Consider the following 72089-nt stretch of genomic DNA (forward strand, 5'->3'; position numbering starts at 1 on the left):
CGGTTGCTTCAGATACTGGTCGCATCCACCATTTTTCACAGACAGGAGTGTGACAAGGTTCCTTCTGGCGACCTTTTCTACATGTGGTGCCTCACTCAGACGGAGGTTCGTCTTCACCTTCCTTTTGCCCTTGCTCTTTACATCATCGAGCAAGATTTTCTGGGGTCACTGGGTTACTAGGTTAGCCCTATCCTATGGGGTTGACACCATGAGGGTGCTTCCTATACCTATCCGGGAGCTGAGTACTACCGCTCTTGGAAAGATGTGAGTTTTGACTAGGGAGGTGGGGCAGCCTTGGAGGATACCGGAGGATGAAATCATCGAGCTGATTCGGCAGGTGGAACTGGAGGTTGAGCCTACCTTTGTGAGGCGTCAGAAACCCAGGCATGCGGAGCCTGATCATCACCCTTATAGCCCAGAAAGAAACCCTATCCGTATATTTGAGCTTCCTTGAGTGTGTGTGATCCTTAGAGAGTGAAACTTATGCCTTTGAAGAAGGAAACTTGATGGTAGAGGAGCTTGAAGAGAGGAGAAAGCTTGGGATCCAGCATCTACTGGTTGTGAGCATCCATTTAGAGGTAAAAAGTTACCACCTTGATCTCTATTTGCTTAGATCTCATTTCACGGAAGGATGTGGTCACTTTTGGGTGTAAAATGGGGTTAAACTCGGATCTGGACTTATCACAAGGATATGGTTCCAGATCTGGACCTCTCTAGGTCCCAATGACATAAATTTGCTCACTTTATATAGCTTAGCCCCTTTCCATGCACTAAAACCTTGTAGGAAGCTTAGTTTTGATGTTATAGCCTTGGAAGACCTTACATGCACGTAAAATTTGCAACTTTACGTGGTATCTGCACTAGGGGAGGTTAGATCTGAAGTTTGGGACCTTAGATCCCACTGAAAAGGGCTGAACATAAAAGGGACTAAAGGAACTCGTCGAGTCCCTTAGTTGACTCGACGAGTCGGGGTAGGGTTGCACGTTTTCGAGTTTCTAATTGAGTGAAGTGAAGGATTAGGGTTTTGGTCTGAATAGACTTTAGGTTTCTGGAGATTTGATGAACTCGACGAGTCACTAGGATGACTTGGCCAGTTGACTCGGGATTCAGTGGAATGGACTCGAGAGGAATTCGACGAGTTACATAAGTAACTCGGCGGGTTGAAGGATTATTCGGTTAACTCGACGAGTTGCTGGATGCACTCGACGAGTTGAAGTCAACATGGACAATTGACCTTGACTGTGACCAGGGTTGACTTTGAGGGTATTTATGGGATTATGACAAGTTAATCACATGTTGGTTATAGGCAGTTGAGGAGGAGTAGTGCGTCGGATATATCTGATCTTAGCTTGTCAGTTCAGCACTCGAGAGGTGAGTCTTCTCACCATACCAATGGGTCTAAGGCACCAAGGCTGGCCCATTTTATGATATGTGGATTGTCGATTGACTAAACGTTATGTTGGTATGACATTTGTATGGAAGACCCCAGGGGTTCCCGTGGCATTTGGTATAAGACCTTGGAGGGTTTCCATGGCATCCTAGTATATGATTGCGTGTATAGTTTGCATTGTATTTGTTTGGTAAAGAAGACCAGGCAGGGGTTCCCATAGAAGGACGACCATGTGGTGGTTCCCATGCCAGGTAGTTAAGAACATGTGGGGGCTCCAGTGGCGCTAGGTGTAAGACCTTGGAGGGTTTTCATGGCTTCCTTATATGTTGTATGCATGGCTTATGTGATATATGTAGCTTTATAGCTAATTTGATATGTGTTATGTGGATTGTGTGTGGGGTATGCTCTGGGGGACTTACTAAGTATTAGCTTAGAGTTTGTGGATTCGTTTCAGGTACATCTGAGCCCAAGGGAAAGGGCAAAGCTTGATGGCGCGGCGTGCACTCTCTCTTTCTCTCTCAGGCGTTATTATGGGACACTCTGATGTTTTGAAATAAAAATTGTTGTTGTCATTAAATTGAAAACAAATTTATTTCGGATTACATGATTTGTGAAACGTATTTTGGTTAATTAAAAATGAAAAATTTCTTCTAAAAATTTGGGTTGTTACAAGTTGGTATCAGAGCTTTGGTTTGAGGGATTCAGGCACACCCTCGGGTGCGTCAGGAGTCAAAATAAGGAAATGGTAAAATTGTTTTCAAAAATAAAATAAAAGTTAAAACTTTTACAGAATGGAAAAGATGAGAGTGCAACGCGCGTGATCGGCCGAGCCTAGTAAGTAGTTCCCTAATATGATTAGCCATGTTATACTGATATTTGAGCTATGATAATCGTATGGATCTTGCTATGTGTATGCTTTTAAAATTGTATATGGTTAGGAGCTTATAGACTTCGAAAAAAAATTTAGCCTTATTTCCTGTTCCTTGTTTGGTTGTGGTCCTAGGGTAGAATCTCTTATTCAAACCCTCTTACCGGAGACCTCACGTCCTCGGTACTTCCTCCTTCTTCAGCCCTCTCATACCGCATCACATCACTCTTCAGTCTTACCCACTCATCTCCGCCTCCATAGTCCTTAGACCACCCTCTCACCGCAAACCTCCTTCCCTCCTCACCTCCTTTCAACCCTCCTCAACCAATTTTTTTTCAACCCAAATTTTTTTCACCCAATTTTTTTCTCTCGTTTATTTTTATTTTTTTTCCATAATTTGTTTTTTCAGCCTTTTGTTTATTATTTTTTACATTCATTTATTTTTAAAACCCATTATTTTTTTTAAAACCCATTATTTTTATTTCACCAATGTTTATTTTAACACCAACTTTATTTTTTAGAACCAATTATTTTTATTAACACCGCTTTTTACCACTGCAACCAATGACCGGAAGCACTTTTTTGAAGAATAATTTTTACAAAACTCGATTTATTGTATTCACAAAAGAGTTCATTATTGGATATTTATTCAAGCTTCGATCGCCACGATGGATTACTTCTTGCTGATTATAATGGAAGAAATTTTATAATTCTTACCATGAGGATTGCCCTTTAATCAAGGTCTTTCGACCAACATTCCTTGGATAAGGGTCTTAGGACCAATTATCCTCTATACTGCAGTCGGATATCATATTCCTCTTCGCGAAGTTGGCGTTGCGGTTGCGTCTGATCAACAAAATTTTTTGCAATCTTCGCTCTACGAAGACCTTTTATGAATTTTCGCTCTTGATCTTCGGTTGATGAACCATGTGTCTTGAGCAAGTGGAATTTATTTATTGAAGCTGCTTCAGGAGTTCCGGCACTGCATTTTGGGTACATCAGCATTTCTAAGCAGAGCAGAGATTTTTCACACAGAATTCTTATTTGTTACTATGGTACTTGTTCGAGCATTTTTCAGCAACAGAATCAACCGGCTACTTATGACCGGAGAGTATTTATTTTACTCTCATTCAAGTGTTTTATCGAGACCCTTCATACATCTAGGGAAAGCATGCGAAGCTCTTGGTATCCGACACTCTTCATCCTGATTTATTTATTTATTTTTGATATCCTGACATTAGTTATCAAAAATAGGGAGAGAATATTATTAGCATCCAGATTGTTGGTTATGTTTTACAGAGTGTGGATTTTGAAGATATCTAGGAAAAGGAGATCATTTAGTGTGTGGTGTGCTAACTGATCTTGGTTTATCATATACTTGTTTAGTCAAACCGACGCCATGATGATAGTTCTGATTGAAGTTTGAAGTCCGATCCTTGGGCGGCTCACAGTAATTTCTATTCCTGGATCCAAACTTGTTTATTATTCCAACTCTATCACAGGACGTTTTCATGTTTTTAGCAGGTTATTCTTTTGAATAATTTTAGGCATATTATGATTCGAGTACCAGAGATGTTTCAGAATTTTGAAGCTGAAGGGTGACTTGATTACGGGACGTTCAGTTCAAGAGTTATTGGTACACTTTTGAAGTTGATTAACTTGGTTCACTGATCATATCTGTAGACTGGAATCTCACTCTTCAACACCAGAGATGATGGACTTCGTTGCTTAGAAGTCTTTGAAGACAAAGATTCCATCGCCCAGTTTCAGACATCACAGACACTTTAGAGTTTCAGAAACATTTCAGCATTTGGTTCTCATTATGTATCATTTTATTACCGCACTTGCTAGTTGGTTACTATGTATTTTAGCTTTTTATCACTGTATTTGTATCCCTCATTATTTGCGAGCATTTAGGGAGAGAATGTTGGAGTATGGAAATGCTCTACAAATTATGAGTAATAAGTTAGCTTATTTTATTCCCCTTTATTGTATTGTAAGTTATCTCTCTCTTTAAATTGAGAGGGATGGTCATTTTATTTCATGTGCACCAAATATGTAGTATTTTGTTTAGAGGGAGAGAAACTCTTGGTTGGGATCTCTCCCACCGAGGTGTTCTTTGTTCTTCATATTGTAACCTCTCTTTCTATTGCAATCATTTGATTACTCATCTTATGTTCTTCATTTATATTTTTTTGTAACCGTTAAATATCAATATCCTTTTATTCCGCACCTAGTCGATCGTACAAATGGGCTTCTACAATATAGTTTTCTTTTATGCAAATTAATTTTGAGAACAGAAGCCAAGAAGAAGCATTGAAGAATATAAACTATATGGCTTGCATTTTCTTAGTCCCAAGGAGTATGAAGAACCACATCATTAGCATACATAAGATGTGATATCTTAATACCACTAATGTGTAACATCCTGTATATTAAATAAATAAATAGATAAGGGTTAATATGAATAATAATCCTAAAGTAAATAAAAATTAGCGGGATGTTGGTGTTGGGGAGCTAATTGATATAATTTTGGATTTTTGAGGGTTAAAAGAGTAAGTTCTGGATTTAAATAGAGAAGGGTTTCAGAAGTCAGGGTGTATATGGTAAGTTTTGGACCTAAGTGGAAACAAATTAATAGAATCAGGGGCTAAAGGGTAACTTTTGGATTTCATTGAAAATAAATTAGTGGGGAGGGACCAAAAGTGTTTATTTGGCAGCACAGTTTGAAATGGACATGGGTTTAACCCCGTATCCTTCTTTTCCTTCCATTCTCATTGGATAAGGGAACCCTAACCCTACACCATGGTATATCGGCCGCCACCATCACTTGTAACCCCTCCAGCCGTCGCCCCTGTCGAGACCGAGCATCACCCTCCGTCAGCATAATGCCGGAAACGTTGGGGCAGTTGAAGAAACCATAGGGACTGAGTGTTGAAGCCTTGATTCGTCGCTGTGTTGGGCGTGTGCGAATGGAAAGTTGTCGGTAAGTCAAAACGCCACCACCTCCTCCCTCTTTTGTTATAGCTATGTATGTGACGCTGTTTGGGGTCACCGGTGGCCTTGGGTCACCGTTCTTGTGCTTCCGGTCGTCACCTGCCACATGAAGTGGCTGAGTTGAGTGTACTTCCGTGTTTAGCTCGTGTTTACGAGCGTGTGTGTGTTTGCTCGACTGGGGACCAAGAGAATCCACCACCACCACCGTGAGGTGGTGGCTGTCGCTCCCTACCACCGCCTGCCACCGCTTGGGTGGTTGTGTGTGTGTGCGTTTATTGTGTATTTTGGGTGTGTAATGGTCATACTATGTTGTTTGAGCGATGTTTTGGTTGGAAAAGTAACCACCACCATTGGAAATGGTGGCTGTCGCCGCCTGCCGCCATGAGCCGCCGCCGACCACCACTACACGGGGTGGCGGTGGGTGGTGCCCGATCTAGTGGAACCCTAATGGTCCTAAACACTTAATCTTGGACTGGGCTGCTTTGTGATTGGGCTAGAAACCCTAATTAGGGTTTAGAAAACCCTAATTTTGGGTTTGTTAGTTTGGATTTTACCGGGACCCGCGGTTGGACTGTTAGATTGATACTGTGAATTATGTCCGACTTCATTGTTTGAATGGCCTAGTGGAGTGATGGACTTAATGGGTTAAGTCCTTAATGGGTTAAGTGAGAAACACTTAACCCTAATCGTCATTTTACGTGAAAACCCTAATTTTGCTTGGGCCTTGAGTTGGGCCTTTCTATTGGGCATTGGTGATTGGGCTATTGATAGGCCATCCAAGAGCAATCATGTGGACTAGAATATTGAAATGGGCTTTAAGGTAAGGCCCGTATGAGGGTTTGGGCCCTATTTGGAAAATTGGACCATAGTTGGGCCATTAGTGGACCTTTGAGAACCAATTTGGTATTGGGCCTTGGTGGGCCCAATGGGCTTGGATTATTTATGGGCCAGGTTGGTGGACCATATTTAGACCAAATATGTGAAGGTTGGGTCTTAGATCCTAATGGGGTTAATTGTGGGTTTTGCTCAGTGTTAGAAGCCAGAGTACAACACCAGCATTTATAGAATCTGTCCGCCATCCGAGGTGAGTCTTCTCACTATACTTACCTGTGCGGTAATTTATGTATGACCGGAGGGTCTTGTTGGTGTTATTGTCCAGAGGGTCTTATTGGTGTTATTGACCAGTGGGTCTTAGTGCATTGTTGACCGGAGGGTCTTTGTACATTATTAACCGGAGGGTCTTGTTTGTGTATATTGCAAGATGTGTTACTGTGCATACAGTCTTTGTGACTTATGCTGTTATATTATTCTATGTATATGTTGATCCTATGTGTTTATATTGAGTAATGTGATATCCTGCTTTATGATTTGTGAATTACACTATGTATTATTCTGAGCTTATTGAGTTAGGACTAGAGGGTCCACCCGAGTTGTGGGATCGGAGGGTCCCACTGAGACACATTGACCAGAGGGTCTTATTCGAGATATAGCCATGAGAGGATAATGAGATGTGTGTGGTATTGTGGGGACTCACTAAGCTTCGTGCTTACCGTGTTATGTGATATGTGTTTCAGGTACTTCTTAGGATCACGGGGAGGCGCCGGCTTGATTGTACACACGAGATGGAGTTGTGTTTCGAGGATCCTGGATTTTATTCAAATGATTATGAACACGTGTTTTGATAATTGATATATTGAGATTTTGTGAGATGTGTTGATGTCATTTATGTGATTTTAAAAATGAAAAATTTTCTTGAAAATTTACGGTGTTACATAATGGAAATCCCCTTGAACATGTTAGCCAACTGAGCCCTAATTAGGGCAACATGCAAACCCTCCTTGGCCAAAATAAAGAGAAATGGAGAAATCAGATCTCCCAAGCTTAAACCTCTCAGAATTTGGAGTTCCTACTTTGGCGACTTGTTAAACAACACAAAAGCCTTAGTAGAAAAAAGCTATTTTGAAATCCAACCACACCATCTCGAACTGAACCCAATAAGCAATTTTGAAATCCATGTTTTAATTAATAATTTTAAATATACCATTAAAATGAAATCTTTATTAAAACATTTATACATCGAGGATTCATATTATCCTCAGAAAAATCTTACAATTATTTTTGTGGGGTTTCCTTTCCCTCACATTCCTATTCTTATTATTTTCTAGTATTCCTTTACTGGATCAGTTAGCTCTTGTAAGCATCTGCAATATGTCCTTCTTTTCCGCACTCCTTGCACTCGAAATCTTCACAGCTACCGAGATGGTGCAGTCCACACTTACTGCACATGGGAAATCTTCCCAAGTATCTTTTTTGGTGAACAATCACTGGAGGCTTCCTTTCCTCCTTTCTCTTGTACACGGGTCGACTTGGTTCTTCCTTGTTGATTTTTCTCTGTTTTCATCCAACTTCCCTGGACTTAATCATGCCATCTAGGACTTTGGTTTCCCTAAACTGGAACGCTAGCTGCCTAGTTTCCTCGAACGTGTGGGGTATGTATGCTTGTATTTGCTTCCTGACTTGAGGTGCCAGTCCTTGGAGATATGCACTGATTTTCTTGCTCTCTGAGCCAATCTGTTCTAAGGATACCTTGGATAGGTTTTCAAAGCGTACGGTGTAGAAAGCTAGACTGGACTTTCTAGTGCTTAATTGACTAAATTCATGTTCTACTCGGGCCAAATCTCATGTAGAACAAAATTCTCTTATCATTTACCTTTCCAACTCTTCCCAAGAGATTGCATAGGTTGTATGTACTCCTAAGGCCTTTACTTGGATACTCCACCAGATGAGGGCGTTCCCCATTAGAGTGAAAGTTGTAAATTTCACCCTAACCTCCTTATTACACCTAATCTCTATTCCTTTGATCTAGTGGATTAGGCCATTTACTCCTTCATCTCCATAGAAGGATCCTGGCTTACTACATAGAAAATCTTGGTAAGCTTGACTGCTTTCCTTACTGCTTCCTTCTCCATGGTCAACTCTGCGATTCTCTAATGCATCAGAGACTTGATGCTGAATCATGGATTGGATCGTGGTTGGGTTTAACAAGGTTAACATAGCAGGGTTGTTCTCCTGAAACAACAGACGAGAGGATTATTGGCTTTTACCTAAGGAATATATATTAGGTGTAATTAGTATTACACCCAATCTCTATTCCTTTGATCCAGTGGATTAGGCCATTTACTCCTTCATCTCCATAGAAGGATCCTGTCTTACTACATAGGAAATCCTGGTAAGCTTGACTGCTTTCCTTGCTGCTTCCTTCTCCGTGGTCAACTCTTAGATTCTCTAATGCATCAGAGACTTGACTCTGAATCATGGATTGGATGGTGGTTGGGTTTAACAAGGTTAACATAGCAGGGTTGTTTTCCTGAAACAACAGACGAGAGGATTGTTGGGTTTTACCTAAGGGGTGAATTTTATTCCCTATTTGTAGGGTACTTGTAGTTCCTCTCTTAGAAATATGTCTTACTTATCGCTTTTACCATTATTTTCTAATTAGAAATTTTGGATTTTTATTGATAATATCACATATTTTGGTTGCCTTCCATGCAACCTTCTTATAATCGCATGCTATTTTTGCTTCCCAAGCAACTTACTGTTGCTTTCCTAGCAACTTACCGATTATAACATGTTGTTGTTGCTTCCCTAGCAACTTACCGTTGTTTTCCTAACAACTTACTGATCATAGCATGATGTCGTTGCCTTCCTAGCAACTTCCTGTTGTTTCCCTAACAACTTAATGATCCTTGCAGGCTACCGTTCTTTCCTAGCAACTTCCTGTTTTTTCCCTGACAACTTACTGGTCATAGCATGTTGTTGTACTTTCGTAGCAACTTCATGTTGTTTCCCTAACAACATATTGATCATATCATGCTGCTCTTGCTTTCCTAGCAACTTACCGTTGCTTTCCTAGCAACTTACCGTTGCTTTCCTAGCAACTTACTGATCATCCCAAGGTAGTTCCTTTTTCCTTGCCTTAAATTTTGGCTCCAAAAGGCTTTTATTATTTTAGGGAATCCAGAGGGTCAAAAATGTCAGAAAGGAAAAAAAATCTTTCTTGTGCGTGTCGGACACATGATCCATGTGTCGCACACAGAAAACAAATCAACATTAAAGTCGGATTTGGCTTCATTCGAACATTCCTTCTGTTTTCATCTGCTTTGTCGCTATCGGGGTCCAAAGGCATGACACATACTTGGCGCGTCTGCTTTCTTTCGTTGATTTCTTCACTTCATTTGATCACTGTACTAGTAGGTAATCTCTATGCTAAACCCTAACCCAAATCATGACCTAAATTTCGAATTTTTATGGTTTTTAGAGGATTTATCAATTTGCGAATTTTGGTTGTATTTTGTGAAATTGATGAGTAATATTGCATCGTATACTACCGATTTTACTTCCTATATACTCAATTTTGGGTTTAATTCATCTATCAATTCTCATTTTGAGTTTTTAAAGTTTTGAATATTTTGAACTAAAATCAGAATTTAATGTCGTTTTGGACGAAATGAGAAGCCTATACATGTTCTAGAAGACTAACCGAACATCCCTAATTGATTTTTAGGTTGAAAATTGGACGAAAGAGCATGTTGCGATGCCTGCTGTTCTTTGTGTTCTTGAGGTGCGCCGCACAGATGCATTGTGCGGCGTGCACTCGCATGCAACGCGTATCTGGCGCGTCTGCCATATCTTAATCCCCTTTTTCATTTTAAGTAATAATAATTTAATTATAACTATTTTCTTGGCTGATTTTGCTACAGATATGTCGAGACGAGGTCGACAGGCTGCGGGTCAGTTACCTCCTAACTGGCCAACGCATCATTTCTTAAAGTTTCCTGATGACCTTCCTGATCAGGGTACTTTCATTTCTCGCCTCATTGCCCTTATTTCGAAGAAGGTCAGCATTCCGCATGCTCTTTCTGGGAATGTGGCGGATAGCACTGGCTTGTTTGCTCAGCTAGCACTATTCCTCACCCGATCAATTCGGGATGATAGCGGTCTCGAGCTTTTCGTCTGCCACGGATGGTGGCGGGTTATTGGGATTCAAGAGGTGATCTACCAGGAGCTCTGTTATGAGTTCTTTTTGACATTCAACTTCGACAATGTGTCGAGGCTCTGGGTTGATCGATCAATGTTTTCTTTTCGCCTGGGAGGCGTATCCTGCTCCTGCAGCCTCATCGAGTTGGGGAGGCATCTAGGGATTTGCACTGCTGAGGAGACTCTGATTCCTCATTTTTATGCATTTTTAGATAGTTGTATCACTGCTCCTACGCATGAGTATGACTTTATGCAGGTATGGGCTCATGACTGGGGGACGTATGTTTCCTGGGTGACCAAGGAGGTTGAGCCTGCCTTTGTGAGGCGTCAGAAACCCAGGCACGCGGAGCCTGATCATCGTCCTTATAGCCCAGAAAGAAACCCTAGCCGCATATTTGAGCTTCCTTGAGTGTGTGTGAGCCTTAGAGAGTGAAACTTGTGCCTTTGAAGAAGGAAACTTGAGGGTAGAGGAGCTTGAAGAGATGAGAAAGCTTGGGATCCAGCATCTACTAGTTGTGAGCATCCATTTAGAGGTAAAAAGTTACCACCTGATCTCTATTTGCTTAGATCTCATTTCACGGAAGGATGTGGTCACTTTTGGGTGTAAAATGGGGTTAAACTCGGATCTGGACTTATCACAAGGATATGGTTCCAGATCTGGACCTCTCTAGGTCCCAATGACATAAATTTGCTCACTTTATATAGCTTAGCCCCTTTCCATGCACTAAAACCTTGTAGGAAGTTTAGTTTTGATGTTATAGCCTTGGAAGACCTTACATGCACGTAAAATTTGCAACTTTACGTGGTATCTGCACTAGGGGAGGTTAGATATGAAGTTTGGGACCTTAGATCCCACTGAAAAGGGCTGAACATAAAAGGGACTAAAGGAACTCGTCGAGTCCCTTAGTTGACTCGACGACTCAGGGTAGGGTTGCACGTTTTCGAGTTTCTGATTAAGTGCAGTGAAGGATTAGGGTTTTGGTCTGAATGGACTTTAGGTTTCTGGACATTTGAGGAACTCGACGAGTCACTAGGATGACTCGGCGAGTTGACTCGGGATTCAGTGGAATGCACTCGAGAGGAACTCGACGAGTTACATAAGTAACTCGACGAGTTGAAGGATTATTCGGTTAACTCGACGAGTTGCTGGATGCACTCGACGAGTTGAAGTCAACATGGACAGTTGACCTTGACTGTGACCAGGGTTGACTTTGAGGGTATTTATGGGATGATGACAAGTTAATCACATGTTGGTTATAGGCAGTTGAGGAGGAGCAGTGCGTGGGATATATCCGATCTTATCTTGTCAGTTCAGCACTCGAGAGGTGAGTCTTCTCACCATACCAATGGGTCTAAGGCACCAAGGCTGGCCCATTTTATGATATGTGGATTGTCGATTGACTAAATGTTATGTTGGTATGACATATGTATGGAAGACCCCGGGGGTTCCCGTGGCATTTGGTATAAGACCTTGGAGGGTTTCCATGGCATCCTAGTATATGATTGCGTGTATAGTTTGCATTGTATTTGTTTGGTAAAGAAGAGCAGGCGGGGGTTCCCATAGCAGGACGACCATGTGGTGGTTCCCATGGCAGGTAGTTAAGACCATGTGGGGGCTCCAGTGGCACTAGGTGTAAGACCGTGGAGGGTTTCCATGGCTTCCGTATATGTTGTATGCATAGCTTATGTGATATATGTAGCTTTATAGCTAATTTGATATGTGTTATGTGGATTGTGTGTGGGGTATGCTCTAGGGGACTTACTAAGTATTAGCTTACAGTTTGTGGATTCGTTTCAGGTACATCTTTGGGACGGTCAAGGAGGATATGATGGAGATTATGGAGGAGAGGCTTAGGTCATTTAGAGCCGGGAGTGTTGCGGGCCAGGTCGGGGCCCGAACTCCCTCATTCCGGGAGTTCAAGGCGTGCGGTGCGCCGGAGTTTTTCGGGGTCTAGGACCCCATTGTTAGCCGACGCTGGGTGGCGGATATTGAGAACGCCCAGCGCACGAGTTCTTGCCCTGATGCGGCAAAGGTGGGTTTTTCTTCATGTATGCTGCGAAACAGAGCCCGAGACTGGTGGGGAGAGGTGACTAGCCAGGTGGGAGCAGCCGGTGTGGCTGAGATGACATGGGCCGAGTTTGTTCGGCGTTGATGTGGAGTTTGCACCACCTATTGAGGTGCAACGGCTTGTGAGGGAGTTTCATAACCTTCAGCAGACTACCGAGACTGTGGCGAAGATCACCGCCAAGTTTCGGGAATGAGCTTTTTTTGATCCCACAGTATGCTACAGATGAGGATATGAGGCGGACGAGGTATCATTCTATGCTAATGGATGATATCCGGGAGTTTGTGATCTTTACAGGGTGTGAAAACTTAAATGAGATGGTGGAGAAGGCCTGTGAGTGGGAGATGGAGTTGGACTTCCGCACCAAGCAGAAGCCTGAGCAGTCACAGACGGAAGTATGTCAGGCTAACAAGCCTAAGACTTCGGATTCATCTAGTAAGGGCCAGCAGGGCTGTGGCCGGTGTGCCAAATGTGGGAGATCTCATGGGGGACCTTACTGGGGGACGGGCCCGGTAAGTTATACGTGTGGTCAGCAGGGCCTCGTGAGCAGGGATTGCCCCAAGAAGGGCTTGATTTGTTTTCACTACAACCAGACTGGCCATAAAAAGGCCGATTGACCGAGGTTGCAGGGAGGGGGAGGAGCGGTGGCGGTGCCTGCGCCCGCCACACTGAGGATCACAAATGGCCGCCCTGCTAAGGTGGATGCTCCAGCGGTGAAGAGCCGCGCATTTCAGATGACTACTGAGGAGGTTCGGGCAGAGCCAGACGTCGTGGCTGGTATGTGTTTATTCTTTTCTACTCTATATTTATTTTCACTACTTATGTGTACATTGTGCTTATGTATAGGGACCTTTTTGGTCAATGGTATGTCGGCTCATGTTTTGTTCGATTCGGGAGCTACACGATCGTTTGTGTCTCTTGTGCTTAGCAAGAAGTTTCGGGAACTTTCGATTCCCCGCTCGAGGTGGAGATTGCAGATGACTGTACCGTGAGTGTTGAGAGGGTGTATCGGGACTGTGTCCTGAATGTGCTCGGAGAGAGGTTTCGTATTGATCTAGTCCTGATACCCTTGCGGGGGCTGAAGGTGATCGTCAGGATGGATTGGTTGGGGACCAATGGGGCCATGATTGATTGCGAGCACCAACTGGTGAGGGTTCGAACCCCAAGTGGAGGATAACTTGTTATTCATGGAGAGAGGGCCTCGCAGAGGCCACCCCTCTGTTCAGCTGCGAGGGCTAGGAGATTGCTTCATCAGGGTTGTTCGGGATTCCTGGCTTATATCTCTGATACGAGGGTTGAGGCCACTACAAATATGGGTCGGGTGCCGGTTGTGCAGGAGTTTTGGGATGTCTTTCCCGAGGAATTACCTGGAGTGCCTCCGGAGAGGCAGGTGGAGTTTCGTATTGATTTGGTGCTGGGTGCCGCCCCAATAGCCAAGGCACCTTACCGGCTAGCTCCACCCGAGATGCAGGAGCTATCTACGCAACTTCAGAAGTTACTAGACCGAGGGTTCATCCGTCCGAGCAGTTCCTCGTGGGGAGCACCGATCTTGTTCGTGAAAAAGAAGGATGGATCTCACAGAATGTGCATTGATTACCGAGAGCTGAACAAACTAACGGTGAAGAACCGTTATCCATTACAGAGGATCAATGATTTATTCGATCAGTTGCAGGGTGCGTCTTGGTTTTCTAAGATTGATCTTCGGTCGGGATACCATCAGATGAGGATTCGGGATGAGGATGTGTCGAAGACAGCTTTCAGGACTCGATACGGACACTATGAGTTTGTGGTGATGCCATTTGGGCTCACTAATTCCCCAGTAGCATTTATGGATCTTATGAACAGAGTGTGTATACCGAAGCTGGATCGGTCGGTTATTATTTTTATTGATGACATCCTGGTATATTCTAAGACCAAGGAGTAGCATGAGCAACACTTGAGGGAGGTATTGGAGACTCTGAGGGTGGAGAAGCTTTATGCAAAGTTCTCCAAGTGTGATTTCTGGCTATGAGAGGTACAGCTTTTAGGGCACATCATCAATCAGGAGGACATTTCAGTTGATCCATCCAAGGTGGAGGTAGTGATGCGGTGGGAAGTACCGAAGAACGCATCCGATATCCGTAGCTTCTTGGGATTAGCGGGCTATTATCAGAGATTTATCCAGGATTTCTCCAAGATTGCTATGCCATTGACCCGCTTGACCAAGAAGAATGTGATATTTTGATGGGGAACGAATCAACAGTTGGCTTTGAGACCCTGAGACGGAGGTTATGCGAGGCTCCGATTCTAGTACTACCTGAGGGGTTAGATGATTTGGTAGTATACTGTGATGCGTCGATCTCCGGGTTAGGCGCAGTACTGATGCAGAGGGGGAATGTGATAGCTTACGCCTCGAGGCAGTTAAAGCCTTATGAGGTGAATTACCCCACTCACGACTTGGAATTGGGGGCAGTGGTGTTTTCCCTCAAGATTTGGAGGCACTACTTGTATGGAGTACGCTGCACTATTTATACCGATCACAAGAGTTTGGAGTATTTGATGGATCAACAAAACCTCAACATGCGGTAGAGGAGGTGGTTGGACGTGCTGAAGGACAATGATTATGAGATCTTATACCATCCAAGGAAGATCAACGTGGTGGCCGATGCTTTGAGCCGCAAGGCGGAAGGTTCCCCGATTGGGAACATTTGTTTGAGGATGACGGTGATCTCTCCATTGTTGGATATTATCAAGGAGACCCAGGTCGAGGGTGTGAAGAAGGAGAATTGGAAGATAGAGCGGATTCGGGGGCAGTATCCCTTGTTTGTTAAGGATAGCCGTGGCCTTCTGACACAGTGTGGTCGGGTGTGGGTACCGGTGACTGGAGGAGTGAGACATAAGATATTAGAGGAGGCACACAAGTCCAAGTTCTCTATACATCCAGGGGCTACGAAAATGTATAGAGATCTGAGACTGAGTTACTGGTGGCCCTGCATGAAGCGGGAGATCGCCTGGTTTGTGGAGAGGTGATTGACCTGCAGGAAGGTCAAGGCCGAGCATCAGCGGCCTCATGGCAAGTTTCAGCCGCTACCCATTCCCATGTGTAGGACCCCGGTTTGTTGGGGCGAGGTTGGACACCGGGTCATGGGGAGCACTGAGGTAGTGCTCAAGACTACCGGACTGATTCAACAGGTGCGCGACCGGCTGCGGGTCGTGCAGAGCCGTCAAAAAAGTTATGCTGACCGGAGGCGATCAGATCTTGAGTTCTAGGTGGGGGACTTTGTGTTACTAAAGGTGTCACCATGGAAGGGAGTCATCAGGTTTCGGAAGAGGGGCAAGCTAGGGCCCCGATATATAGGACCGTTTAGGATTACGGACCAGGTAGGCAAGGTGGCTTATTGCCTGGATATGCCGAATGAGCTTAGCCAGATTCACAACACCTTCCATGTGTCACAGCTTCGGAAGTGTGTCACCGACGAGGCCGCAGTCGTTTCTCTGGACGACATTCAGGTGGATGAGAGCCTGAACTACATTGAGAGGCCTGTTGCGATCTTAGATAGGAAGACCAAGGTTCTTCGGAACAAGGAAGTGAAGCTAGTGAAGGTTCAATGGCAGCACCGCAAGGGCTCCGAGTGGACTTGGGAGCCGGAGGACGAGATGCGAGACCACTACCCAGATTCTTTTTGGGCCAACAGACTTCGAGGACGAAGTCTAGCTCAAGTGGGGGGGGGGGACTTGTAACACCTGTTCCAGGTATTATTTAATTTATCTAAGTTTTAGGGTTTTGTGCATGGACTCGGCAAGTTGGGGGTGCTCCAACTCGTAGAGTAGATACTATTATGAGGACGCGGGATTTGGATTCTACTCGACGAGTCGGAAGGCCCCGACTCAACGAGTAGGCGCTGTAGAGAGAAACCCTAATTTTCAAGGGTTTGCACCCTATTTAAAGGACTTATGGCTCATTTCTAGCCTCCCTCATCGTCCTTACAGCCGAGAAAGAAACCCTATCTGCATATTTGAGCTTCCTTGAGTGTGTGTGAGCCTTAGAGAGTGAAACTTGTGCCTTTGAAGAAGGAAACTTGAAGGTAGAGGAGCTTGAAGAGAGGAGAAAGCTTGGGATCCAACATCTACTGGTTGTGAGCATCCATTTGGAGGTAAAAAGTTATCACCTTGATCTCTATTTGCTTAGATCTCATTTCATGGAAGGATGTGGTCACTTTTGGGTGCAAATGGGGTCAAACTCGGATCTGGACTTATCACAAGGATATGGTTCCAGATCTGGACCTCTCTAGGTCCCCAATGACATAAAGTTGCTCACTTTATACAACTTAGCCCCTTTCCATACACTAAAACCTTCTAGGAAGCTTAGTTTTGATGTCATAGCCTTGGAGGACCTTGCATGCACGTAAATTTTGAAACTTTACGTGGTATCTGCGCTAGGGAAGGTTAGATTTGAAGTTTGGGACCTTAGATCCCACTGAAAAGGGCTGAACATAAAAGGGACTGAAGCATTATTTCTAGCCTCCCTCATCGTCCTCCCTCATCGTCCTCTGTGCTAGGGGAGGTTAGATCTGAAGTTTGGGACCTTAGATCCCACTCAAATGTCCATTCCACTTATGGCTCATTTCTAGCCTCCCTCATCGTCCTTACAGCCGAGAAAGAAACCCCTATATCTGAAGTTTTGGTCTGAATGGACTTTAGGGTTCTGGACATTTGATGAACTCGACGAGTCACTAGGATGACTCGGCAAGTTGACTCGGCATTCAGTGGAATGGACTCGGGAGGAACTTGACGAGTTACATAGTAACTTGGCGAGTTGAAGGATTATTCGGTTAACTCGACGAGTTGTTGGATGCACTCAACGAGTTGAGGTCAACATGGACTGTTGACCTTGACTGTTGACCAGGGTTGACCAGGTTGACTTTGAGGGTATTTATGGGATTATGACAAGTTAATCACATGTTGGTTATAGGCAGTTGAGGAGGACAGTGCGTGGGATATATCTGATCTTAGCTTGTCAGTTCAGCACTCGAGAGGTGAGTCTTCTCACCATACCAATGGGTCTAAGGCACCAAGGCCGACCCATTTTATGATATGTGGATTGTCGATTGACTATAAGTTATGTTTGTATGACATTTGTATGGAAGACCCCGGGGGGTTCCTGTGGCATTTGGTATAAGACCTTGGAGGGTTTCCATGGCATCCTAGTATATGATTGCACGTATAGTTTGCATTTTATTTGTTTGGTAGAAAAGACCATGCGGGGGTTCCCATGGCAGGACCACCATGTGGGGGTTCTCATAGAAGGTAGTTAGGACCACGTGGGGATTCCAATAGCACTAGGTGTAAGACCCTGCAGGGTTTCCATGGCTTCCTTATATGTTGTATGCATGGGTTATGTGATATATGTAGCTTTATAGCTAATTTTACATGTGTTATGTGGATTGTGTGTGGGGTGTGCTCTGGGGGACTCACTAAGCATTAGCTTACAGTTTGTGGATTTGTTTCAGGTACATCAGAGCCCAAGGGCAAGGGCAAGGCTTGATGGTGCGGCGTACACTCTCTCTCAGGCGTTATTATGGGACACTCTGATTTTTTGAAATAAAAATTTTGGTTGTCGTGAAATTGAAAACAAATGTATTTGGGATGACATGATTTGTGAAATGTATTTTGATTAATTAAAAATGAAAAATTTCTTCTAAAAATATGGGTTGTACATACAACCAGAGTTTCTTGCCATCGACAGGGTATTGAAGTACAGAGAGAGAGTTTGGAGGTTGATTTGAGATTAAAAACCAGGAAGTAAGTACCCTTATTTATAGTGATGGTGCGCACCAGGCATTCTGCTGCACGGCGTGCACTAGCTTCATGGACCCTCAAAATCTTGCCATGTGTCACCCTTATCGTGGTCCATGTTTCCAAATCCCCGACAAATATAGGGTTCAGATGTGCGCGACGGGCATGGTGCGCATGTTGACGCGCACCCTTTAATTCTTTTTAAAAATTCATGTTTTCTTCATATGAACTTTGTTTCTTACCCTCTTTATATATTTGTGTAGCTTTTTCCTAGAATTACAACTTTCCTTTAGGTTGCATTTTCTAATTTTAGCTTTCATTTTTAACTCACATTTTTATATTTTATAAAAATTGTATCTCCTTCATACGACTTCCATTTTTTTCCCTTCTTTCTTTTCAAGTTCTTATCTTATGCTTTAATACAAATTTCGTTTTTGTAGTGTTAGCCGAAACTCAACCCTTCTGTTTTTGCTATTTTTGACGTCAATAGCGTTGTTAATGTGGTTGGTTTCTATTCGTCATAAATCATAACTCTTCCAATCAGAGTTAGATTTTCTCGACGCTTTTAATTTTTGGGATCATTAGGTCACGTATTTTCCAAATACGCTAACCATTTTAACTTTTTGATTACTTTATTTCCGATTCAACTTTCCATATTATCCTTCGATGTGGGAAGTTTTTGTCTTTATGAGTCGAACCTAACTCCTAGGTACAATTAACAATGGAAAATTCTCAATTGTTACATTGCACATGGAAATAATTTGCTCGGTAGTTGGAATAATAGGTTCTTGAGAAAGATTTAAATTATGTAATTAGGCAAAACATTGTTTAGTCAGAACACGTTTTTGTTTGCTAGTAACCTCAAAAGTAATCACATCTCTCTCTCTCTATTGTAGATTGACGTAGAACACGCAACTACTAACCATTTCATTAGAATAAACTTGACAGCAGTCAAGACATAGTTGAGCACTAAATCAAATAAGCAACGAACCAACATTTGTAACCCTTGTGGATACTTTGTCGCATTTGTATTCATCTGATAATTTTTTGATAGGATCTTCAATTGATGAATTGTAGACTAATCGTAGGCAGTAGAAAGCTTATCGACATCAGCCATTGCAAAGATTAAACTTAAATATAAGGAGAACATTGAATGTAGAGAGAATTAGGCGATCGAGAAAAATTTGAGAAGTGTATAACCAATGAATCGCGAAATATGTTTAAATGAAATGAAATATGCGCCTCTGAGAAATTTGAATCGTTGGCCAATAAAAGAAGAACATGTGGAATAAACCGTTTAGAAAATCACCGTCTGATACGTGCCACATGGAAAAGCAATTCTCAGTAATGATCACATTTCTGTCGAAAAGAGTAACCGTCTTATCAATACTCTTGATCGCGAATAGACATTTCTCCTTCTCTTTTTGAAGAACCACCTATTTGTGTTTCAAAAGGAAATACTCTCTTCAATCTTCACTCTGATAATGAAACATTTAAAACAAGAAACCATAAGCACAAAGCTCAATGAGTTCCCTAAAATAGCGCATACCATACATAACCATAACATGCAACACGGTCTATTTCAACCATTGAGCATATTTCATCCCAAGTGAAGGCTATGGGACAAATCCTATACTTACAACCACTCTTGCAATAGCCTATATCATCCAACGGACCTATTTCATCCCAAGTGAATGTTATTGGAATAATTCGTAGTCTTACAACACTCATGTAATTGTCATAGACTTTCCCATGGACTTTCATGCAACATACATCAGGAGTTACAAAGACAACAAGCACATACAACACCTAGTGTCCTACATAGTATAGTGAGAAAACTCACCTCACTCTCGAAATCAAATAAACCACAGCTCACAAAGTCAAGAACCTAGTGCTACAATTCCACTTAACGAAACACCTACCACCAGACCTATTCTACACTCTAAACTAGCAATTTGACCAAAAGTCAACTAGTTCAAGAAGTCAACGGTCAATGGTCTCTACATCGTGGCCAAACCATGGCTACGTCGTGGCTATCCAACTCAGTCATGATCAAAATCCAATACCACTTCGTAGCAAGCATGCCACCACGTCGTAGAAGCTTCCAGATAAGACAGTCGTGAAGTTTCCCTTCACTACGTCGGGGTAACTCTCTTGCCACGTCGTGGCTACTACATTTGGACAACTTGATAGATTGAATCCTTAATCCATTAAGCCATTTGCTCAAACTTTCCAGTAAGCTTCTTGGGACGCTAATCGTCCATAAAAATCCAAACTTCATAGACATGCATGACCCATATATGTCCTTCACCCAACTAGGTTAAAAAGATGAGAAAATGTACAAAATCACATGCAAAGCTCTCAAAACTCAACCAACTTCTAGATCCAGAAAATAAGATGCTCAAGGGACCATGGTGAGTCATAAAGTTGCAACCTTTATCTCATTCAACCATTCAAATCTCAACTATGAACCCAAACATGCTAAATAACCTAGATCTATGAAGAAGGAACCAAAAAGTTGGAAGCTTCTGGAATTACAAAGAGTATAGAAGATGCACACAAGGAGTAAAAATAAGTTGCCTGTTGAATCCAAGTACAAAGAGCTCATTCTTCTTCCTCCCAAGATCACGAAATCAATAAAGATGAGCCAAAAGCATGCAAAAAGGGGTTAGGGTTTATCAATGGCTCTTTGGAGTTGATGAAGGCGGATGGGGGAGGAAACCATAGACATCACATCCTTTAAATAGTGCTCAAGGCCCGAAAATCTAGGGTTTGCCATAATACCCGTCAACACGTCGTGGCCAATGCCTTGCCACATCGTTGTGTCCCGCGAATGCCCGTTCTTTGAACCAAGGATGCCATGTCGTGGTCATTCCATTACCACGTCATGGGAAAGCCAAAACCCCCAAAACTTAGATTTAAATAATTAAACTTGGAAAAAGCATTCCTGGAAAATAGATGTTACAAATTTCTATCCAAGCAAATTTACATAATTATGTCTTACTTAAAGATCCTAAAGATCTTCTAATTCAAACGACACCCTCTTAGTAGACTGATCATCCTTCATGCTAAGCATCAAGTCGGTATACCCTGTCAATACACCAATGACATCTACAAAACGAAACACCAAGTAATTCAGAAATGTTAAGATACACAACACAAGTATAAGACCAATTTTGTTTCCGATATGAAAGCCATCTTATCAATTGCACACTCCTCCCCAGCATGACGTGAAATAATGTCTCCAAACTTGGCAAAACAAAAAAGAGTGGACACCATGAGAGAAGCTTGATATCTTGGCCTTAACATACGCATTCTTGTGAAAGGTTAATTTAAATCTATGATCTATCATTTTTAAATGGGCAAGATTATTAGCAATAAAGACTTTAAAAAAAATACACACTTCCCTACTTCAACAATCCTTCAACTTGCAAACTAAAGCCTTCTTGATGCTTGTCGAGATACAGTTCCCCTAACATTATCACAAAAAACAAAAGAAACTTAAAAAACTATACCAAAGCAAACAAAACATATACAACTTGTCCATGAGAGTCAATAACTTCTCGTCCAATAATATGATATTATTATTGTTCAATTCAGACGACTTCAAGTAAACATGTTGTTTCCACAAACAAACAACACATCCCTTGAACTTCAAACTGTCGACAACAACATTCAAGTCACTAATACATCAATTTTAACAGCTATATCTAACAGCAATTAAACCTACAATTGATATACCGCATGTGTAATTTATGCAGACAACAAACATCATCATTAGGTCTTGAGCAGCTGAACAACCCAACCGTTTACAATATCGTTTCAAAGCACAATAAATTGAAAGACATATGAAAAGCTCAAAACAACACCCGTAAGAACCAGTAACCGCATCCTAACGGAGAGTCTCTTCAAATCGATTGAAAAGTCGACAAACCCTTACTAGAAGCTGTTTTTTGCAAATAGTGTTGCATTAGACATGTCACGTGGCCTAGAAATTTCGAGCTTTCGACAACTCAGCAAAATTACGCTTCAGTTATAGTTATATAAGAATATGGATATAAAACATTTAAGTCTTTCTAACTATTTGATCAAAATACCAACTCATTCGTTAAATTTTCTTGCTCTAACAGCAATCATAGTAGTCACTAAGATATTTGTTGTCATTTTATGATATACATGAAAATTGAATATTTTGTTGAAAAACCCACCACAATATAATCATCTTTATGATTTTGCTATTTTAAAATCCTTAAAAGGGTATTAAGGGAAACACGGTTAGTAATTTATCTTTTAACGTGAATTGGACCCTACCTTCGTGACAAACTTGACCCTTTCAAACTCTTTCTTTCTTGTTCTTCTCTTTTCAAAATAAAAACATCAAAATACCTCACCACAAAACATAACAAAAAACAATGGCATCAACACCCCACCATTACTACCTGCCTATGCATACACTCATTCTATCTTTATATTTTTTTCTTTTTCTTCCAATTCTACCCCTTACCACCTGCAATTCAATCCATGATCTCCTGCGGAGTAGAGGGTTACCAGCAGGGCTCTTCCCACAAAATGTGAAGTCATATGATCTTGACCAAAATGACTATCTGCAAGTTTATTTGGAAGAGCCGTGTGAGGCCAAGTTTGAGAACAGGGTGTTCTTTGAGAGTGTTGTCAGGGCTAACCTGAGCTATGGCGGACTCATTGGTTTGGAAGGTTTGTCTCAAGAAGAGCTTTTTCTTTGGTTGCCTGTGAAGGGTATTAAGGTCATTGATCCGTTATCTGGTTTGATCTTGTTTGATATTGGGCTTGCTTTTAAACAGCTCTCTCTTTCTCTTTTTGAAGAACCACCTATTTGTGTTCCAAAAGGTACTACTCTCTTCAATCTTCACTCTCATAGTTTTTTTTGTTTTTTTGTTTTTTTGTGGAGTGTGGAATTCTCTGTCACGACTTTTCTGGATATCAATAGGATCAATCGACATCGAGGATTTACTTTTCCCATATCTTAAATTATGATTCTCATATTGAAATTCAATTTTGTTGATATAAATCTTCAATAAGGTTTCCAATTTATTTTGGCCTCATGACAACCTTTTCATCTTTAACTTTCACTTACGAGGGAGCATTAATATTCATTAAAGCGACATGCATGGTCACATACCCTGAAAAATCTCATATTTCAAACGTAAATATAAAATCAAAAACCATAAAGCGGACATGGCAAATGAGTTGAAACCATTGAAGGAGTATGAATCATAAAAATGTTTTTCAACTATCTTTTAATAATTATGGCCGGTCATTATCCTGACAGTCATAGCCTATTTAACTATTTATAAAGTATCTTTTTAAATAACTTGTCGAAAAGAATCACCATCATATTTCGGATTTTGGTTGTTTGTCAAAAAAATGATTGTTAGGAAACCAAACATGGTGTGAATGTTTTAACTTTTCTTGAAAGTGGTATTTAAATAAATTATTTATTATCATTGAAATGCAGTTGGGCAGTTGGAGAGTTATGGAAGGAAGGAGTTGGGATATCAAAATCTTCAAAGATGAAAAGAAATGGAAACGAGAACAAAGGATGGGTCTCTAATTCCAAATGTTTTGTTTTGGTTCTTTTTGTCGCTTTTTGCTTTTTGATTTTTCATTTTCATTTGGTTTTTGTGGTTTTGAGATTTTCCACCAATACTTTATTCTTGTTTGAGAATGAGGAAATGGAAAGGGGTTAAGGATGATATGTCTGGAATCGAATAATCATTAAAACATATGTTCTTCAATTATTAATTTCATTTAGTTTTTGTTTTTAGTTTTGGAAAGTAGCCCAAGGAAAATTATATGTTCTTGAATTATAAAGAAACAATCACATACACCAAAATTAGAATTGTTAATGCATTTAGTGGATCCATCTATATTATTGTAACTAGACTAGATGAAGGTCACCTGCATCATTAGCGCGGGTTTAAATGGTCAGAAGTTTAAAAGAATTTTTTTAATTTATTATTATTATTATTATTTTTAATATATTGAATGAAAAGTTGGTACATTGATGAATCGAATAAATCTACAAAAATAATATTCAATAAATTTTCATTTCTAGAAATGCCTTCTAAATGTTACCCCAATACTCCACTTCCAATGTTTAGCCCAATAAACTTGAATAAATCTAACATTTTTAGCTTCTAAATTGTCAACTCTTTCTTCTTATGGTGTCTCCTTTCAGTCATAAGCTATGACCAATAACCAATAAGTTCTTTTTCACAACACATTAGAAACCAAAATCAGCTTAATGTATATGTGTTCTTCCAAAAGATGATGCTCTAATTACACTCTCATTGTTCTATATAACGAAGTCCATTCATAAATTCAATTACAAATTGTGTCGTTATAAATAGAACTAATAATATGTTTACATGTGTGGTTTCTCATATACTTTTGTAAGAGCTCAACCAATTCATGTAATTTTAAACTTGAATTTAACTCTTTGGGTAAATAGCAAAAAGGACATTCAGTTTACACCAAAATTCTAATTTGATACTGTATTTTTTGTCTCAAATTTGACACTGTGTTTCCAGTTTGTTACAATTCTGACCACTTGACCGGTCAACCAGGTTACAAGCTGACGTGGTTTGCCTCCGATTTAGGAGAAGGAATTGCATTCCAAAATCTAAGTGTTTCATCTCCAGCTGGAGTCACAATCGTCTTCATAACCAGTTAAAGATAAAGTTTAACAGCGTCACACAATCTGTCCATTTTCAAACGAAAAAGCATAATTATTTTCAAAAACACCATGAAAATTAACGATTAATCATCATTATATCATAAGATTACTTGTCCATCAAGTGAGATTGCAAGGTAAAGAACTTTGTATGTATGCCCGTAAGAGTAGCCAACTGCAATTCCATTTAAGATTCACATTTATAAGCAATCTTATACACTCTTTTTGACAAAAGATAAAAGTCAAACTTCCAATTTTAGAGAAAAAGTCAAACCCAAATGAAAAGATCACACCTTTGATATATTGGGGTCAGAAGTGAAAAGTTGAAAGGTTTTTTCCAACCATTTCATTGTACATTAGTACCCTTCTTTCCTCCATTTTTAAAGTAGTCTCAGCACCGTTGACTAAATTTCATGAAATAAACTCGATAAATTATCTACTAAAGAATATTCTTTAACATAATGGAAATAATTAAGCTAAAGAAATATGTATTTACCAGCAGATGGTTTATTTAGTTCCGAACCTAATATGTTGATGTTTCTTTCTAGTTTGGTGTTCTGATCCGTCACAACTGAAAGCTACTATCACTGCATCATGTAAATCAAGCAACTATTAGATTGTTCTTCCAAAGAGTGGAAATCTTGTTCAAATAACTATCTACTTTATAGACATTGATTGATTAGGGAGGAAGGAGTCATTACCTTCCAACCCACTGAACTCACTGTCACGTCACTTTTTCTTTTTTATTTATCTTCATTTTTTCCAACCCACAACACACGGAAACCCAATCTTTATGAAACCACTCAACCCATTCAATTAAAAAAAAATACAAAACAATCAATGTAAAATCTTAAATAGCAATAGAGTTACCGCCGGTACCACTCCCGCTTCAACGAGTTGTTTAATTGGTTTCACTAACCCACTTCATCATCTCTATCTACTTTCTCTCTCTCTCTCTCTCTCTCTCTCAATTTCTCTTCTACCATGTTTTTTAAAACTTATACCTTAGTTGTTTTGTATTTTTTTTTAATTGAATGGGTTGAATGGGTTCATAAAGATAGGATTTATGTGTGTTGTTGGTTGGGAAATATAAAGAAAAATAAAAGAGAAAATGTGATGTGTCAGTGGGTTGGGAGGGAATAACTCCCTCCTCCCTTAAAGACAATATAGAACACAACTTTTGTGATACCTGGTGTGTTTTAAATACATTGATCAAGACCCACGATCAGAAAAAGAATAAATTTTTGTTCTCACCTAAATCTGTGTGGAGAAGGAGAGAATACAGAGGACCCAGAAAAATGTTACAAACAAAAAGGGTTATTATCATAAAAGCCCTTAATTTTACACAAAAATATCGGTTATTTCCGAAGTCGGATTTTTTGTTCATTAATGCCTCAAATACCGGTAACTTAGTTCAATTTTCAGCATGAACTTTCATAAAAAAGTAGGGCTAAAAGGATTCAAACCAGGGTCTCCAATTTCTCCATCTACGACTTCAACAACTGAGCTGGACTGAATTTTATAGTTTTAAAACTCACAAAATATATATAATAACTATGGATTGAAATAAGAAAAAGAAGTAGGGTGCAACAACAATCGAACCTGGGTATCCCAATTAAAAAACTAATGGCTTAACCATTAACCTAGGTATGTTTTCTAGAAATATTTCCTTAGGAATTAAATATAATATCTACAATTATGTTATTATTTAATATACATATATGTTTAAATATGTTTTTAAATGTGTTTTTAAGGGTAAAAAGTATGTTTTAATATACATATATGTTATTATTTAATATACATATATGTTTAAATATATTTTTAAAGGTAAAAAGTGTGTTTTAAAGGTATAAATATACTTTAAGGGTATTTATATATTTAAAAAGCGTATTTATGTATTTAAAAAAGTATGTAAACATTTAAAAACGTATTTGTATAAATACGTTTTTATACGTATTTATATATTTACATACATACAAATGTGTTTTTAAGTGTATTTATGTATAAATATGTATATATAATTGCACTTTTATACGTATTTATATATAAATGCATTTTTATTATTATTATTATATATATATATATATATATATATATATATATAATAATAATCATAATAATAATAATAATAATAACAACACATTATATAAAAATACGTATAAACGTGTTTATATATACATATTTATACATGTAAATACATATAAAAATATATTTACTTAAATACGATTTTAAATTTATAAATACATATATAAATAATAATAATAATAACTAGAAAGGTTTCCCATGCTCCGCATGGGTTAGGGATTTTGATTTGTGTCGGTTAAATTTGTTTAGATTTGTTATTATCAATCTTAAAAAAATCATCAAAACAAAACATGCGTATGAACACTTTAAATCCAAAAACATAAGAAGCAAACATTTTTCAAAATAGGGAAAGCAACATCAGAATATATGACCATTTTGTCCTTTTTCGTTAATGTAATTAAATAAAATGATGATATAAACTTCTTTAGACTTCCAATTAAATCCATTAACTTCAAAATTAAAGGTACATCACATTTTCTCCATGCTTCCTCCTTTACCTGCCAACATCGTATCCAACCTTCTTAAATGTCTTCAATTTTCCTTTATTCCCTAAATGAATAAGTAAGAGTTTTGTACGTTTGCATATAATCACGTATCTTAATTGTCATTTATAAAAAACATTAATTTTACCTGCAATGGTGAGACATAGCTGCATCATTCTTGTAAGTAATAGTTTTACATCTGTCCATTAGCTTTTAGGGTGTTTGATGCAAATATGAAAAAAAGGTCGATGTTTTATACGGAATAAGATGCTACTATAAATAACGGCTACCAAAACAAAATATGAAGAACCAGTTATAATAAAGTATATATAGTATCAGGTCAACTGGAAAGTAGATTTACCTGATTGTGTGAGTTACAAACAATATCCAAAGTTTTTGAGATTGCTTTATTTTTGTAAGTAGTGGTCCATATGTGATACAACAAATTACCAAAAAAGTTAAAAAAGGAAAACTTTTGTAATTTGCTTTACAATTAGATAAAAAAAAAACAAGAAAAGAGTACCTGATTAACAACATATCCTTTTTGTTAATCTTCCAAAGCTAGTCCGTTTCAAATTCGGATGACTCCAGCTAAAACAATATGGATTTGATACCTTAGGAGTCTACTTTGTGGGCCACACATAAGGTTTATCTGATTTAACCTGAACAATTAGACATTATTATAAGATATAAATTATATTAATAATTGACACTTAGAATGTCATAAACTATAGGAATATTATCTTAAAGTTAAACATACACATTCAAAAAGATCTTTTGGGTAGTCATAAATTGCATATGAGGGATACACATTGGTAATTTCCATCAAAGATCCATCTGGCAACCTAAAGCAACAAAAAAAAAAAACTCACAAAAAATTTCATTTCCACAAACTGTCACCACTAGCTCCGTGAAGAATTAGCAACGGTAATTCAGTTTTTGTATTTTTTTTTTGCAAATGAAAGGGTAGTTCCGTCTTTTCACAAATTTAATTAGGTGCAAGAAGTTGGTTACAAAACCTATCAGTTGAATGGAAAGTAAATTATAAAGGGGATCTTCAGTTGAAATCAGTTTTAACCATCAAAAGTGTAGAAAACATTTGTAGTCGTGTCATATATGTTGATCATACGAGCTGAAGTGCAACTTTTTGCATCAGAATGTCCTCTAAATAAAATTAATTTATCCCCCAAATCAACTAAAAAAATGTAGAATGATTAAAAAAAGAATAAGGGAGTCAAGTAAAAGGATCTATTTGGTCATACCTAGTGACAAAGCATAACATCCTGGGTTGCAGTTCTATATTAGTTGAATTTCCCAAATGCTGCTCACCACTTGAAGTTCCACCTATCTGAGAAGTATTTAATTTTTATAAAAAGATGAAAACCTTCTTTCAGGCATTTTACCAAACAGTTGGGGTGTCTAATACGCAAGTAGCGAAGAAACATCAAATCACAACAACCACATATTACCTCCAAGATTGCAAAAGACACGAAATAATCATTGTAACAATCTCAAATTTATCTCTTAATATTTCATTCAAGGAAACCACTCAATGCTTTAGGATACATATATGAACATACATATCAAAAAACAGATTGAAATAGGTTACCCAGATGAAGACTTTGGTAGAATACCGAACCCTAGATTGCAACAGACACGAACATACACATAAAAAAAGAAGACAAATTGATTTCACGTCGTTTTAGAGAATAAGTGTGTTCGATTTGTGGCTTCCAAAGTTGTAGCAAATTGTAACCTGAAAATTGCATACAAGGTCAAAGGGTGGGATAATGAAAATTGATGGCGGGATGAAAAACTCACGGATGAAAATCTAGCTTACTTCACTTACCTCGAATCCGAAATCAAAGCGTAGTTACCTAGGAACCACAATCGATATTGAAAGAGGCGGTTTAATACTGAAACGATAGTCGATTATGTCAATGATGTTGGAGGGAGTATGGATCGTGAGATTTTAGCAGCTTGATACACTTGGATGTACATACATTAAGAGGAGAAATTGTTCATAACATGCAGAAGTGAAGAAATCTTGTGGAGATAGAGAAAAGAGGAAAGAGGAACAGTTCTCTTTGAATGCAAGGGTGGACATCAGAAACAGATGATGGCGGTAGGTGGACACCCATCGGAAGATGAAGGGGTTTTTGGCTTAGTTTTTTTAGTTTTTTACTGCTAAAAGTTCTTTTTCCAAAAAAAAAAAAAAAAATGTTTGGCAAATCTAATTTTAAAAGTTACTTTTGGAGTTTTGATACAAGGAAAATGAACTTTTTGGAAAAGTCAGAAAAACCTGATTTTTTATAACTTTTCCAAAAAAAACTTTTGAGCTGTGAAAAGCTAAACCAAACACCCCCGAAGCAGGACACGTTCCATAAAGGTTAATGCAGGTACCGTGGTGCAAGACATACATGACACCAATCGATTTTAGGATGACACCAATCGATTTTAGGGTAAATAAAAATGGTGTTCGTCTACGAAGCCATGAAAAATAAGTGTCAATCATATATTACCGTTCATAACTTGGCCAGATCCTATATATATAATTAAATATGTTCTAGGAGGTTGAACCCACAGATCAAAAAAAATATATTAATGTTGGTCCAATGTTATTGTTCCTAAAGGAACATGGTTTTTATCTTATATAATAATAATAATATTAATAAATAACAAATAATAAAATTTATAATAATAATAATATTAAATAGCAGGTTTTAGATATTAAATATAATCTTTTAAGAAACTTTTTATAGAAATGTAGCTAGTCTAGTGGTAAGGTTCTTTGCTTTGAGGGGGAGAGACCACACTTCGAGCCTTTCTACGTAACTTATTTTTTTAACTCAGAATGTCCCTATTGTTTGCTTTTGTTATGCGCTTTGTCCGTATTTTTTGCTTTTGTTACGCGTTTGGTCACTGTCTTACCTAAAAAGACTATTATTTAAATAGAAAAAAAGTTGGTATAGGTAAGGTAAGGTGAGGGGTGGAGTTGGGGATATGTTTATTTAAATAAATTAAAAAATCAAGAGCAAAATAGTTTTTTTAGGTAAGACAAGAACCAAGCGTATAACAAAACAAATAGTAGGGATCTTCCGAGTTAAAAAATAAGTTAGGGACCAAACGTGAAAATTACTCTAAACCATAGGGACCATTCGTGTAATTTAATCTATTTCAAAATTTTTACTCAATGTAGGCGGATGACGTGGAACCAGCTCGTCAGCTCCAAATCTGCATAAACAGACCTCGTCAGCACCCAGTCAGCATCCTCAGCTGCCTCGTTCCCGGTTGTAGCCGGGCAATGGGCAAAACTAAACCAATTTTCTGGTACCTTATGGCATTAATGAACAAAAAATCCGACGTCGGGCATAACCAAAATTTTTGTGTAAAATTGAGGGCTTTTATGCCAATAGGCTCCCGTAAACGAATCCAGAGCTTTTCTCCCGACGAACCGTGTTCCGACCGAATAGAGGGCTGAGACTTTTTACGAAGAGAGGAGGATGAGAAGTAGTGAGCAGTACGTCCATGTCCATGGCAGTTTGTGGACCTTCTGGTTAGCCGCTTGACGGTGACGTTTCCGAGCAACTATGGTTCTTCAATTCCAACATAAAGTGAATTAGCAACTAACAGTCGATGACGATATTCTACGCTAATCGTTGCGAAATTGACCTATTTACCCTAAAATTAAAAGGCTTCGACACAAAAATCCCAATTTGCTTGTGCCCCTGACCCTAACCGTCGAAGGTACAACCACTAGTGAACCTGGTAAGAAAACTAGCTTTGAATTTCAGAAACAAATTATAGATACTAAGCCGAATACGGAGATAGTAGAAGGAGAAAGAGTCAATCGAAAGAGCCAGGTAAATCCTTTGTAAATTTGTTGCAGATCCATATCAAAAGTTGAGCGGAATCGAGGTAGTGAATTAAAATGAAAAATCGATGGAAAGAAATCGATGTTGAAGCTTTTTAGGAAGTGAATCGAATTTGGGTGGAAGTAACCTGTTGGTTAAGTTCGACGGTGGTAAAGCCTAATCATCCTAAAACAACATTAAAAAGCCACGTATCAACTAAATTGGTTATCCAGCATTGACCATCCATTGACCATTAAATAGTCAAAGGCAAATTTAAAAAAAAAAAAACGAAATTTAACAAATTATAATAAATATTTGTGCATTTTAGCACACAATAAATGTGAGAAACACTTGAACCTAGCTCATATATATATATATATATATATATATATATATATATATATATATATATATATATACTATATTATTAAACATATTGTCTCTTTTTTGAAAATTAAGAGGTACAATAGGTATTAACTCATGTACAATAATATTAAGCTTATGACGATCGAAGTCTGCAACCTACCTGCGTGCGACTACTTTGCAAGGTAAACATTAGAGTCGCACTTTTCCATATCTCAGTTCACCCGACACTCACCACTCATGATTCAAGAATCAATATTTATGTTTCTCTAAATTTTTTGTTACTCTACAGGTCTCTCTGCTAAGCAATTTTTTCCAATTCTCTTTATACCGGACCGAACTTTTTCTCAAGTAATTCAGTAAATGCGTATTTGTAACACCTATTTCTATAATTTCAAACATATTTCTCAAAAATCAACTTTTCTCACTTACACCATTTCATCGCTTTCCTATATACGTATTCTTCTTTTTTGACTTTTCCGGTGTTCATAACCTGCTCCGCCTCTCGCATACTTACTCTTTCCCTAATCAAGGGAATGGGGCGATGGTAGGAGCTCTCATATCACTGACTAAATCCCGATCAATGATGAATGGGGAACAATGACCAAGGTTATTTAAGGTTCAATATTCCAGTTTCATTACTATCACTACTTTTCTTTTTTGGTTATGAAATCCATCCAACATAGGCAGGTAAGTATAAACGTAAGGATGCATGTTGTTACAAATCCATATGAGTTCAATCTTTCACAATTATGGGCTATCTCCGATTCATTTAGCAAAGATCTGAACAGTAGAAGCTTGTTGGCAGGTAAACTTTTATTTAGCCTAATTACTTTTATCAAACATTAGTTTGGTTTCATATATATACTTGCTATGTTCAGGATTTGTTTAGACAAACAATAGGATCGCCATAGCTGCATCAATCTCACAAAGAGGTATAATTTTTTTCTTATTCTTTTTTTTTTGCTTTACGCCTGCAATGCAATCTCATCTTGTGTTGATTTGATATCATAATCACAATAGTTCATGAGGTTAATGAAATAGTTCGTAAATATTGTTGCATTTTCAAACCGTTAAACTCAGGGAGAAATGCCAAAAATGCCCCTATAGACTTAATTTTCTATAATAACTTCCTTGGGTTTCTTTTGTCTGGCCATTATATGTATGTTATATATCTTGAATATTACTATAAACTTTCCATTTGGATTCATGGCATAATTTCGTTTTTGCATCCTAGATTATAGTTATTAGTTACTGATCACGCATGATTTCGGATGGTTGTACGTACAATTAATTCGGATCAACAAAGAGTGCCATAATATGGTTGGACTACTCAAAAGGTCTTTCATTTCCTCAATTTCTTGGTTAATGGGGTCTGTATATTTTTGTTATCTTTTCAAAAATGCATTTAGAAACTCTGGCATGTTTTGATTCTATTAGTTTTAGAGTATCCATGTTTTACAGGACAGCATGTTTCATTCTTGAAGAATATCAGACTGCCAAATCATAGATTGCATTACATCTTAACTTATTAAGCTTTAAGTGTACTGTACATCTACATGCTATTGTCTTTCTGATTTTTTACTTTTCTGATGTATGATATTCACTCTTAATGTTTTCTTACAGTGTGTTGGTGAAGATATAGAAGATTTGGAATATACACCAAAAGCTGAATTTGAAGGATACTTTAAAGTGACAAATGTGATACATCGTAGGTCCCACCATCTTCTATTGAAGGCCTTGAAGAGTATTTCCATTTCTGGATCACATATGTTTTTTTATCTTAATATAAATCTTGACAACTTTTGGAAACATCCATCAGATGTCTTGTACTAAGTCTCTCAATCTTTTTATCTTTTTAAAATCTACATCCAACAATGTTGCAGGTAAGACAAGGTTGAGAGGTGAAAAAAGGGGTATTTGCTACAAGATCACCACAACGTCCATTCCCAAATTGGTCATATAGTCGCAAAAGTAAGTTAAATAATGTAGTTTGTCTTTAATAATCATTACAAGATACTAAATGCACTGATTTTGGTTCACAAGATTCTTTTTTTCTTTAGTTTTATATTTTTGATGTAAAAATATCACCACATTGTGTGAATTCCATTATGCATATACACAAACACTTAAGAGTAAACTAGGAATAAAACCGCTTTTTAAAGGTTTTTATTAAGGGGCTACATAGATTTATGACAATCCCTACTTTTTTTTTTGAAGTGACACAATTTTGATGGGATAGTTGGGTTGAGGCTCAAGTTGAAAGAACCGGTGATTTCTTGTTGTTAGAATGTTTTTTTAATAATTATTAATATGACAAAAAATAACATGAATATTGTTTGAGCATGCTGCCTTGACTAAGTTTTGTTGTCAATGGTGGTATGTGATGGAGGTAACAATTATAAATTATAATATGAAAAATCTCATAAGGCTTGGATTTAACTATTATAATATTGTAATATGGTTATTTGTCAATCATATTTACAAAAACTAAATGAAACTATATTTGCTATTTCATGCATTTAATTTATTTAGATAGCCTGCCATATAAATACATAAAAGAACAACTTTATAAAAAAACAATTTTTGCCAAATACGACATTCATATTCTCAAATATCTTCTAAAATGGGTCAATATTGGACAAGAAAATCGTGTTTTATTTTTATAACTAATATATATTAAAATTATAATAAAGATTTATCAATTAGTCCATTGTTTTTAGGCGTCATTTTTTTATCTTATTTTTACGTGTTTCTTGATAAATTTTGTATTAAACTTTTATTAAGTTTAATTTTTTATTAGTACCCCCTAATTATCTTGGTTTAAAAACTGGGTGCCCAGTAATACTTTTGCGAAATATTGATCCCTCAAATGAGTTATGTAATGACACCAGATTGAGAAAGCAGTTTCCAATTCAGTTTAGTTTCTCTATGACAATCAATAAAGCTCAAGGACAAACAATTCCAAACGTAGGTGTTTATCTACCAGAATCGGTATTCTCACGTGTCCAACTTTATGTGGCGTTGTCCAGATGAATATCACGTGACAATACCAAAGTATTAGTAAAGCCGGAGAAAACGTTTGATAATGATGAAATCTACATATCAAACGTTGTGTATAGAGAAGTTTTATGTGATTAACAAGGTACAATCAACAACTTATTATTTTACAAATTCTTGAAATATGTATCTTATATGTTCATTTGATGTTTAATGCAGAGCTAGCAGATGAAGCAACATGATTTCAGATTTGTGTAGTTTATATATTGGACAAGTTATAAATATTCAAAGCTACATGATTGCAAATTGTTGTAATTTATATATTGTAAAATCAAGTATGAACTATTATATGAAATTCTAGATGTATACTCAATTTCTGCCGTATTGTACGAGTATGCACCTAGCTAGAAACTATCCGCTTAAATGAACTATTCGATACAAAATAGTCTACCAAAAGGCCGCAATGAATAGCTCACGTCTAAATGAAACTAATCATCACATTAAAACTATCTTCCGAAATAAACTCTTTGCCGCCCGGCGTTTGGCGCTGGTAAACGACTAGTATATATATATATATATATATATATATATATATATATATATATATATATGGGAGCGTTCAATCGATAACATTTTCTTATCGCGATAACATTTGAGAACAAATTTGGACCATACAATTTTTTTAATTAAAATTATAAAATAATATTCATATAAATCAAAAAATAGTTACAAACAATTAAAAAACTCACTAACTAACACCACTCACCACCGAACCAACACCACCCACCACCACCACTCGCCTCCACCACCCATCACTAACCACCACCACCAACCACCACCCACCATCCATCACTACCCACCACCACCACCCACCACCACCACCACCACCCGCCACCACCATCACCACCCACCACCATCATCACCCAACCACCACCACCCACCTCCACCACCCATTGCCACCACCCACAACCACTACCTACCACCTATCACAACCACCCGCCACCACCACCCACCATCACCACCCATCACTAGCCACCACCACCACCACCACCAACCATTACCCACCACCACCACCCGCCGCCACTACCCATCACTAACCACCACCACCAACCACCACTCACCACCCATCACTACTCACCACCCACCACCACCACCCGGCACCACGACCACCACGACCACCACCCACCACCATCACTACCCAACCACCACCACCCACCTCCACCACCCATCACCACTGCCCGCCACCAACACCAACAACCACTACCTACCACTCATGACCACCACCCGCCACTACCACCCATAACTACCCACCACCACCAACCATTACCCACCACCCATCACTAGCCACCACCCACCACCACCCACCCACCACAACCACCACCACCACCCGCCACCACCACCCATCACTACCCACCACCACCCACTACCCATCACTACCTACCACTCACCACCACCACCACCCACCACAACTACCACCACCACCCGCCACCACCATCACCACCCACCATCATCACCACCCAACCAACACCACCCGCCACCACCACCTACCACCCACCCACCAAAACCACCACCCATCACTATCACCACCACTTGCAACCACCCACCCAGCCACCACCACCCATCATCACACACAACCACCACCCCGCCTCCACCACCCTCCGCCTCCACCTTCATCCCCACCTACAAAGATTTGTTATTGTGTTTTTGATTCATTAGTTTTTCTCGTGTATATAATCACATGTTATTATATGTATCGAGTCACAGGTGATTATATGTATCGAATCATATATGATTTATATGTAATTAAATACATATAATCACATGTGATTAAATACACGTGAAAAACTAGTGAATCGAGAATGCAAAAATGAATATTGTCCAAGTAAATCATATGTGATTAGATACGTATAATTACACATCATTATATGTATTTAATAAAATATTATTTACCTGGGCCATATTTATTTTCGTGTTTTCAATTTAATAATTGGCATCGTGTATTAAATCCCATATGATTATATGTATTTAATCACATATGATTTACATGGACAATATTTGTTTTCACGTGTTAATTCAATAGTTGTTCTTGTGTATTTAATCACATGTGATTATATTTATTTAATCACATATGATTCGTAAGGAAAATATTTATTTTTGCATCGATTCAATAATTGTTTTAATATATTTAATCACATGTGATTATATGTATTTAATCACATATGATTTATGTGGACAAGATTCATTATTTCTTTCTCAATTCAATAGTTGTACTCATGTACTTAATCACATGTGATTATATGTATCAAATCGCATGTGATTATATGTATCAAATCGCATATGATTTATATTGATAATATTCATGATTCAATATTTTTTCTTATGTATTTAATCATATGTGATTTTATGTATTAATCACATATGATTAATGTGGAAAAAGATAAACTATTTAATCAAAAACGCGAAAATGAATCTTGCGTACTAAAATCATGTGACTAAATGTACAAGAACAACTATTGAACAAGAATGTGAAAATGAATATTGTCCATATAAATCATATCTAATTAGATACATATAATCTCATGTAATTAAATACACAAGAACAACAAATGAATCGAGAACGCGAAAATGAATATTTTCCACATAAATTCTATGTGATTAGATACATATAATCACATGTGATTATATGCATTTAATCGCATATGATAATTATGCACAATATTTATCTTTGTGTTCTCAATTCGATAGTTGTTCTCGTGTATATAATCATATGTGATTATATGTATCTAATCACATGTGATTTATGGCATCATTATGTGACATCCCCTAATTTCTCGGCCAGAAAAGACCGATTTATTTTATGCTTTTTAAAATCAAATCAGAGAAATCTTTATAAAAGATGTTGCGGAATTGGTCCCCAAAACAAAATATGATAAAATTTTGTCAAAACCTTTCTTTAAGAAATATATCATTTACTTTTATATTAAAACTTCGGGATGTCATGTTCCGATACAGATCAAAAGCATAAACAAGACATTATAAGCCTTACAACAGTTATTTATAACTACTGGCCTATAATCCATAAATCACTCATCATCATCATCCGACTATGCTCGGGGTCCACTACCTGTAATCATATAAAGCTGAGTGGGTCAGGCTTGGAAGCCTGGTGAGCATATAGGGTTTTCAACCCACAATACATAAATTTATTATGCTTAAACATCAATCAATCAACCAAATTACGCCAACCCCATTATCTTATTAATTTCTTAAGGGTTTAACCTAAGAATCAACTATCACTCCTTCCTAAGGATTCATCCTAAGGAATAGGCACGAAGTCACATCGTCACCAGGTTTATACAACAGACACTAAGTCCATAGCTGCCAAGTTTTATTCAACATGTGCTAAGTCCATAGCTCTCATTTATCGACAGTATTATTTACAGGTATTCCCCCCTGCAATACATGTCAATGGGTTTTTAGAGTACATCAAATGAACATATAGTTCATTACACATACAGGTTGTGGGCCTGCTAGTGTTCCACAGACCATCTAGAATAGTCCATGGTTGTCATCCATACTCTGCTGAATGACGGGGGCCAACATTTTGGGTAAGTGATTCTCTTAAATTTCACCACTCACCCTCAACTCATGATCAATATTACTGATCATCTCCTTTATCCAACTCACCTTTCATCACACCCACCATTTCATCTACCCATGTTTTACCCAACATTTTTCGTAGATAAAAAATACATATACAATTTAAATTATTTAAAAACCTGTATAAATCATTCCTTCAACACCCATCTCAAATAAACAAACAATATATATTCACATAACAAGTATTTTATGTAAAATACTTCATATCTATGTGTAAGGTGAAAGTAACTACACACTCACCTGATTTAATGAAAATCGGGCAGCAATTCGTTTCCTAAAACGATCGTTTCTAATAAAACCGGGAGTTTTATTGAGAAAACGGGCTCTGCGAAGGGCCGGGCTTCGAAACCGAAAAGATAAATTTTCCGGGCTTCTCGGGCACTTTGTGGCGTATTCCGGGTGTTAGAATCGATACCGGGGCTTCGGGGAATGTTAAGGTGAAGAAAATATGGAAAAAGGGGTTAAAAGTGGCAAAATCCCAAAAGTACCCGGGAGGGTTCGCATACCCCTTGTATTTATAGGGTCCGAAGCTGCTGATCGGACGGATGAGAAGAAGCCACGCGTCGCAGATCCAATGGATCGTAGGGAAGGCTCGCACGTGGGCTCGCACATGGCTGCGCATGCGAGGGCCTCGCTGGAGGCTTCTGATTGGACCGCTTCGGACAGCTGGTGCGACACGGGTCGGGGCGAGGTAAGGCGGCTTCGGATGGAGGAGTCACCTGGCACGCGTCAGATGTGCGAGGGCCGAGACTTCGGTCGAATCCGGAAGTGACACGCGGCTGCCAGCTGCTCGGATGACTCGACCATTTCGGACACGTGGCACATTTTGGGCGAGGGTGATGTGGCAAATCGTGACTATGCGAATTTTCTCGGTTTTTGTGCAAAAACTTCTAAAATCCATAACTTTCGCATACGAGCTCCGTTTTTGACGTTCTTTATATGCACGCGTAGGTAAAATTACGCTCTACAACTTCCGTTTAGACTTCGTCGGCTAATTTTGACTTTAATTTTTATATTATTATTTTTAACAGACCGGGACAGGAAATCCGTTAAAAATTCATAACTTCTTCATCCGACGTCCGTTTTGGTCAGACTTTTTACCGTTGTGCTACTAATGACGAGACCTTCGATTCTCGTTTAGGTCGTGTCGGCTAAAAATCACTTGATCTAAAATTCGAGTTTTTAGTTGTCTACTGCTAAGCTGAAACTTCGAAAAATCATAACTTCCTCATACGAAGTCAGATTTGGGTGTTCTTTTTATACCTACTCTCGGTTTAACGAACACTACGAGTTTCGTTTAGATTGCTAATGCTAAAAAGTAGTTTATCGAAAACTCACTTTTTACGACATTCAACACCGAGCCGGTTTATCGTGAAACTTCGACAAGTCATAACTTCTTCGTTATAACTCGGATTTCGGTATTCTTTATATATCCGTAATCCTTGTCACGCCCACTACAAGTTTCTTAATAGATATCGGCTTTATCTATAATTTAATTTTTGACGCTCATTTTTATTCTTAATTAATTAAACCCTAATAATTAAGCATAAAACACATAAAACACATAATATTCACATAATTCCTTTTCATTTCTTCTAAATGAGTTACAAAGGTTAACCTAGACCATTATGGCAATATTAATGCCTAGCCTAGAAACACGGACGTTACAACTCTCTCCCCCTTAGGATGATTCCGTCCCCGGAATCACACAACGACAAACAACTACGGGTAGCAACTCACCATGTCACTCTCCGTTTCCCAGGTGGGATTTGGCCCATTTATATGTTTCCAACGCACAAGCACTAAATCGAATGTCTTACGTTACAACTTCTTAGTCTTACGGTCAACGATTGCCTCAGGTTCTCCAATTAACCTCTTGCTCTCATCCAACCTTAATTCAGAAATGGGAATTATGTCGGGCATACCTCCCGTGAACTTCCTCAAATAACACACATGAAATGTGTTATGAATACCCTCCAGTTCTTCCGGTAATTCTAGTTTGTAAGCTTGATTCCCGATCCTCCGAAGAACTTTAAATGGTCCAATAAACCTTGGACTCAACTTTCCCCTTCTACCAAACCTTATAAGTCCCTTCCACGACGAGACTTTAAGTAAAACCGAATCTCCAACTTCGAATGATATCGGTTGTCTTTTCTTGTCAGCATAGCTCTTTTGAGCAACTAACATCCTTTCCCTAATCACTTTCAACTTTCCAGCAGTCTGATGGACTATTTCAAGTCCCATAAGCTGCTTTTCCCCATCTTCCAGTCACCATGATGACATTTAACACTTTTCCCCATACAAAGCGTGATAAGGTGCCATCTTGATGCTTGAGTGGAAACTATTACCCTAGAAAAATTCTACTAAAGGTAAATGTTCATCCCAGTTACCTTGGAATTCCAGGGTACATGTTCTCAGCATATCCTCCAATGTTTGAATCGATCGTTCGCTTTGACCATCAGTTTGCGGATGGTAAGCTGTATTCAAAAACAACTTGGTACCCAATTCCTCTTGTAGACTCCTCCAAAACCTTGAGGTAAAACGGCTGTCACGATCGGATACAATCGTTAACGAAACACCGTGTAGCCTCACAATTTCCTTCACGTAAGAATTCGCAAGTTTATCCATAGACCATTTCTCGTTGGCTGCTATGAAATGCACACTCTTAGTGAAGCGATCAACGACCACCTAAATCATGTCGTGACCGTTCCTTGTTCTGGGCAGTTTAGTCACAAAATCCATAGTGATGTCTTCCCATTTGCCCATGGGTATAGGCCAAGGTTCTAAACTCCCATACGGTTTCTGATGTTGTGCCTTAACCCTAGCACAAGTTACACACTCGTCCACATACTTTTCAACATCGAGCTTCATCGTCGGCCACCAGTAATAGGGTTTTAGATCCCTATACATTTTCGTACCGCCGGGATGAATCGAGTACATGGTTTTGTGAGCTTCTTCCATCAGAAGACCTCTTACTCCTCCCGCCTTAGGTACCCAAATCCTATCTTTGAATACCTTCAGTCCTTGACCGTTTGTATCAAACACCAACGTTTTGCCCAAACGTTCATCCTTTCGGTCATTTCTCTCTAAAGCTTCCTCTTGAGCTTTCTTTATACTTTCCACAATTGTCGAGACAACTTCAACTCTCAACGCTCTTGGCCTTTTCTTTTCAAGATTTACCTTCCGACTGAGAGCATTATCAACAACATTTGCTTTACCAGGGTGGTAAAGTATCTCACAGTCGTAGTCCTTGAATAACTCTAGCCAGCGCCGTTGCCTCATGTTCAATTCCTTCTCCATACCTTTAAGGCGAATACTACCGCTACCAACTCCAGACCATGAGTGGGGTAGTTCTTTTCATGCTCTTTCAATTGCCTCGATGCATATGCTATCATTTTATCCCTTTGGGTCAGAACACAACCTAACCCAACTCCAGAGGCATTACTATAAAATGTGAAGTCATCAACTCCTTCAGGTAACGAAAGAATCGGTGCTTCGCACAACATCTTCTTTATCTTCTCAAAACTTCCTTATGCTTCTCATTCCAAGTATAGACAATTCCTTTATGGGTCAAAGCTGTCAATGGAGTTGTGATCGAAGAAAAGCCTTGGATAAATCAGCGATAATATCCAGCTAATCCTAAAAAGCTTCAGATCTCCATAGGACTTTCGATCGTAACCTTCGAGTTACAAAATAAATCCTTATTGAGGACTCCTTCCTCTTCTTGGAATAAGTACTTTCCTTCATTTATTGTAACAGACCGATGGGTCATGTTCTAATGATCTCTCATTGTATATTGCACTACTTAGACTCAGATCTCCTAGGGACAAATTTCGGAACAAACTATACCTTCCTTCATGTTCTAATGTGATACAATCACAGTTCAACATGCACCATTTCTAACTACCAACTTCTTTAACAATGAGTGCGATACTTCTATTGATCGCTTTGATCATCTTTCACTTTAATCTTCTGGCTTAAGTCAACTACTACATCGAACTTGGTTCTCTGAACCACATAATAAACTCATCTTAGTCGGACTCGATTCGTTATGACCTTTAAGGTCGGAATAACAATCATCTTCTTAGTCATTACCGAAACGATGGTAACGACAAACTAGAACAAGACGGAATCAAATAATAGCTCCTCGGTAACCTTATGACTTTCCCTGATCCAAGTGTGAGTCCTGTGCTTCCAGTAGTATAGATCTCTAGTACTATTCATACTTACTCATACTCGTCCTAAGTACGGTCTCGCAGTCTCCAAGTCCTAAAATCACAAAACAATTTAACGCATACGAATGTGTCCAATTAATCATAAAATTTTCCTAGACTCCACTAGGACTTCTTCCATGCGTATCTTCAATCATCAATTCTGCTTCAAATTGGTTGGTGATGGAAATTCCAGACGATTGGGACAACTTCAAAAAACACCAACCATTCCATTCATCAGATGACAAAACCAGGGTTTATATTATTTCCTTGAAACGATTACACAAAGGTTCAAGTTTACCCTATACTATGCCTCTAATAGGCTAAACCACTTGTTACTATTCACATTACTACTTCGTAACTTGATCTTCGGGTATCAAGTCTTTACTTCTACTTCCTAGCGTTATTAATTGCTTCGTCAAGGATATTCTGAAATTCCCTTGGCGTTGGCGGTGCACTTAGCCTTGTTACTTCATTGTTCTTCGGACAGTTCTTAGAAATATGGCCTTCTACCTTACATACATAACACACCCTCTTGGGAATCGTACAGTGCTTGGCGTAATGCCCTATTTCTCCACACCTAAAGCACCTCACCTTCCCGTCATAATTCCCAGAGTGTTTATTTTTGCACTTTCCACACCATTTTCCTCTACCTCTTCTTTTGCCAGACTTTGAGGATATGTTGCTCTTGTTGGGCCTTGAAGACCCCTCAAATTTCCTCTTCTTGCCAACTTCAATCTTGTTGGCGGTCCTGTCATTGATCATATCTTCAACAGACTTGGCAACCCTGATAGTTGCCTCAAGAACAGATGCCTGACGTACTGGCACAGTAAGTTCATCCTTACTTTGTTGAAGTAAACGTTTTGTTTCTTCCATCTGTTGATCCAACATTGTACGCACCATTGCCTGCACCCCAACCATCGTGATTGGCTAAGGCTGTGGATTATCGCTTCCGAACCCACTTTGAATACTCGCCATTTCGATCTATACACCAATCGTAGGTGAATTTAGATCTTCATTTTCGTTAGTCGTTAAGTCTTCGTTATTACTCCGAAACGTTTATATGTTAGTTATAATATCGTATTCATACGTTTAGAATCCTACACACATAATGTTTCCAGATCCGGTCGACAACAGACCATAGATCCGAATAAATAATGGCATATATGGCAAACATATATCATTTAGCACATAAAAGCATTTTAGGCATCTTTCCTAAAATAAACTAGTGCTCGTGTCTAAATTATGGTAGACACTCATCTCACAATCACCACTTAGCATTCTAAGTTTAAGTCTAGAATTCTACAATTTCTTAGTTCGCTTAAACTAATGCTCTGATACCAACTGTGACATCCCCTAATTTCTCGACCAAAAAAGACCGATTTATTTTATGCTTTTTAAAATCAAATCAGAGAAATCTTTATAAAAGATGTTGCGGAATTGGTCCCCAAAACAAAATATGATAAAAGTTTGTCAAAACCTTTCTTTAAGAAATATATCATTTCCTTTTATATTAAAACTTCGGGATGTCATGTTCCGATACATATCAAAAGCATAAACAAGACATTATAAGCCTTACAACAGTTATTTATAACTACTGGCCTATAATCCATAAATCACTCATCATCATCATCCGACTATGCTCGGGGTCCACTACCTGTAATCATAAAAAGCTGAGTGGGTCAGGCTTGGAAGCCTGGTGAACATATAGGGTTTTCAACCCACAATACATAAATTTATTATGCTTAAACATCAATCAATCAACAAAATTACCCCAACCCCATTATCTTATTAATTTCTTAAGGGTTTAACCTAAGAATCAACTATCACTCCTTCCTAAGGATTCATCCTAATGAATAGGCACGAAGTCACATTGTCACCAAGTTTATACAACAGGCACTAAGTCCATAGCTGCCAAGGTTTATTCAACATGTGCTAAGTCCGTAGCTCTCATTTATCGACAGTATTATTTACAGGTATTCCCCCCCTGCAATACATGTCAATGGGTTTTTAGAGTACATCAAATGAACATATAGTTCATTACACATACAGGTTGCGGGCCTGCTAGTGTTCCACAGACCATCTAGAATAGTCCATGGTTGTCATCCATACTCTGCTGAATGACGGGGGCCAACATTTTGGGTAAGTGATTCTCTTAAATTTCACCACTCACCCTCAACTCATGATCAATATTACTGATCATCTCCTTTATCCAACTCACCTTTCATCACACCCACCATTTCATCTACCCATGTTTTACCCAACATTTTTCGTAGATAAAAAATACATATACAATTTAAATTATTTAAAAACCTGTATAAATCATTCCTTCAACACCCATCTCAAATAAACAAACAATATATATTCACATAACATGTATTTTATGTAAAATACTTCATATCTATGTGTAAGGTGAAAGTAACTACACACTCACCTGATTTAATGAAAATCGGGCAGCAATTTGTTTCCTAAAACGATCGTTTCTAATAAAACCGGGAGTTTTATTGAGAAAACGGGCTCTGCGAAGGGCCGGGCTTCGAAACCGAAAAGATAAATTTTCCGGGCTTCTCGGGCACTTCGTGGCGTATTCCGGGTGTTAGAATCGATACCGGGGCTTCGGGGAATGTTAAGGTGAAGAAAATATGGAAAAAGGGGTTAAAAGTGGCAAAATCCCAAAAGTACCCGGGAGGGTTCACATACCCCTTGTATTTATAGGGTCTGAAGCTGCTGATCGGACGGATGAGAAGAAGCCACGCGTCGCAGATCCGAGGGCTCGTAGGGAAGGCTCGCACGTGGGCTCGCACATGGCTGCGCATGCGAGGGCCGCGCTGGAGGCTTCTGATTGGACCGCTTCGGACAGCTGGTGCGACACGGGTCGGGGTGAGGTAAGGCGGCTTCGGATGGAGGAGTCACCTGGCACGCGTCGGATGTGCGAGGGCCGAGACTTCGGTCGAATCCGGAAGTGACACGCAGCTGCCAGCTGCTCGGATGACTCGACCATTTCGGACACGTGGCACATTTTGGGCGAGGGTGACGTGGCAAATCGTGACTATGCGAATTTTCTCGGTTTTTGTGCAAAAACTTCTAAAATCCATAACTTTCGCATACGAGCTCCGTTTTTGACGTTCTTTATATGCACGCGTAGGTAAAATTACGCTCTACAACTTCCGTTTAGACTTCGTCGGCTAATTTGACTTTAATTTTTATATTATTATTTTTAACAGACCGGGACAGGAAATCCGTTAAAAATTCATAACTTCTTCATCCGACGTCCGTTTTGGTCAGACTTTTTACCGTTGTGCTACTAATGACGAGACCTTCGATTCTCGTTTAGGTCGTGTCGGCTAAAAATCACTTGATCTAAAATTCGAGTTTTTAGTTGTCTACTGCTAAGCTGAAACTTCGAAAAATCATAACTTCCTCATACGAAGTCAGATTTGGGTGTTCTTTTTATACCTACTCTCGGTTTAACGAACACTACGAGTTTCGTTTAGATTGCTAATGCTAAAAAGTAGTTTATCGAAAACTCACTTTTTACGACATTCAACACCGAGCCGGTTTATCGTGAAACTTCGACAAGTCATAACTTCTTCGTTATAACTCGGATTTCGGTATTCTTTATATATCCGTAATCCTTGTCACGCCCACTACAAGTTTCTTAATAGATATCGGCTTTATCTATAATTTAATTTTTGACGCTCATTTTTATTCTTAATTAATTAAACCCTAATAATTAAGCATAAAACACATAAAACACATAATATTCACATAATTCCTTTTCATTTCTTCTAAATGAGTTACAAAGGTTAACCTAGACCATTATGGCAATATTAATGCCTAGCCTAGAAAGCCTAATAATTGAGCGGTAGCAGCGTGGACTACTACGGTTTGTTGCTTTTTGGAGGATCCTTGTTTCTGTCGTCCCTTTTGTTTTTTGTCCATGTTTTTCTTGTTATCCCCTTCCTTCTTGGTCTCGGTATCAGCAGTTTTGGTCGTAAAGCTTCTGAGCTAGCCTTTTTGCAATGTCAAAAGTTTCGGGATTTGCCGCAATCACGTTTCCTTGGATTGGAGAAGTTAATCCCCAAATGAACAGCTCAATCTTCTTCCCTTCCGATGTGATCATCCCCAGGCACAAAAGGGCTAGTTCACTGAACCTTGAGATGTAAGCCTCGATATCTGAATTTTGTATGGTGAGGTTCCTTAACTCCTGCTCCAATTTCTGTATTTCCCCACGGGGAAAGTACTCCGCCATCAACATTTCCATGAGCTTCTCCCATGGCATGGCATTCGCTCACTACTAGGAGTGTCATAGATTCCACATGACCATCCCATCACGATAGCGCTTGGTCGACAAACGTGCAAGCTGCAAATTTCACCTTGCATTCCTCAAGGCATCCGCAGATCTCAAAGACTGACTCGATCTTTTCCATCCATCACTTTAAAATTATCACGCCTCCCGTTCCATTGAAAGTTCATGGTTTGGCATTTGAAAAGTCTTTTTAGGTACAGACCTTGGTAGGAACTTAATTCATTGCTTGATTCGAGCTTCCGGTTCCTTGACTGTTACCGCCACCATTGCTCCCAGTTTAAATGTGTGCCAGGGCTGCTGTGACTGCAGTCGAGACTGCTGCTTGGAAAGAAGAAGAGTTCACCTCTGGCGGAGGTGGTGGTGGTGGTGTCGTGTTGTTGTTTCTGCAATTCGGTTGTTGAGGCATCTTCTGTCATGGAACAGAAAGATGATGACTACATAATAGTTCGTGGTTTCGGATTTCTTTGGCATAGATCGGTTTCAGTGGTTCGGTTGTGCACATAAGTGAATTCATACAATATCATGAAATAAGGAAAATAGAACACATAACATATAACAACATCACAAATAAAACATAGAACCATTTCATTAATGATAAATCTTGTAGTACAATGCTTGAAAATTCGCCTGGGAAGGCGTATAGTACCTAGAGACATATATAATCCGACATCATAACGACTTTATGAGTGGTGGTGTCGTGTTGTTGTTTCTGCAATTCGGTTGTTGAGGCATCTTCTGTCATGGAACAGAAAGATGATGACCACATAATAGTTCGTGGTTTCGGATTTCTTTGGCATAGATCGGTTTCAGTGGTTTGGTTGTGCACATAAGTGAATTCATACAATATCATGAAATAAGGAAAATAGAACACATAACATATAACAACATCACAAATAAAACATAGAACCATTTCATTAATGATAAATCTTGTAGTACAATGCTTGAAAATTCGCATGGGAAGGCGTATAGTACCTAGAGACATATATAATCCGACAGCATAACGGCTTTATGAGTAGTGTAGTCACTTAATCATAAAGACGATTCTACATACAATAGTACATAAAAGAGAAACATAACAGTAGTGGTGATGGGTGGAGTCGGTCCTAATCGTGGCGGGAGGTGTGTGGGATGCTGCTCAGATGCCGAAATAACGCACCAAATGGTCAGCTAATTCATTCATCTCCCGAGTGATATCGTCTCTCTCCTGTTCCGCTCGAACTGCTCTCGCTTCCGTTGCAAAAAGTTGTTGCCTGAGAGTGGCATCTTCCTCCTCCAAGGAGCGCGTCCAATCTTGTGGGGTCCTCCAGTGCTATGTGCGGATCAGGTATCATCTCTAAGGGTGGGGTTCACTAGGGACTTCCCCAACGCCCCCTACCACTTCGGTCTCCTCTTCGGATCCCTCGTCCTCGTAGTCTGTCTCTAGATACTCCCCAGGTCATATCCTTGGACCTGCCCCTGACCCATTTCAGGTTCCTCCTTTATCCACCCGTGGGCCACCAAGGCTTGATAGTAGGGGCCACCCTGCGGGTATTCAGCCATGAAGTCTGCGCGAGATGTGGAGGTATGAGAAGTGTGTAAGGGAAGTTTATGTAGATAGCATTCCAAAATACTCCTATAGTATTTTAATTGTTTATGTTTGAGTTCCTTAAAACATTTTGCATACAAGGTTGGTAAGTTTCTAGATTCATTGCCCACCATGATCACTCCCAAACACATGTTGGTCGTATTTTGAATAAATATAGTTGATCAGGCTCTATTTATCCCCAATACGACTATATAACTGTCCGGGTTTAACCACGATGTTCAATTCCTCCAAAGACTCTTATTGTTACTGTAATGATGCACACATAGGTATGTATTTTAATTATTTTGTTCAGAGTAGTTTAGTCCCATTGTATTTATAGTTGCATATCTGGTATGATTAGATATGCCAGTTCACTATAAACAATGCTCTGATACCAATCTGTCACACCCCCGAACCGGAGAAACAACAGAAATGTCTGGGGGTTTGGGTGACTTCATCTTGTAATATCATCACAGTGAATTTAATTGAAACAAGGCATGCATCATCATCACACGTGCAATAATACAACAATACTGAGTTTACAACATTGTAATTGTTTACAAAAGTTACATCCCAAAATTATAAGGTTTATGATAGCAAAAAAAATATATACAACAAATTCCACATGTTCCTGATGTCCACCTGCTTAACGATTTCCTGAGAATACAAGTTATTTTTAAAACGTCAACATGTATAATGTTGGTGAGTTCATAAGCATGTTTGAATGAAAAGTTTTGTATCATTTAGTAAACACCAGAAAAACCGATATTTTCTGTAAAATGGTTTGAAAGTTTTGTATAAAATCTTGTGTAAAGCATGTGTGTATCTGTTTTGAACATGTATAGAAAGAGTATTCCAGAAAATCCTATATTTTATGTTGTAAGTAGAAGGTACTGTATAATTGTATGTTTTCCCAGAAAATCCGTTATTTTCTGTTTATAAAAGTGTTGTGGTCTTAAAGCCTAAAGACTGGATATCAGTGTATGTATGTATGTTTTTGTGTCATCAAATTAGTATATGTATTCCGTAAATTTATAATGGAGTTATTCTGTATGTGAGTCGTTATAACAATACTTAATAATGATTGATCCGCCTGTCATGACATTTTTCAGATGCCGACTTGTTTAAGGTAAGGTTTGTCACCCTAGACTGGCCTAGTCTAGCTGTAGCGATCAACTCAGGTGTGGGGTGTCAACCCCGTATAGATCTATACACAAACTCTCGCTCTCCCTCCAGGAAACTTTGGTTATAACTACAGGTTTACGGTTGTACACTAGATAGGTATGAATGAATGAAATGTCTCACAAGAGCCTTAACTGAATTTACACGAATATTGTATTACACTATCTAACGCATTGAATAATGTTTCGTGTATGTTTTAAGTCTACTGGGCCCAACAAGCATGTAAATGGGCAACAAAGGCCCAAATAACATGTAATGTATATTCTAGGCCCAATGATCATGTAATTGGACCACAAAGGCCCAATAGACATGTAGTGTGTATTCCAGGCCCACTTAAACATGCAAATGGACCACAAATGCCCAATAAACATATAATGTATATTCCAGGCCCAGTTAAGAGTGTAATTGATGTATTTAGTCTGTTTGTTATTACGTTGGTTATTTAAACTCAATTGTTTACCAAAATGACTTAAAAGGCCCACTTTTTGTAATAATGACATTTTTGGTCTATAAAACCAAAAATTTACAATTAGGGCACATTTTTGGTAAAAATGACACTTTAAGTCCCTTAAGACTAAAAGTTTACATTTAAGGGCTTGTTTCAAAATAAGATGACATTTTTAGCCCACTATCATTAGAAATAACATTTTCGGCCCAATTTTATGAAAATTGACATTTTCAGCCCAAATGTGTATAAATTACCTTTTTAGTCCAAGTTTAACGAAATTGGCATTTCCAGCCCATTTAACCGAAAATTAACATTTTTGACTCAAATTTGTTTAAGATGACAATTAAATAAACAAAGGTAAAAATTTTACAAATTTATCCCATGAAACCGTGAAGGCCCAATTTGAGGCCCATTTTGTGAAAATTTGCACTTTTGGCCCTTTTAAAACTAAGAACTTCATAAAAATCCATTTTTATTTAAAAATGACCCATTTTGGTCCTCTTAAAACCGTGAGTTACATAAGAACCTCACTTTTTGTTTATTTTGTCAAAAGTGACCTTTTTCAAGATTTTATTTAGTTTTTCAAACATCATTAAAATGTTTAATCCTTTCATCTTCATGATAAGTTACATAAAGTGTTTTGATTTACTAATATCACCATATTTTAGTATATCTATCGAAATCTATGAAGTTCCAACACATAAGCACAACATATAACATGGAAAAACATACATAATCATGCATAAACACATAGATCTAACACAAAGCAACTTGTACCCTCCCCCAAAACATAGTAAACATCGAAAAATAGGGGGGGGGGGTATGAACCCACTTTGGGGTTTGGATCGATTTTGGTGAGAAGTTGGAAAGGGTTTTCGGCCATGGATGCCTCCTTGATGAGTTTTCGAGCTCTAGGGACTTCTAAGAGCATGAATCACGGTTTGAAGAGTTAGTGAGTGATAAGTTTAACATAAACATGAAGTTAAACTTCTTGATTGAAAGTAGCTTACCAAGATGAATGGATTTTGATGAAGTGTTCCTTGGACTCCCATACAAGCACACACGAATTTGGTGATGGAAAATGAATTTTTTTTAGAGTTCTTGGAGAGAATTGTTGGTAAATTGGAGAGTTAAATGAGGGTGGTGGTGGGAATCTTTATGGCCGAATAAGAAGAAGAAAGGGAGGTATTTGAAATAAGGTTATAACATGAAGGATTAAGATATAAGCTTAGATGCTTGTGATACAATTAGCTTGGAAATCCTTTGTGAAAAATGAGGTGTCACGTATTTAGATTAGTTAAATTTTTCTCTTTTTTTATCAAAATCGAGAATGAGAGGAAAGAATAAGGGAAAAGAAATATTTGGGCTAATATTGAATATACTTGAAATTATAAGGCTCAATATGGAAGGTTTTGGCCCATTGGGCCCTCTTATGAGTCCACGGCCCAAAAGGGGCAAAGGTATGGGTTTTCTGCTCAATGAGGTTCAAGATAACATTTATGGCCCACTAATATGTTTGAACCAAGAAGTTAGGGTTACAGACCCAAAGTCGAGTGAATGTAGTATATTGAATTAGGTTTAGGGCTTCATGAGTGAGTCTTGATTCAAATAGTTGTTTTTGAATGAGTAATATGTATAACGTCAAACTTGGAGTTACAAGATACAATAAGAGTTGATTACACGTAGACAGAATTTACTAGCCCACAAATGCTAGTTGTGGCACATATCTTGAACTGGGGCTGGCTGGCGGCAATCCCTTACAAAGTACCTCTCCTTGCCGCATTTGCAGCACACACTACTAGATCTACAAACCCCCGAGTAACCCTTCCTGCACTTGCCACAAGTGCGGCCATGCTGGCCTCCCGACCTAGAACCAGTGGTCTTAGACCGCTTTTACGCCGACTTTGACTGCCCCTTTTGGGGCCTAGCTCTGCTCCCGTAACTATAACTCGATCTCAAGCTCACGCCGCCTAGTGGCAACAAACCGACGAATGTCAGTTTGAGCATGCTCATATAACATGTCATATGAGCCTGATCGGAAGCAAACTCCGGGAAGAACATCGCCATACGGGTGATCTTCGTCACCGCCTCTACATCCTGTCTCGACTCACGGAATGTAGCGAGCGAGGAACATATAACTGAACTGCTCCCAAGTAACCGCAACTCTCTGATCATCCGTGTACGACCCTGTCATCAACCGCCACTAGTCCTTTTCCCCAAACCTTAGGAAAGTTAGGGAACATCTGACCTTTTCGTCAGCAGGACATGAGCACGTGAAGAAACATCCCTCCACATCAGAGAGCCACCTCATGGCTACAATTGGGTCCTGAATCCCATCAAAAGTCGGGGGCTTCGTGTTATCGAAGTCTCGGTACTGAAAAGCCCAACTGGCCCCACTACAAGCATCTCTTACGGTTGCGGAGGCTACAACAGCACCCGTCTCAGCAAGAGCCACATAGCGCTCATCAAAGTACTCCACCATGGCGGTCTTGATAGACCCAAACATCTCCGGCAACTGTGCCTGGAACAGAGTAGTAAACTCATCATGCAGGATCTCTCGATTCCTGGCTTGCAACTCATCCGACCTCATCTGACTTATGACCTCGGGCACTGCTGGTCCCTCCTGACTGCGATCTCCTGATCCTGATCCGGATCTAGTCACAAATCGTATACTAACCCCGATGCTGAAAATATACCAGGATGATATCATATATTCCATATAATAATCCGAGAACCAACTCCCAGCAAAGCTCTAGGGGTTGTGACTTCCTTGCTACGTGAATGGGTCATGTGCTTTCAGTTGTACGAGCCCATACTACCTTCCACACCTACCCATATTTGTGTCAATTATCATCACAATGCCCTAACAATATACGTAATCATGGCGCGCTCAATCCTCACTCCTAGAGGAAAGCTAAATATCTCATAACTGGCCGACTGACCCCGCACAACCCACCCACGAAACTTCTACCAACCCTGCAACACTCGTGTATGCTAGCCATACATAACGCTGGACCCTATACACTTTCGAATACCTTTCTCTAACCTAAGCCTTTCATCAAACCAGAATAGGAAATAAGGCCAAACCAAACATTCTTAGGCTATAAGATCATAATTATGTACAATCGTGATGCATACACTAAGCAACTACAATAATGATGTCAATTTCATATAAGGAAAAACCCTAGGCTATTAGGCATCATATAATCAGGCAATTCTATCATGCAATTCTTGAAGATCCCTAGCCTAGTACTAGCATGTTGATCTAACATTTCACAAAGTCAAATAATCCGTAAGGTATGTTGGGGTCTACTTACTGGCTCCGGCTGATCGTACACTTACATCCTTCTTTAGTATTTTGAAAACCATTTGAAAATATTTTCCTTAGTTTGAGACTGGATACACACGAGTGTTTCCTCTAATTCTCTCAAACGAAGGCTCTGATACCAACTTGTAACACCCATAAAAATCATGCCAATTTTAAAACATTTTAAATCATTCAAAAAACCAATAATTATTACAAATTTGTTTTCAAAATTGTTTCATGTCAGAGTATCCCATAATCAAATCATAAAAATATAAGGAGGTGCATGATCACGCCTTCGCCTTCCCGCGATCATCAGAAGTACCTGAAACATAATCAACAACTATAAGCTCGGAGCATAGTGAGTTCCCCCAAAATACCAACGCCATATAAATATAACCATATCATAACAAACATCATGCATAATGAGCCATCAGCCTGACTGGACCGCCTCACACGACCATCAGTCTATCTGGACCGCTCTTCGAGCCATCGGCACATTTGGACCGCGTCTCAGGGCCTTCAGCCTATCCAGACCGCTCGTCAGGGCTTCGGCCTGACTAGTACGTCCTAACCTTGTCTGCAGTCTATCCAGTCCGCCCTGGGTATGTTGGCGGAAGCACAAAGCATGACCGCCTCAACCCAACCCCCAATCAAACAATCATGTGCACATAAATATCATATGCTATCTAGCATGTACAGATAGCCATACAGATCTAACAGATCACTAACATAGCGTCATCCTATATACCAGGATACCGACCTAACCGGTCACTAACATAGAATCATCCTATATACCAGGATACCATCCTAACGGTCACTAACATAGCATCATCCTATATATCAGGATACCGACCTAACAGGTCACTAAGAATAACATCATGCAATAACCAGGATAACAATCCAAAAGAAAGGCCAGTATTGGTGCCTTCGTCCTTGTTAGTATGGTGAGGACAACTCACCTCACAAGTAGGTCGGGATGATAATGTCAAACTCCCCAAATACAACTCCAAACTCAATCACCTACATCCACCAATAATCCACTTCCATAAATTTTCAAATTACTAAAATGCCCCCAGAAGTCAAACTGGACAACCCTTGGTCAAAGTCAAAGTCAACGGTCAAGGTCAACCGTCCATGTTGACCTAACTCGTCGAGTGTAGCTCAATGACTCATCGAGTTCCTTCAGAACAAAAGAAATCGTGAAAACAATAGTCGACTCGCCGAGCTTCCAGACAACTCGTCGAGTCCATGTAGTCTCCAGAATGTCGGGAAAACCTTAACCAACTCGGCGAGTTACCTCTCTAACTCGCCGAGTTCATGCCGAATCCAGAAGGTGGGAAACTCCCATTCAACTCGTCGAGTTACTATGCAACTCGTCGAGTTCCTTCAGTCCATTTCTCATTTAAATGCCTTTAAGTGAAACCAAAGCTCCAAACTATAGATCTCGGCTCCTAGGGTGTTGTTATCACGTAAAGTTGCTAACTTTACGTGCATGCAAGCCTCCATGAAGCTAAAACACTCATAACTAGCCTTAGAAGAAGGTTTTGGACATGAAGGAGGGCCAAAGCTTCATAAATCTTGAGGCTTTATATGCATAGGGGCCTAGAGGAGTCCAGATCTAAAACCATGCCATTGTGACAAGCTCAACTCCGAAAATGACTCCATTTTGCACCAAAATGCCCATATTCTCACATAAGAAGAGATCTAACAAATGGAAGGCCAAGGTAAAGAATTTTTACCTTCAAATGAAAGCCAAAACGATGTAGATGTTGTATCAATGAGCCTCTTCCCATTCCAAGCTTCTTAATCTTCAAGCTTCTTTAACAAATGCACCAAAAACACACTTTTAGCCTCTCACACACTCAAGAAAAGGTTTAGATCGATTAGGGTTGCTTTTATTCATCAAAAACACACTTTTAGGCTGGAGAAAAGTATTTAAGGTCCTTTAAATAGGGTGAAAACCCTAAAAATTAGGGTTTTCATGCACAACCTCTACTCGTCGAGTTGGGGTCCTCCAACTCGTTGAGTAGGAGCCATATGTGACAACCCGAAATTTCCATTAAAACAAACCCTACGGTTAAGCATTTCAAATAAAAGTCAAATACTTTTCTGCTAAATTTTAGCCGGTTTAAAGTCCGTCTAAGTATTTTAAAGCTTAATGCTTTAGGTGATAACTGGAGAGAAGATACCCTAGGGTTCATTGTGCACCAATAAAGTCTCAAAACTCCAAGAGTTTGGAGTTTACGGCCCAAACATGGTGTTTACGGCCGTAAACCCCAAGGAGTATAAATATGACACTTAGTCATTTTTATCACTTTTTCCACCTTCAAGCTCAAGAACACTCCCTTTTCTCTCTCAAGTATCATCCGACTTTTCTGCAAGATCTTCCAAAATGTAAGTGTTTCTTCCCTAGATTCGTTGATATAACACTTAATCTAGTGTTTATACACGATTTCATCCATGAAATCTTGTCTTTTTCATAGATCTTCAAGTGTTCTTCAAAACACTAAGAACACCAAGAACACACACTAGTGTTCTTGGGCTCTAAACACTCTTTCAAGCTTCATATAAGTAAGTATACTCCTCCTATATAGTTGTTTGCTTAGTATACTTGTTAAATCATGGAAGAACACCAAGAAAACCTCAAGAACACATGGGTTTACGGTCAAGGGATCTCCTTGAACCGTAAACACCATCAGGTGGTGTTTTTATGCCACTAACACCTTCTAGGGCTTGGATATTGGACTAGAACCTTGCATGCATGAACTAGAAACCCCAAATCACGAAATGGTTGGAGAGACCATGAGTTTACGGCCGTAAACTCATGGGTTTATGACCGTAAACTCCCAAGGGTGGTCCAAGGACCGTAAACTCCAAAGATGAGCCATTTCGAGCCCTTGTCCCTTCCTAAGCCTTTGATGCAAACCTAGAACACTTCCTTGAGGGGTTTAAGACCTTAAAACAAACAAATGCACCAAGAACCATGAGTTTACGGCCGTAAACTCATGGGGGAAATGGTCCAAGAACCGTAAACTCATATGGTGTTACCATATGAGGAGTAAACTCCATTGTGAGGCCATACTCTCCTTAGATGCGACCCTTTAGCACTCCTAGCACTTGAAACAAAGTGTTTCCACGTATTAGAGTGTCTTTACTTGATTAATTAGTTATTAAATGACTAATTAGATACATTTATGTATCACTACATGTTATATAGGATCCGTGTGTGCGTTCAAGTCCTCACTTGACACCTTGCATCCTACAAGGCACATCCATCCAAACCACTCACTGCAGGTGAGTTCATACCCCTTAATTAATCTTTTAAATGTTTTTAAATGCTTTTTATGGGGGGGGGATACAAGTTGAATCATGATAGTTATAATATCAATCACATGTGATTAATAACTATCATGATATGGATTTACTACACTTTTAGCTGTTTTACCAAGTATATGTAACACCGTAATTTTTCAAACAATTTTTACACATTTTTAAAAGCATACTTTCATTCATAGATATTATAAAAATATCATTGTATCACATATCAATCCATAGAAACACATCCCAAGATCATAATGTATAAAAAACTCCTCGTGTGTGTACTGATCATGCCGGTGCCTTCCCGCGATCCTCACTGGTACCTGAAACACATAACACAACACTGTAAGCATAAATGCTTAGTGAGTTCCCCAAAATACCACACATAACACATATTAGCCACTCGAGGCTGTAACTCTGTGGACCCTCCGGTCCTAACTCTGTGGACCTTCCGGTCCTAACTCTGTGAACCCTCCGGTTCTAACTCTGTAACTCTGGAACATACACGGCATAAGTTGTTGGATTAGATGTCTAAGCCCATAACTATTATTGGTATGTACTTGACCAGAGAGTAGCATGGTCCATTTGGGTTGCATATCATCAGGACAATTTGTTAGGATGGACTTTTGAGAGAAGGTTATTTATGGTTTATTAATATATTATAAGTTATAATATATTAATATGAAATCATATGTTTTAATTAGTATTGATCACGAATTAATTTCGAATTAATTTAGTGATCAAAAGAGACTATTTAAATCTATGGGGACTAATTACATTAATTAGTTATATTTATATGTGTTGGGCTTATGATCCATGTTGGACTAACTTTATGTATGGATACATAAAGAGTTGGGCCACATGAACCATGGATCATAAGACCCATGGGTATGGATTTGGGTTATATCCATGACCCTAGAAATCCCACATATAAATACATACTTCATTGCCCAAAATAACTTCCGGTGTGTTCTTGGAGTTCATGATGGTTTTGGATGCATGGAGATTCTCTCTCAAGTTCATCTTTTGTCCATGGTGTGTTGTGATTCCACTTGAGGCTTCCATACTATTGGGGCTAAGCTCTTAAGGCTAGATACATCAAGACTTCAAGCTCGCCCATAAGGTATGTTATCCTAACTAAATTCTATGACAATTGTATGCTAGTTATAGGTTTAATACCTTGGAAACACCATTGCATGTATAATTAGTGAAAACATAGATCCAAGGTATTTAGGGTTGCATGAACACCTTAGGAGTGTTAGAATGCTCAAAACCTATCAGCGGTATAAGAGCGTAGGCTTGTTTTCAATTATACTTGATGCAAACTGATTTTTCGAAGCCAAGAATTTGTCAGGACCTGAAACTCAACGAGTTCTGGAGGAAAACTCGACGAGTTCATGTATTAGAGCATGAACTCGACGAGTTCCATGAAGAACTCGACGAGTTTGTCTTCCAGAATGCATATATTCGAGTTTTTTTGGCTGAAATTGGACTAGGAACATTACCATAAGTTGTTTTTGAACCTATAAACTTGTTTTTGATGTGGTAATGATCATTCTAATCCAATTCAAAAGATAATTGTCAAAAGTTTCATGTTTTGTATTAGTTTAATGTTTAGGCTAATTACATGAAAATTGTTTGATTTGAATTGTCAATGTTCATATGAGTTTAATCAAGATTATGAATATTGCTAGATATGATTGTGATAGTTGTTTTCAATCCAAATTAATCTACAATTTATTCATAAAATGTGTTTTTGTAACTTGTCCTCAAGTTACATGAAAAGTCTCATTAATGAATTTTATTAAAAACATAGGTTATGAACTTGAAAAGTCTTTTCTCCATAAATTGTTTTGTGACCTCCATAACTTGTCCTCAAGTTATGGATTTTCAAGAGTCTCTTCATTAAAAGTTTTAAAAACCTATATTAAACTCACATGTTATGAAATTGAAGAGTTTTGAAAAGTTTCAAAACTTGTCCTCAAGTTTTGGAATTTGGAAAGTCACCCCCCATGTACACTTTAATTCCAAACCCTAGAATTTTAAAAGTTAAAAGTTCAAACTTTATGGACTTCATTAAATTAGTTAAAGTGTTTAATTAAAAGAGTTAATAATTCCATAAAGACATGGTTTAAGTTTAATTAAATTAATAGTATAGTTTAATTAATAGATTAAACCACCAAGTATTTTAAATGTTTAAAATACACCCTTATACTATTATTATAATTTTAATTATATAGATATGTATAAGATAAAGTCAGTCTTACCATTAGTAGGCCTCATTCACGAAGCCGGTCTATAAGGGGGGTATAAGGTTACTGCCTATAAAATGGCAGTTTAATGGGTGTCCACTCTCACCCACCGCTTCCTTGACTGGTGGAGGGTCGTTAGCCGAACGGGTAGGAAAGGACTCTAATTCTCCTTTCATTAAAAGTATAATGATAAACACTAAGTAACTAAACACTTATAAATTCCCAATCTTAGTTACTTAGGAAAATGTGAAATGGTGCTAACCCATGAAATTACACTTTGCACCTTTGTTAAGTCGTTAGTGGAGCGTGTGTGGTTAACCGGCACACTAACATGGGACTGACAATGTGTGGCAAAGGGTGACTTAAGTTTTATCATAGATCGGTGGAGCGTGTGTGGTTAACCAGCACATCGATTAGGTGATAAAATTAAGGGTACCAAGTCAATTTGCATGGTTATTCACACCTTGTTTGTGATCCTCGGCATCCCAGTCACAAACTTGAGAGGGCACTATCGAGATTCAAACATGCCATTGAAAGTGCGATGTATCTCAACAGATCTAGGAGTTTCAAATCCAATTAAAACTTAATTATATTTCATTTTTCATGGTGGAAATTGGTGAATCGTCATTTACCTACCTTCAAATATTCTATAGCTTGGATTACGGCATCCCTCTTCCAAGTTATAAAATAGTTTGTTGGGTCCTAGCCTTAATATTTCATATTGGGTGTTATGTTAAGGACTTTAAATCAACTAAACTTGAATTTATCCCATTATAGATGTCTTGTTAAGACATCTGTGGTCTTCCTAAATCCTTAGAAACAAGCTTTCCTAATGAAGATGATATCCCAAATGGCAATCAAGGTGAAAGATCAATCCCTTTGTTGTGCATTAATGGGACTGGAAAATCATGCTTCATTTCCTCCACCTCCTCCTATTATTCTCCCTATCCCACAAGTTCAAATACTTGAAAATTCTAAGTCACTCAATCCCTATTGACAAGCCGAGAGAGTCGGGTGTCAAAGTCTCGAGGCAGTTGACTGTTGACTTGGTTCTTCAGTCACTCCCTGATGACACATCATGACATGACCCTTAGTGATCTTACCTATTTGCTTGATAATGCTAAATCAGCAATGATTTGGGGCATTAATAAAGTAAATTAGATTGGAAGATCTACTTCCCGAACCCAGTTGGACATTGACAATGGTGACATTGGAAGTCCAGAAAAGCTTTCTCTTCCCAATGGAAAGGGATCGGCCATGGTTAAGTCACTTGACCTAATGGTAAAGAGAATGGCTAAGTCTGGACAATCAAGTGTACCATTTCCAAAGAGTCCATATGTTTCTATTGCCAAGATAAGGGACATTGGTTGCGAAGCTGCCAATTTTACCTGAAAGATCGTAAGGATGGTAAAGTCAAAAAGGGTGTGACTTTACTTCAGGTAAAGTCCACTATCTAACTCTATTAAGTTCTTATTTGGAGATTCTTAATACATGATGTAATATAATTACATTTTGATGTTTTATAGAATCAAAGAAAAATTAAGGAAGCTTAAAGAAAGAATAAGCTGATTCTGATCACGAATAGATGGATTTCGATCGCATGGTTCGATGATCAGAATTTTGAGCTGCTGCTTAAAGAGTTATGATAGATTGCTTAGGAATAGATACCAACATGGTTTTCATATGTATTTGCATTGTAAGGATAAGTTTTCCGCAAGTTTTAAAATAAAAGAAAAATTTTGATTTTATTTATTTTAAGTATCCTTACAATGGCATTTGTGAAAAATTGTTGTTTATATGATTCCATTTGATAGCAATATTGGACAATGAATTTGATTTTTCCATTTGTGGTAGTGTCATAATTTACTAAATAAGGAAAGGTTCTCATAACCCAAGTTTCATAGAAACGTGGAATCATGCAAGTTGTACTGTGTGATGAATGATAATTTTCATCTCTGGGAAATCAAGACTAAGACCTTGTTCACATGTATGTGTGAGTCGGGTGAAGGACAAAAGGATTGGGTACACTTGGTTGTGCGCTAATCAGGTTCACCACAAAGGTCAATACGATTATTCGTTATGATTTACTAAAGTTTAGTAAATATGGTTATGCTTACAAGTTTAAGTGTAATTCTGAATCATTGGAAGAGTTACAATGATAGGCAGAACGAATGAGAAGAATCAAATTTGGCAGAAAGATAAAAGTTTCTCCAATCTGAAGAGATGGGAGAGTACTTGTGTATCTTGTTTTATGATTATCTTAGTGATTATGGAACCATATCACAATTGATCCTCTAAGGACACCTTAGTGTATTTGTTGTCTACGTAGAGGAATCGTGAATTGTGGAAATGGTTAAATCAAAAGATAAATCATACTTCGTTCCAAAATTAAATCTTAGAGTCATACTCCAAGATTGAGCCTTAAGTGACTTAATCTTTAGAAAGTTCATAACACTTATCAAATGTAGAGTAACATGTTTCTTTCTCTTGTACATTTGGGATTGGTATGTTGTGATGTTTTGGATAAGACAAAGACCAACTAAGATCAATTGTGTGAAGTGTTAATCTTGATAAGAATTCTCACAAACTCTTGGATATTTGTCTGTCAAGGAATGGTTCTTGACAAAGAGAATCTTATATGTCAAGAGGACAGTGGGAGTATTGAGATATTTTCAAGAACTAATCAAGAGTTTTGTTAATCACTAGCCCACGACTTGAGGTCTGTAACCTATCGTGTTGACATATTCTTATTTCTGTGTCTATTCCAGTAAAAGTTGACTATGCTTATGAGTTCTATGAGTTCTCAATTGTTTGCATAACAACCTGGAAGCAATGGTAGGCCATGAGCTGCCAGGTGGCAAGAAATTAAGTTCGGTCCATATGAGTTTGGATTTGTCAGTAACCTTGTCTTATGATTATGGTTATGACAAATTCACATGGATAGGAACGCATACACCATAAAATCTAAGTGTCATAAGGTTTCTCTCCGATTCATGAAAATGATGGTGAGGAAACGCTTTCACTAAGTAGATTTTAGGAAGATAGCAAGTGTAATATTTGCATTCTCAAAGTCGTTAGTGGAGCGTGTGTGGTTAACCGACACACTAACATAGACTTGTGAGAAATGGCAAAGGTCTAAACAATTGAGACTATGATTACGACATCCCTTTTCATAGTTCTAAACTAGTTTGGACACACATGTGAGCTATCTAAAGAATGGTGTATGATTTTGATAAAGTCTTATTAAAGCATCTCGTATCAGAAACCTGAACTTTGGTAAGAAAGTCAATAAAGTATTGATTTCAAGAAGTCCAGCTGATTCTAGATACATGTCAGAGCTAGTGGGAGCATAAGTGTTATGCTAATAATCATCATGTTAGTGGGAGCATGATTATTATGTTAAGTCTTGCAAGTTAGCAATGTTAATTATAGAAAACAAAAGTTTCAATTCGCTATGAAAAGTTGTTTTACTATAATTAAGGGAGATGATTTTATACTTCATTCCAATTCTACAAGTTTAGATTGAGATTTTAATCAACTTTATTCAAGGATATATATAAATGTTATGTTGGAATGGTTCAACATAAGGAAATTCTATATATTTTGCGTTCTCAGAATTTGTTTATGACTACGACATCCCTCTTCATAGTTCGAATTTTGAGAACCTGGCAAATTAAAATTTTATAGCATGAATCGTATCCCATATGCTTCGGGTATAGGATCGATTACATATGTTATAATCTTTATCCATTCTAAATTTTCCAAATGCCTGGGGCATTGAGAGGGGAAAAGGTCTAGTATTGGATATGACTAAAATGATTAAGCAATTGTCGAGGACAATCTAAGGTTTACCAAAGATTGATTGCTAAGGGACAATTGGAAGTATAGAGCTAGGACCATATTGACATATTCTGAAAGGAGGCAACTCTTGTTCAGAAGTGATAGTCAAAATGGGAATATGGAAATGTTTCCATAGGTGGAAGTTATTCTTTGAATCTATGTAAGATTAGAGTACTTAATGCAAAGAAGGATGTTCAAAGGAATGTACTTTGAATTTAAGACTTCGTTTCCATGGAATTGCTCTCCAATGAATACTTTGTAAATGTTTGTTGCCAAGTCTTTGTGACTTTTGTGCATAGTCATTGCAAGGGGATCATGGCATATAAGTTTAGAATCTAACAGATTATAGTAAATGGCAAGAGTTTGGCATTCTTACATTTACTATAAGGACTTGGGATTGTGAAATAGAATCATTAGAATTATGTTTAATTGATCTATTTCACAAAGTAAAGATCATAGACAAACATAGTATGCATACTTGGTGTATGGCATGACTATTGTTTGGACAAACATAGTGGGCATGCTTGGAGCATGACATGACTATTGTTTTCAATTCAAGTATAAAGTTGATAAATCGAAACATAAATAATGAGTAATCCATATGGTGCTTAGATAAAAGGTGTTTTTATTTACACTCAAAGGTCCATATAAGATTAGTATTATTCTTGTGTTTCACTTTGCATGTTTTGACTTCCAGAATAATTGGGTCATTCTTCCCGAATGACTGAGTTATTCAAACCATCCACAGTCAGTCATATATTGGAAGTAGGTATGAATCAAGACTGTCATGAATTTGGCTTGTACGATTTGTCTAAGGTGCATTAGACATTGCAATGGTTGCTGCAACGTTCATGAGTGCTCCTGGAATAAGATTCGAGTATTGGATTAAACCCACGCTCATTTGAATCACTTCATGCATTTTATCATGAGTGAATCATGAGACGATAATATCTTATATTCTTCAAACCTAGAGATATGAGTTGTTACTATGAGTTGGTTATACATTGATTGCACGAAAACGCATTTGGTAACTCGATGTTATAAAACGTGCCTTTGTGTATGATTCAACAAGTAGTAGAACAAGCCATATGAGTCGAAGTTTATCCATTCCTTTTACCTTTGGGATAAAAGCGATATCTGTGGGCCCCTCGATGATTTAGTGATGACACCCCTAAGTGCTTGGCCAAGCCTGGACTGATTTGATTTGTTCAATTAGTCGGTCGTCATAAATCAGAAATCGGGAAACAACAAATGGACAGAGAGAATGATTCTAATCCATGTCTCAGTCCATATGATATCTAGAATGGAGGAATATATGATCACTTATCTAATGGACGCATCATTGATTTGTTCAGAGTTCGACACCGGCTTTAAGAGCTACGATTGCTAGCCAGGTTATGAAGTCGTACTTGCAATAATAGTTTTAGACTTATCTAAGTGGGAGACTATTGGATTAGATGTCTAAGCCTATAACTATTATTGGTATGTACTTGACCCGAGAGTAGCATGGTCCATTTGGGTTGCATATCATCAGGACAATTTGTTAGGATGGACTTTTGAGAGAAGGTTATTTATGGTTTATTAATATATTATAAGTTATAATATATTAATATGAAATCATATGTTTTAATTAGTATTGATCAAGAATTAATTTAGTGATCAAAAGAGACTAATTAAATCTATGGGGACTAATTATGTTAATTAGTTATATTTATATGTGTTGGGCTTATAATCCATGTTGGACTAACTTTATGTATGGATACATAAAGAGTTGGGCCACATGAACCATGGATCATAAGACCCATGGGTATAGATTTGGGTTATATCCATGACCCTAAGAATTCCACATATAAATACATACTTCATTGCCCAAAATAACTACCGGTGTGTTCTTGGAGTTCATGGTGGTTTTGGATGCATGAAGATTCTCTCTCAAGTTCATCTTTTGTCCATGGTGTGTTGTGATTCCACTTGAGGCTTCCACACTATTGGGGCTAAGCTCTTAAGGCTAGATACATCAAGACTTCAAGCTCGCCCATAAGGTATGTTATCCTAACTAGATTCTATGACAATTGTATGCTAGTTATAGGTTTAATACCTTGGAAACACCATTGCATGTATAATTAGTGAAAACATAGATCCAAGGTATTTAGGGTTGCATGAACACCTTAGGAGTGTTAGAATGCTCAAAACCTATCATAAGTCACATAAATATAATGCAGTGTATTAGAATCACATAAATAGAACACAAGATACTCTGCCATATAACTCTAATTACCACTCTAGGTAAAGTATAGTGAGAAGACTCACCTCGGGTTACTCGGTAAACCTCGAACTCTGAAATACTGCACTAGCCTTCGCCTAATCACATAAATAATTACTCTAATTAATACAACTTGTAAAGGCTAGGCCAACCCCTCTCTATAAGTTCTCTAAGGAGGGTAAAAGACCATTCTACCCTTCTAATGGCTCATAAGCCCAAACACTGACTAAACCCTAAATGTTAGGTAAAATATGAAAGGTTGAAAACATGTGGCTATGCATGTGAAATAAAAGAATCAAATTCAAACTGAAAGTTGGAAAATAAGTGGTGCATTCAACATGTTCAAACTTGAAGTTGGTAGACTTTAAATTGGTTACAACTCTTTCTGTTTTCACATGGCAAACATTCACCTATATATATGCATGTATGTTTTGCATATTTGGTGTGCAAAACTTGAGAGAACATCAAGTGTAGAGTGTCAAGCCAATTGTAATCTTGTGAGTTTTAATAAAATTCTCTAGTTGCAGCCCGTGGACGTAGGATTTGCACCGAATCTGAACCACGTAAAATCCTTGTGTTCTTCTTGCTTTATTTTCGTGAGTTTGTGTGTGTGTGATAGTGTGTTTCCGCTGCGTGTACCCGGTCCGGTTCCTAACAACTGGTATCAGAGCCAGATTAGCGAGGTTTGGAGGGTACAATCATTTTTTTATCACGCACGAGTGTACCTGATTTGTATCTTGTTTGTCGTAATGGCTGAAGACAAGGTTGTAATCGAAAAGTTCAACGGTTCTGATTTTAGCTGGTGGAAAATGCAATTAGAAGCATTGCTATGTCAGAAAGACTTGGACATGGTACTCGGAGACAAACCGGAGAAAATGGAAAAAGCTTTTGAAGATGCGTGGAACTCAAAGGACAAGAAAGCCAAGGCGGTTATTACATTGTCGTTGACGAAGAGCGTTGCTTTCAACATCATGAATGAAACCACGGCGCGTGGTATGATGGAGGCTCTGTCAAATATGTATGAGAAACCATCGGCGGCTAACAAGGTGTTCTTGATGAAGGAGTTGTTCACTACAAGGATGAATGAGGAAGGCTCAGTTACGGTTCACATTAACAATCTAAATTCAATTCTGTCCAGATTATCATCTGTGGGAATTAAATTTGATAACGAGACTCAAGCATCACTGCTACTAGCTTCTCTACCTGATAGCTGGTCCGGAACAGTTACTGCTGTTACGAGTTCCGTGGGGACCAGTGGTATGACTTTTGAAGGGGTTAGAGATTTGGTTCTTGGCGAAGATATCAGACGCAAGAATCAAGGTGGATCTTCTTCTTCTGATTTATTAAATGTCGGAAGAGGTAGAGGGAATAGCAGGAGCAGTGGGAGTCGGGGAAAAAGTTCTTCTAGAACTTTGAAGAATGTGAAATGCTGGAACTGCCAAGAGGTGGGACATGTTAAGAGTCAATGTCCAAAGAAAGAATTAAACATTGCTAGTGCTGAGAGTGTGTCTGAGGATGATGCACTGATACTTAATATGGAAAGTTCTGTGGACTCTTGGGTCATGGATTCAGGGGCTTCGTTTCACGCCATGGACAACGGGGAAACGATGGTGAATCTAAAAAAAAGGAGATTTTGGAAAGGTACGGTTAGCAAATGACGAGATGCTTCAAGTAACGGGCATGGGAGATATTGATCTAGTTACTTCATTGGGAACTACATGGAGCCTGAAGAATGTCAGGGTTATTCCGGAGCTGAAGAAAAAATTGATTTCTGTTGGTCAGCTGGATAAACAAGGACTGGAAGTAAGGTTTGGTGGTGGTAAATGGATGGTGGTCAATGGTAATTCGGTGATTGCTCAAGGTATGAAGCGTGGGTCATTGTATATGGTTGAGGTACCTGCTGAGGGAAGTATGACCATCCTGATTAAGCAAAACAAAATCTGGTTCGCTAAATCTACTGCTAAGAGAGTTCATTTTGCAAACATGAATTCTGGAGCCAAGGGGATGTTAGCTGAACGAGTCGGAAATTCTAAACCATTCAGGGGATTCTGTGACAGTGGGAGCACGGGGTGTGTTCCGGGTACAGTTACAAAGAGCCGTTGGGTTTTGAAGACTAAGATTGGAAAATTCTCTCTTGTTGGAAGTTTGCAAAGTTTGGAGAGTGTTAGTGGTCATCGGTGTATCTCTGGATCTGGTGGAGTGTCCAAACCGGTTGAGACAGAGGATGAGTCGGTGGTGGGATTAGCCACGACTGAGTTGGAGCTAGTGGGAGCTTCAACTGGCCCTTCTAGTACTTGAAGATGAGGGGCGGCTGCAATTAGAGAAATGGGACTAAGTTTAGCTTGTTCTTAGGAACTGGAGGCTTGGAAGACTTGGTTGTTTTAAGATTACTGGAGTTGGATGACAGAGACGGACCATGTTGCTCAAACTTTCAAGTGGGAGATTGTTAGGAAAAATATGAAAGGTTGAAAACATGTGGCTATGCATGTGAAATAAAAGAATCAAATTCAAACTGAAAGTTGGAAAATAAGTGGTGCATTCAACATGTTCAAACTTGAAGTTGGTAGACTTTAAATTGGTTACAACTCTTTCTGTTTTCACATGGCAAACATTCACCTATATATATGCATGTATGTTTTGCATATTTGGTGTGCAAAACTTGAGAGAACATCAAGTGTAGAGTGTCAAGCCAATTGTAATCTTGTGAGTATTAATAAAATTCTCTAGTTGCAGCCCGTGGACGTAGGATTTGCACCGAATCCGAACCACGTAAAATCCTTGTGTTCTTCTTGCTTTATTTTCGTGAGTTTGTGTGTGTGTGATAGTGTGTTTCCGCTGCGTGTACCCGGTCCGGTTCCTAACACTAAAAATCAACAAAAGTCAATGGTCAACATTGACCGGACTCGCCGAGTGCACTAGAGTGACTCGGTGAGTACATGCCTGTCCTCTTCGCCCCCGGTCCTCACTTGACTCGCTGAGTCAACCCCATACTCCACGGGTCGTCACAGATCGCGAATCGCGGGGCAACCCGACTCGACTCGTCGAGTCCCTTATGGGCTCGGCGAGTTCCTCCCATGAAATCTCTCATAAGATCTCTTGAGGTCAGATCTGCTTCACCAACCAGTAGATCCAACCTTCTAACACTCGAAAGTCACGTAAAGGTTCAAACTTTACGTTCATGCAATGCTTATAAGACCAAAAATGAAGAAATAACCATCTAAATGGGTTTTACTCTCAAGGCTCTTATGAAAGCTCATAAAGCTGGAAGCTTGGGACCATTTGGACCTCTCAAGGTCCAGATCTATCATCTATACCAAAAGGGAACCTCATACTCACTAGATCTTGCATAAAATGGAGGTAAAAACCCTAAAATCATGAAATCTATCATATCAACACGAAATAGAAGGGATTATACCTCCACAGATGAACTCTCAAGATGATTAGCCCAGATCCAAGCTCCCTTCACGGTCTAGATGGGTGTTTCCTTCTTCCTTCTAGCAAAACTACACCAAAAGTGATGTATTAGCCTCTTCTTGCTCTCAACTCTCTCACTGCTCTCTCTAGGGTTTCTCTGGGGTGCATTGGCCGCAAATGGAGGCCATAAAGGCCTTTAAATAGGGCACAGGCGCGAGGATTTAGGGTTTCACTTTACAGTGCGGACTCGCCGAGTCCACGTGTCTACTCATCGAGTCCGGTCATTAATCCAGTCAAGAACTCGCGATCCTACTCGGCGAGTCTGAGCGTCTACTCGCCGAGTCCCTCCATAAAACCCAAAATAAATAACTAAAATAAGATACCTGGGAATCCGGATGTTACAATTCTCCCCCACTAGAATCAGACTTCGCCCTCGAAGTCTTGCTCAACAAACAACTCTGGATGCTACTCCCGCATCTCCAACTCCGGCTCCCAAGTCAGCTCGGACCCTCTCCGATGTTGCCACTGGACCTGCACCAGGGGCACCTCCTTGTTCCTCAGAACCTTGATCTTCCGATCCCGGATCGCGATTGGCCTTTCAGCATAATTCAAGTTCGCATTCACTTGAATATCCTCCAGTGGCACCACCACCGACTCGTCGGCTATACACTTCCTCAATTGAGACACTTGGAAGGTATCATGAATCTGGCTCAACTCCTCGGGTAGCTCTAGACGATATGCTACCTTTCCCACCCTGACGGTCACCCTAAACGGACCAATATACCGGGGCCCCAGCTTGCCCCTCTTCCTGAATCGAATCACTCCTTTCCAAGGGGACACTTTCAGGAGTATGAAGTCTCCCACCTGGAACTCAAGCTCGGATCGTCGCCTATCCGTATAACTCTTCTGGCGACTCTGAGCCGTCAACAACCTCTGCCTAACCTGCTGTATCTGCTCGGTCGTCTGAAGCAATATCTCAGTGCTGCCCTACCTCTCCCCAGCAAATGGGAGTCCGACATCTCCTTCCGTATAACAACTCGTAGGGAGGCATACCAATACTCGAATGGTGGCTGTTGTTATAAGAAAACTCAGCCAATGGTAGATACGTGTCCCAACTTCCCCCGAAGTCCAACACACATGCTCGGAGCATGTCCTCGAGCGTCTGAATCGTCCGCTCACTCTGCCCGTCCGTCTGTGGGTGGTAAGCGGTACTGAAATGCAGCCTCGTACCCAACTCCTCATGGAACTTCTTCCAGAACCTGGAAGTGAAACGTACATCTTAGTCTGACACAATCGAGATCGCTACTCCATGCCGCGATACCACCTCCCTCACATACAACTCTGCCAATCTCTCTGCAGAAGAGCTCTCACTGATAGCAAGGAAGTGAGCGCTCTTCGTCAGCCGGTCGACAATCACCCAAATCGCATCGACACCCCTTGCGGTCCTTGGCAATTTGGTGATAAAATCCATGGAAATCTGTTCCCACTTCCACTGGGGAATCTCAAGTGGCTGCAACTTGCCGTGCGGACGCTGGTGCTCAGCCTTAACCCTGCGACAGGTCAAGCACCTCTCAACAAATCATGTTACATCCCTCTTCATACAGGGCCACCAATAATCTTTCTTCAGATCCAAATACATCTTAGTGGCCCCGGGATGGATCGAGAACCTCGATCGGTGCGCCTCCTCCATCAAAGTGGTGCGCGTCCCGCCTGCATACGGCACCCAAATCCGACCCTGAAAGGTCATAAGTCCACGGCTATCGGTAACGAACTCAGGTACCTGTCCAATCACCCGCTCCCTCTTGCGGTTCTCCGGTCTCACGGCCTCTGCCTGGGCCTCCCGAATGGTGTCTAACACCGGAGTCATCACTGTCAATCTCAAACAAACATCTCGTATCGGGGCACTCTCCGCCCTGTGACTCAGGGCATCCGCTACAACATTAGCTTTGCCCGGGTGGTACAAGATCTCGCAATCGTAATCCTTTACCACGTCCAACCATCTCCTCTGGCGCATATTCAGATTGGGCTGGTCCATCAAATACTTCAAGCTCTTGTGGTCCGTGTATATGGTACACCGAACCCCATATAAATAGTGACGCCAGATCTTAAGGGCGAACACCACTGCCCCCCACTCCAGATCGTGGGTGGGATACCTCGTCTCATGAGGCTTCAGCTGCCTCGATGCATACGCTATCACATGCCCTCTCTGCATAAGTAATGCACCCAACCCTGATATCGATGCGTCGCAATACACCACAAAATCCTCCATCCCTTCCTGGAGGGCTAACACCGGTGCTTCGCATAACCTCTGGCGAAGTGTCTCAAACGAGGTCTGCTGCTCTGGTCCCCACGAAAAAGCTACACCCTTCCGGGTCAACCTGGTGAGAGGCACGGCGGTCTTGGAGAAGTCCTTGATAAATCTCTGATAGTAGCCAGCCAACCCCAGAAAACTCCTGATCTCGGTGGGGGATCTCGGCACCTCCCAACTCATCACCGCCTCAATCTTGGCCGGATCGACCAATATCCCAATCTGGTTGACGAGGTGTCCTAATAACTGGACCTCTCGTAACCAGAAATCGCACTTGGAGAATTTGGCGTAAAGCCTCTACGATCTCAGAACTCCGAGAATCTCCCTCAAATGCTCCTCATGCTGCTCTCTGGATCTCGAATACACCAGTATGTCGTCGATGAATACAATCACCGATCGATCCAACATCGGTCTGCACACCCTGTTCATGAGATCCATGAACGCCGCCGGTGCGTTGGTGAGCCCAAAAGGCATCACCACGAACTCGTAATGCCCATAACGAGTCCTGAACGTCGTCTTCTGGATATCCTCATCTCGCACCCACATCTAGTGATATCCAGACCTCAAGTCTATCTTGGAGAACCAAGATGCTCCCTGCAACTGATCGAACAGATCCTCAATCCTCGGCAGTGGGTAACGGTTCTTGACCGTTAACTTGTTCAACTCCCGGTAATCAATGCACATCCGGTGTGAACCATCCTTTTTCTTGACAAAAAGGATCGGCGCTCCCCACGGCGAGCTACTCGGTCAAATAAACCCCTTCCCCAGCAGCTCCTGAAGCTGCGAGGATAACTCCTACATCTCTGGCGGCGCAAGGCAATAAGGCGCCTTGGCGATAGGCGCTGCCCCCGGAACCAAATCGATGCGGAACTCTACCTGCCTCTCGGGAGGCACGCCCGACAACTCCTCGGGGAAAACATCTGGGAACTCACGCACTATCGGGACCTCATCGACCGACCTCGGTCTCTCTGCATCTACTCTCGTATCCACCACATAAGCCACAAACCCACTACAGCCCTGCTGTAGGCTCTGCCTCGCTCTAGCGGCCGTACAAAATGCTGACCTAGAACGGGTACCCTCGCCATAAATCGTAAGAACTCCCCCACTAGGGTCTCGTATAGTCACCAACTGTCGCTCGCAGTCGATAACCGCTCCAAACCTGCTCAACCAGTCCATGCCCACGATGACACAGACATCTCCCATCACAATCGGGACCAAATCAATCGGAAACTCAACACCGAAGATCTCGTGTCTACTTGTCGAGTCTGGTCATTAATCCAGTCAATAACTCGCGATCCTACTCGGCGAGTCTGAGCGTCTACTCGCCGAGTCCCACCATAAAACCCAAAATAAATAACTAAAATAAGATACCTGGGAATCCGGA

The 72089-nt window shown here is 39.4% G+C and overlaps 1 protein-coding gene and 2 long non-coding RNA genes across 15 annotated transcripts; 2 read left to right on the forward strand and 1 right to left on the reverse strand.

The window, feature by feature from the left end:
- The first annotated feature begins 22447 nt into the window (after positions 1-22447).
- Positions 22448-23936, forward strand: LOC145109852 (uncharacterized). Its single transcript, XM_079046984.1, has 2 exons — positions 22448-22999; positions 23628-23936. The coding sequence occupies exons 1-2, from the start codon at positions 22546-22548 to the stop codon at positions 23684-23686; spliced, it is 513 nt and encodes a 170-aa protein (XP_078903110.1). The 5' UTR covers positions 22448-22545; the 3' UTR covers positions 23687-23936.
- Positions 23937-24580: 644 nt separating this feature from the next.
- On the reverse strand, positions 24581-29541 carry LOC145167575 (uncharacterized). Of its 10 annotated transcripts, none has more exons than XR_013741259.1 (11): positions 29262-29541; positions 28675-29168; positions 28173-28257; positions 27936-28074; positions 27774-27817; positions 27561-27622; positions 27428-27470; positions 25342-25432; positions 25139-25249; positions 24959-25020; positions 24581-24872 (listed from the first exon to the last, which is right to left on the reverse strand). It is a non-coding gene; the product is annotated as an uncharacterized LOC145167575 (long non-coding RNA). The 10 variants fall into 10 exon arrangements; XR_013741257.1 differs by having other exon boundaries at positions 27428-27479; XR_013741254.1 differs by having other exon boundaries at positions 27428-27817; positions 28675-28760; positions 28882-29168.
- A 2221-nt stretch (positions 29542-31762) lies between these two features.
- On the forward strand, positions 31763-34984 carry LOC145109862 (uncharacterized). Of its 4 annotated transcripts, none has more exons than XR_013709280.1 (8): positions 31763-31814; positions 31922-32238; positions 32316-32437; positions 32511-32564; positions 33256-33376; positions 33516-33603; positions 34524-34774; positions 34849-34984. It is a non-coding gene; the product is annotated as an uncharacterized LOC145109862 (long non-coding RNA). The 4 variants fall into 4 exon arrangements; XR_013709289.1 differs by having other exon boundaries at positions 32320-32437; XR_013709278.1 differs by having other exon boundaries at positions 31922-32437.
- The last annotated feature ends 37105 nt before the right edge of the window (positions 34985-72089 follow it).

The sequence above is a fragment of the Lactuca virosa genome, chromosome 1 (genome assembly GCF_052849685.1).
Source record: "Lactuca virosa cultivar CGN04683 chromosome 1, Lactuca_virosa_CGN04683_v6, whole genome shotgun sequence".
Classification (NCBI taxonomy): domain Eukaryota; kingdom Viridiplantae; phylum Streptophyta; class Magnoliopsida; order Asterales; family Asteraceae; genus Lactuca; species Lactuca virosa.

What these genes read in the sequence shown, in the direction of transcription:
- LOC145109852 (XM_079046984.1), top strand. Translation starts at nt 22,546, where the DNA reads ATGGCATCAACACCCCACCATTACTACCTGCCTATGCATACACTCATT. An exon ending in ACCTATTTGTGTTCCAAAAG is followed by an intron (nt 23,000 to 23,627) that starts GTACTACTCTCT and finishes ATTGAAATGCAG; the next exon opens with TTGGGCAGTTGGAGAGTTAT.